This window comes from Mastigoproctus giganteus, chromosome 7 (genome assembly GCF_048544385.1).
Source record: "Mastigoproctus giganteus isolate SK-2022 chromosome 7, ASM4854438v1, whole genome shotgun sequence".
In the NCBI taxonomy this organism is placed as follows: domain Eukaryota; kingdom Metazoa; phylum Arthropoda; class Arachnida; order Uropygi; family Thelyphonidae; genus Mastigoproctus; species Mastigoproctus giganteus.
This window is the reverse complement of record NC_143581.1, coordinates 187,322,262-187,394,350: the sequence shown is the minus strand read 5'-3', so window position 1 is coordinate 187,394,350 and position 72,089 is coordinate 187,322,262. Positions and strand designations below refer to the sequence as shown.

General features: G+C 37.3%; 4 protein-coding genes across 4 annotated transcripts; 1 reads left to right on the top strand and 3 right to left on the bottom strand.

Moving 5' to 3' along the window:
• The first annotated feature begins 1,322 nt into the window (after positions 1 to 1,322).
• On the top strand, positions 1,323 to 5,735 carry LOC150083436 (uncharacterized). The gene is made up of 6 exons (XM_090377282.1): positions 1,323 to 1,522; positions 2,024 to 2,079; positions 2,486 to 2,590; positions 3,072 to 3,107; positions 3,766 to 3,810; positions 5,512 to 5,735. Exons 1-6 carry the CDS (start codon positions 1,393 to 1,395, stop codon positions 5,593 to 5,595), a joined length of 456 nt encoding a protein of 151 aa, XP_090233408.1. The 5' UTR covers positions 1,323 to 1,392; the 3' UTR covers positions 5,596 to 5,735.
• Positions 5,736 to 19,526: 13,791 nt separating this feature from the next.
• LOC150083435 (uncharacterized) lies at positions 19,527 to 26,752 on the bottom strand. Its single transcript, XM_090377281.1, has 6 exons — positions 26,549 to 26,752; positions 25,686 to 25,741; positions 23,288 to 23,398; positions 22,943 to 22,978; positions 22,185 to 22,226; positions 19,527 to 19,679 (listed from the first exon to the last, which is right to left on the bottom strand). The coding sequence occupies exons 1-6, from the start codon at positions 26,676 to 26,678 to the stop codon at positions 19,641 to 19,643; spliced, it is 414 nt and encodes a 137-aa protein (XP_090233407.1). The 5' UTR covers positions 26,679 to 26,752; the 3' UTR covers positions 19,527 to 19,640.
• Positions 26,753 to 33,882: 7,130 nt separating this feature from the next.
• Positions 33,883 to 46,533, bottom strand: LOC150083434 (uncharacterized). The gene is made up of 6 exons (XM_090377280.1): positions 46,414 to 46,533; positions 44,774 to 44,829; positions 43,955 to 44,065; positions 42,905 to 42,940; positions 41,064 to 41,105; positions 33,883 to 34,090 (listed from the first exon to the last, which is right to left on the bottom strand). Exons 1-6 carry the CDS (start codon positions 46,526 to 46,528, stop codon positions 34,019 to 34,021), a joined length of 432 nt encoding a protein of 143 aa, XP_090233406.1. The 5' UTR covers positions 46,529 to 46,533; the 3' UTR covers positions 33,883 to 34,018.
• A 6,775-nt stretch (positions 46,534 to 53,308) lies between these two features.
• On the bottom strand, positions 53,309 to 69,197 carry LOC150083433 (uncharacterized). Its single transcript, XM_090377278.1, has 6 exons — positions 68,977 to 69,197; positions 65,206 to 65,261; positions 61,860 to 61,970; positions 60,789 to 60,824; positions 55,406 to 55,447; positions 53,309 to 53,470 (listed from the first exon to the last, which is right to left on the bottom strand). The coding sequence occupies exons 1-6, from the start codon at positions 69,077 to 69,079 to the stop codon at positions 53,417 to 53,419; spliced, it is 402 nt and encodes a 133-aa protein (XP_090233404.1). The 5' UTR covers positions 69,080 to 69,197; the 3' UTR covers positions 53,309 to 53,416.
• Between the last annotated feature and the right edge of the window lie 2,892 nt (positions 69,198 to 72,089).

Genomic DNA, 72,089 nt, shown 5'->3' with positions numbered 1-72,089 from the left:
CAAAGCGATACAACCCCGAAAAATTTAATGATTTGGATTTCCTCGATGTGTTTCCTAGTAAAAGAAAACGCTGATAAGGTTTTTAAAAGCTTGCCCCGCTAATGAGCTTCGATTTTCAGAAATTCAAGGTCCTTAAGAAAATCTCTTCCTGAATTGTACAACGTAATTATCTTATTCGCACAGGCAGAAAGATCGATAAGTCAAAAGCGAATATACTGCGTTGTAAAACTAAACTGTTAAGATTTTAATCATATAGAAATTAAAATGCACACAATGCATTCTACAGGGAGGATTATCCTTAATATTATCCTTAATTTTCTATAATTCTCTTTAAGATTATTCTTCAATTGCAATACCTCTTAATCTATTCCTCAAAAATAAAAATTAAAGGCGGACAGGTGAATAGCCAAAGGTCAGGCAAATTCAAAATATTTTAAGAGTTTTTGGAGACTATAACCTCCAAACTTTGAAAATGTTTTGCGTTTAATACATTTATACTTGGTAGGTACATTGATGATATCCTTCTTATTCATACTCACATTCAAAAGTCTGTACTAAACTTGGAATCATTTTGTCGCGTGTGGCAAGGACAGAAAAGTACAATGGTTGTTTCAGCCCTGGTGTTTGGGAAATGGCAAAAGAAAATTTCTTAAGGCACGTAATAATAATTTAAATCCACTTGTCTGCGGAAAGAATCAGCCGTTTTTGCTGACTGCGCTGTAGTAAACTTCCTAAAATTATTGAAGGTAGAAAACTTGGGTGACAGTTTGTTAAGGAATAATTTATCAATTTCAGCTAATTTTGGAATCATAAGAACAATGTGGTAATGAACAGTTTCTTTAGCGCACTACATTCTTTAAATAATAATATACTTCTCAGTTCTTTAAATAGCGATGTACTTCTAAGGTGCCTAGTGCAATTACAAGGATTCATCGTGTCAAACCACCGAAATTCAATTTGCACAGAGTTTCGTGAACACCAAGATTGTACTCTGCTGTACCATAATACTTTACAGCTGCCATAGCACACTGCTTCTTCTCTAAATTCGTGAATTTTAATTTTGTTAGTTTTCTTTAAGGTTAAATAGTTTTATTTCCATTTTACTCGTTTAATTCACTTTAAAATCGCGTAGAATTACAGAAGGTATACCAATTATGTACTTTTACTTAATGAACCACTGATTGCTAAACTGATTTCTGACATTAGACCATTTTAATCTATTAAACACATTTCCGGGAAGTAGGCTAGCTGAAGGACTTTGTTTCTATAACTTTTTACGTAACCTGATAATTGGCCACATCATTTTATATATAAATAAGAGCACTAAATGATGAAAACGTACTCCCAAACAATTTGGACTGTATAGAGCAGAACGTTTCTTTGGTCACCAAGATGAATGTCCGAGTTATTTCCTTAATATTGGCCGTAATGCTAGTTTGCGTTTTGGGAAAACCAAAACCACAGGCATCTGCTGAAAACAGCTCTGAAATGTATTTAATGTTCTTACAAACAGCAGTCTGCGGTAAGTTTAAAATATTTAAATAAATCTCCCCCACATTTTGTCTCGCTTATCCCAGTAACAAATTATTATCAGTTTTCATTGCTCTTTCTCTCTACGTTAGTTGCCGATAATAGTATCAGCATGAGTGTGTATGGGGCTTCAAGTTTTTGAAAAGAATTGACTCTCTCACATATCTAACCATTGAACTATCCGGACTGCAGTTTGTGTCTCTTTTATTTGCTGATAAAATGCCATTTTGTTAATCCTGACTCTGTCATTACCAAAAATAAATTACAACCTTAAAATCTATCGAACAAATCATAATTATGTTTAATGTCTTATATTATCTATACCTTGTTGAAAATACATTGAAATAAAAAATAAACTTATAAGCATCATAAAATAATAAAAACCAATAAATGGTTATTAACCTATATTTAATCATTAAGATATATTCATTTTAATAATTACAGTTCTTAACATCGTTAGAATTTGTGTTTTAAATAATACTGTTATTTTTAGATTCAATTGATAACCAAGCTGGCGCTGCTCACTGTTTGACCCAACTTGAGGGAGAGGTAAGTTAAAATCTTTGAGAGTTACAAGCATCTTCCCTGATCGCTTTTTATATTTATAGCGATTGAATCACTAATTTTCTAACATGGGTTCAGATTATAAGCGATACAAGGTATTCGGCTAAGTTAATTATTTATTGATCGCGTTCAATCCATTTGAAATTTCTGAATGCTTCTTTTATATTTTATTTAAATAAGTTTAAATACTTCGTTATTCAATATTTTATATTTGTTCATTTATTTAAATGACAGAGAATCCTATTGCCAATTTTATTCTATACTCAATCCTTTTGATATATATACCTCCTCACTACGTGTATCTCAATCATGTCTCTTGAAATAATCAAAGATTTGAGTCGACAGAAGCAGACAGATTTTTCAAAATATTTCTATTTATTTCATTTCACAGGGGGCACAAGTTGTTCAACAGTGTCTTTCCGAGACTTACACGCAGGGTGATCCCTATGAGGAGTTGATCCGTGATTTGTGTGGTCCAAAATCCCAAGTGGAAGAGGTATGTTCAGTAAAAGATTAGGGTTTTCGAAGGATTAAAAAATTAGGGCATATAGGCTTTTACCCTACTTTTTAGCTCTTCTATTTTATTTATTTAAATATCGAAATTGAACAGTTTTTTGTTATTCTCCAAATAAAATAGCTTTTTATGTACTCAAAAATTTTAACAAAATTTTACCTTAACAGTACTGAATTTTTTAGAAAAAAAATCTCAAATCAGTAGTTTTGATTTCGTTGTATCGATATTTTATACACGTAGTTGTCCAGCGTATCTTTAGTTGTATAGTACATGACAGTACAGTTGTCCAATATAAATAAACCATCTGTTTCTTTAATACCATGTATATAAGATCAACTCTCTCTCTCTGGTTACTGATAAATTTAACGTATTCACTGAACCAAATATATCTCTGATATTTGAATTTTAATTTACATGATTTTCAAAATTATCCCTTTCTAAAAAGTATATACGTTAATTTCAGGTAACAGATTGTATTGATGCTAAGCTTGAAGGCAAGGTGAGTATTTATTTATGGAAATTTTACGGATTTTTTTTGGAAAAATGTGTATTATAAAATCATTGGGGAATATGACAGATTATTAGAAAAGAAAATTTTCCGGAACTGTCAATATTTATTTACTAAAACAGTTATTGGCTTCCGAAATATTAGCTTCGTGTTATGTTTTATACGAATTAAGACTGAGTACGTGAGATGATATGGGATAATTACTCACTTTCGAAATTTAGTGAGTTCCTGCAGATGTTTACCACGGACACCACAGATTCCAAAGGCTATGAATTGTTATTATTTTTTTAAACATATTTTCAAGTGTTATAATCAACAGATTTTCATAATGGAACTATCCAGAACGCCACACAATAATAATTAAAATAACTACAAAAATTTTAAATAAAGAAAAATCTAACGAGCCTGAAATGTAATCCAACGGTTATATTAAATAACGTGTTTGAAATTCCGTATTACATTAAAGCATAATTTCTCTTCTTTGAAAGAATTTTGTGATTCGATAAAACTGCCTTTCATTTAAACCATCTATGCGTATATAGCATATATTTCAATTTCACTATCAATGAGTTTGTCAACACAATACGAAATGTTGGCAAACTCATTTAAACTTTATAGGATTTGCTCATTTTATTCTCATTGATTTCAGAGCTCTGCCGAAATAAACGAGATGGTCGAACAGCCAGTTGCGAAAGTAAGTGTTTCATGGTTATTATTAATATAGTTAACCTGCTGCGATATACAATTTTTGTTGTGATTTTGTTTCAATAATATTTCAGTTTTGTCGGGGTATTATTGAATCAAGTAGAGGAAGGGATGGTAGAAGACAAATTTGCATGAGGCAATGGACAGATTTACAGTGTAATTTAAAACCAGATTTGGAATTAAAACGATGGTTGCTATCATAAAGATTTTGAGGGAACAATTCACAGTCTCTGAATTGTCTTATTCATCAAACTGAATGATTTTTGCACTGTAGCAGTTATGAATATTAAGCATCAGGATATCGCATCTTTAAATTGCGTATCTGTCTGTTATAGTCAATTTGCTTGTTTTGCTGAATTTTCATAGAATAAACTCTTCTCTGAAAGTAATTTAAAACCATCACTTCATTATCGCAAGATATTCCCATAATTGATCAGCTTGTTACTAAACAAACTGACTCTCCGAATGTGAATTCTATCAAAGGACTAAACAGAAAAGATAAATTCTCAGAATGTTCAATTGCCTGTAGGGTGAGGTTATTTGGTTTGTGATATTTCTTCATGTTCTCCTGAATAAATGCATAGTTTTATGTCATCAGCATACGTATATAAATTGGAGGTATTTGATATAAAGAGTGAAACTACAAACAAAATGGCTGAGATGCCTGACACAATTCTCAGTTAGCATCTTAACTACTCGACGATTGTAAATGAAGTTCTGTTCATCAAGATTAATCGCTCTACGTTATCTCTGAGGCCAATAACTTATTTCAGATTATTTGAGTAAGTTTGAGAGACCAATAAAACAAGGCATAAGCGGATACTAAACTAAAGTTGAACTTTTGGAACTTCGCCAGAGATATGTATAATGCAGCCAAATAATCTACGTATAATTCTCATGTTCAAATCAGCAGCTAGTGATAACATTAACTGATCTCGGACTCGATTTCACTCTGATTTACATCATGTGATTCTTCTGTCTTCTTCTTTGTTTTCTTTGTTTATCTTCTCATTATTATTTTAGTTTATTTGGGTGCAGTCCCCTTGGAGATATTTGGATCGTTCCAACCAGATTGGGCTCTGGTGTTAAGCAGTTTTATTGGGGCAAACATTCCATGGTTGCAAAGTAGCCAATCAAACATCATCTCAACATAACTCACACTTCCTTCACAAACACACCGACTGGCGTTACTATGTACTGTTCCCAGCACAGAGTTACAAGGTGGAGATAGAATTGCTTTTGGGTGCCGCCCTTCATTAATGATTTACAGACATCATAACAAAACTACTTTGATAAGGTAATCCTACCGATTCCAATACCGAATGATTTTCTCGCTGGGAGAACACCAGCATTTAACATCAGTTGGAAAAGGTTTTAGCATTCCAAATTTAATTTGATGAACCATCTTAGATACCTGATGGTGTTTTGGGAAGTGTTCTTGTCAAGAATTAATATGCAACATTCTTCACCCTTTTCCAATATCCAGGTATTAACTCAAGTCTGTATCTTTTAAAATTTGATTAATTCATATTGCTGAGTTGATTAAATCGACTTTCACTGATATGGATTCCATAAGTATCCAGTGAATTATGAAACATTTAAAGCTACCATACATTTTAATAAAATAATAATAAAGATTAATAAATCAAGCTCATAACATAAAACTTAATATTTCGAATATTGTTTGCAGAAATGTCTGGTAAATTTCGTCGCTGGAATTTTAATAGCCGATATGATCAGCGAGGAGGAGACAAATGAAGTTAAAAAGAAGTAGACGGAGCGACTGAAGATATCAAGAAAGGGAAGAATCACTTCATTCTTAACAGTGAAATGAAAAATGTCCCACATCTCATTAATATGATCATAATTATTTTTTAAAAAATTTAAAATTAAAATACTATACTTGAAAAGAAAGTAATATTTGTCTTCAGTGTTATTTAAGATTTGTCCTCAACATTTTGCCACTACAGAGTTATAGATAGAAATTAGACAACACGAATATAATTCAGAGTGGGTTGAAAACGAATGCCAATTCTAACTAAAATTGCAAATATTTAAAACTACCTGAGAAGCGGAACTCTACGGAACTGTGAGATACAGAAAAAATGAGCGAGATGTTGCACCCTGCACATTAGCAGAAATTAGAAATAAAATTGCGCCTAAAATTGCATGAAATGTATTTCATGTCATATCAAAAAATGTATAAAATCCTATTTAATTTCGTACTATATTTTTCCCTAATGTCTTATGCATTCATATATCATCGTTTTGATTTTGAGTAGGGCATTATCAATTTGCATCCAAGCATCGGAGTAATCAGAGTCAGCAACGAAATCGCAACAGTTTTGAATTCTACCAATTTTATGATGTTCTAAACTGGCGTTCAGGAAATTGGTGTCACAGAACAAGTAGGACACGCCAATTTGTTTTCAGAAATGCCTTCTACACCAGTTATTTCAGCTTTCAGTTCGTGAACGGTATGTGGAATACTGCTCTAGATACTGGCCATCAGAGGTGTCCAAAGGAAATAATCACATGGATTCAGATCGACGAATTACGTAGACAATGATAATATAATCCGTATCGTCCATTTCATTGATTACAGAGGACCTTGTCATTAAAATATTTCTAACGTACTTCTTAATAACTACAAATACAGGAAGTCCCGAACTTACACGATTAATTATTTCGGAAAGTTTCCGTATGAGTTCAAGAACATTTAGATATGATATATTTTTTACAAATACTTAGGTTGAATGGACATGGTTTGGTTTGTTTGGTTTTTAGGAGCATTAGCAACTAAAGCCATATTGCTCCGGGATATGCGGTGGTCATTCTCTGACCCTTCCGCATCCTTCGTATTTGGTGGTGACGGGCTCGAACCCCGGTCTAATCAAGAAGCGTGTGCTACGCACTGCTGCTCCTTCCCACCTGGCTACGGAGGCGCCCTGTTGAATGGACACTTAAAACTCAAACAAACTAGCGCTTATAAAACCATAATAGAGTTAAATATAATTATAATATACCCACATGAGCCACAATATTATCACCACCTTCCTGACAGCGTACTGAGCAGCCTTTCGCTGTGATTATTGCTTCCACACACCCATCATGGCACCAGATCCACTAGACCTCGAAAGGTATCCTCAACTATCATAGACTAGCAGAAGCCAAGAACGTCCTAGAGTTTGGCAACATTGTGAGACACTGGCGTGGATTGGCTAATGCTGCGTGCAACTGCATCCCACAAGTGTTCAATGGGATTGATGCCAGGAGACTTTGGCACGGCCAGAGCAGCACACCTAATGCTTTTACCTGATCCTCGAAACATTCCTGCACAATGCGGACCTTTGACATACGAGGAGATGTCGTTTTGAAAGAGGGTCCATGTCATCAAGTAGGACAAAACGTTTTCCAAAACAGTTCCGAAGTAGGATCTGAAGGTGAAGGTGAGATCGGTGAGGATGAGAAGACCCACTGAAGTCCATGAAGACCATGATACCACCACCACCGTCTGCATTTTTTGTGCACGGTGCAGTCAGATTGTAGCTGTGCACCTGCCTCGACGTCGAATTCACACCTGTCCATCAGCATGATAGAACTGGAACTTTGATTCATCAGAGATTATAGAGATGAATGTTAATCCCACTGAAAAAGTTTTTTTTTTTTAGAGCGACAAACTACAGCCAAGTAAAAGGTAAGGAAGTGTTTATGTAGTTCCATCAATGTGTGATAGGAATCTGATCCCGCCATTTTTCGAATGGATGCAAGCGAACCACCAAAAGCGGTGTGACGCGTCGGGCTGATCTAAGGTAATATTTAAGGAACAGAACATTTTGGAATGATTTAATTAAAAAAATAAATTGAAGAACGGACATTCGTTTAACTGAGCGCTGTTGGTAATTCAGTCTATCAAACTTCATATAATTTTATAAGTAATAATCTTTGGTCTGTAAGTTAACAGAAAGAGAAACTATTGTAATTTTGGCAGTGATGATTTCTCACATATATGAGAGAAAGAGATATATAGAGAGAATCACTCAGAAACCAGAATTTTCTTGCATAAACACCATCTATAAAATCCTATAGAATATGTCGACAACTTGGATACACTAACGTTTTTCTATAGTTAGATTTCAGATTCTAATTGTAGAAAAAAGATCACGAAAGGTGGGGGAATTTATAGAAAATTTATGCTATTCGTTTTCGGACATGATGAAGAAAATGGAGCCTAAATTTCGTTAAGTTATGTCAATGAATTTTGTTTCTGTCACTAAAATATGTTGTCACCAAAGAAGGCACTCAAGAACCAACACTTGCATTTCATGAGGGAATATCAAAAGAAATGGGAAGAAAACCTTTGATAGTGCATTTTGGGTGTAGCAAACATTTACGACTATCTTGATGCCGCAAAGCAAAGGAGGAACGCAGGAGAAAGAAGACAAGTCATGTTTTCTAAAGAGGCCAGGTTTGCTTCTTTCACCACCAATGGAAAAATGCACATGAGGAAAAAACTGCACCAGACAAGGGAGCGACCCTCGTGTGTAGCGATAGCTGAAGCTGCTGGAAGAGCTGTAATTGTGTAGGGTATATTTTGTGAAATACACTTGATTCTCGATCCCACTCGAAGACACTGCGAACGTAAATTTTATCTGAACTTCTTGGTAGATTAGGTACACTAAGCAATGCAACATGTTTAGCCCAAGATGACAATGCAACTATCCAGCAATTGTGTAATAGATTTGAGGTACACGTGGAAGGCTTCAATCTGGCCAGCGAAATCCATAACATAAAAGGTCCAATTAGTCTGGTGTCATTTTTTTCAAAATTATTGATCCCACACATTTCTTGTGGAGCCGTGATTCAGAACAACGGTAATCCAAAGAGAATATTAGCTAATGGTTCTCAAAAAGCAAGCAGGCAATGTATATATAGTAAATTTTTATTGCGTGTGATATTCTAATAGAGTTTTAAAGAACAAAAACTCTGACATTAATGTCGCTTATAGTTACACTAAGAACCTGTGGTCTCAGAACCTGTCTTTGTGAAAATATAGCCGTTTCGCCACTTGTTCACTAGTGTGGAAAGGTTAAAGTTCGATATCCCACCGCAGACTGGACTCGAAAAACTTCTAAACGCATTTTCGACTGGGGCTGTGCTTGGACAATCTGTGTTAGAGGATATAAGATTTTCCAGGTGAATTATTCAGGTTATTTTAGCCTCCCATAGCATATAAAACTGCCTGTGAAAATGCATCATAAATAAAAGCGGCTGTTACTTCTAAAAGCCAACAACAGTCAGGCCCTTGCAATACGGTGAACTATGAAGAAATTATGCATAAAACAAATACAGTTTGAACATTCTCTTAATTGCAAATGAGCATGAAAAATAGTTACATATAGCTTAATAGTTCTTTATTGTGTTCAGTTGATCGAAGAGGAGGATTTAGAATTTCACTATATCGAGTCTATAATCTGTTGAAAGTCTGAAAACCAATACGATACACTAAAGCAAAGCAGTTGACCACTAGGCCTGTCCACTCAGTGCACTGTAGATTGGGTGAGGAAGGAGAAACTTAGTGAATGACCGTGCCATGACATCTGTTATATGCCTTTCACTACAGCAGGTGTGCTTCCGTTGGTTAAATCGGAAGTACATCCTGCATACCAAGGTGTGTTGCAGGATGTCTCTAAGTCACATGTTTTTGTAGCTCTTACAAATATAATGGAAATATAATTTTTTTATTACTGAATTAACTGGAGGGCAGAGAAAAGCGAGAATAATTATGAAGGTTTGAATATTAAGTTTAATTATGTAAATATTAAGTTAATATTAAGACATTATTAATATTAAGACAGGTGGGATATACATCAAGCAGATATCCATTGTGGGTGCCGTTTCTGATCAGCGTGATGGCTAGGGCTTCGAAATTTGGTGAGTCACTGGAGTTAATGTTGATCAATTTGAAGGCCGCGTCTTTGAAGAACATAGCGTTCTATTGCTCCTGGAGGTGAACTCCACCACATAGCCAGCTGGTGTAGCTATCATTATGTTCTGTTGCTCATGCTCAAGCCATGTTTCGGATATAGTTAAGATATCGAATTCGCCTGCTAGCAGGATTTGCTCCGTAGTCCCTATTTTATTTCGCAAGCTCCTAACGTTCTGATACATTACACTTATAATGTCAGAGCGGGGCACTTGAATTAAATTTTTGGACCACGAGAGAGGAAGTACCGCATGAGGTCCTGGGTGTCTCATTGTGATCACTGTTGGGATCGGCCAGCGTAGTTTGTCTTGCTTGTTCGGAGAATTTGTCCTATGGAGTAAAATGGAGCCGTTGTCTATTGCGATGGTAGAACCGACTGTCTTGTCTTCTGTATGGCATAAGGAGCGCGACCACTGTTAAGTCTGGACCCTGAGTTAGCTTCCATTCTGTCGAGTGTCTGTTGTGTGCTCCGCGATGTTTCTCCTTCTGACGGAGCGGTCGGACAACATCGATCGCGAGAAATATGGGTTACAGATAGCTTCGACGGGCGTTGCTTCACAGAACAACTTGAATGAATCGTAATTATTGCTCTTGGTAGGTAGCTTAGTGACTTCTGCACTGACGTACAGGTCTTGAAGGAGAAGTTCTCAAACTGTGGAACTGTTTAATGTTGTATCTTTTCTTTTGGCTTGCCATTGATGTGGTTAAAATTCTGTACATTATCTTGGACTCCTGTGCAGTTGCGAAACTCCAAATCTTGGACACCGTCGCGAGAATCACGAACGGACCTCCTGAGCACTTTAACAGCGATCAAAACCAAGAGTCTGAACCTGCCATCCGGGGTGGCAGATGTACCTCTATGTTAAACTATTACTTTTGAGATGGATTATTATGATAAATATTAAAATTTGAAGGACAGTCAACTGGATATACAGGCATTTATGATAATATAGAGTTTTCTAACGTTTAGTATTTTGCTTGACACTAATTTATCACAATGTTTCATAAGAAATAAATTTTAAAATTGCCTTTGAACTCTTCAGCAATCCAAGATCATGTCTATTCTACCTACTCACAATCTATTTGTCAAATTCAAATTCCGCATTCAGAATTTCACAGTTCACTCCGTTTTTAATATTCTTGTTACCTCCCCATTTTCTACTCAAACAACCTTTCAAATTCGTGAAATTTCATTCAATTTATGTTCAAAGTAGCACAGAAATGTTACAAGTTCTTATTAAGTTATAATTAAATATTCCTTTAATACGATAAATGCGAACATTCAAAGCAAATAATTTTACTCTTAGAGGTGGTAAGCAGGGTTTCATCAAGTTGTTATTTATATTTTGGTATGCGTTATGTTTTCCGTACATAGACTCTGCAGAAATTCGCTTCATAAGTGAATGTCTGTTTAGACATCAATTTCGACGGTGAAATTATTATTTTAAGAAAAAAATGGAGTTAAGAACCCCACGATAGCTGAAGAAGGATGTTGTTCTTCATAGATACTTTTGCAGAACTTGGCTGAGACCGGTGCTTTCGATATACTTTCGTCAAGTGGACATTTATATGAAATTCAGAAATGCGAAATCGATCTTAATAAATGATTAGTGTATAGATACAGAAATATCATTTGTTCAAACCCAAACAACAAAAAACTCCAAAAGTATTATCATATTCGTAAATTCGTTTCATATATGTGGTTATTCCGAAGTATAAACGTAAACCTGTTTATTTATAAACAGCACATTTGCTAATGTATATTTTAATCTCAAATTCGCGTAACTAATTATGAAGGGAAATTTTGGATTTAATCAACATGCGTCCTTTCTGTGGGAAATGAAAGGGAAAAAAAACAGATAAGAGTTTCATCCATATTATTCCGATGCTTAGAAACATTAATTGTGATCAATAATCCTGAACACTGAGGTTCAACCATAAAGGATATACACTCACTGATCACTGAATTGTCACCACGTCCTAAATACTGTGTTGGGCCAACCAATCCCACGGATAACAGTCACTATTCGACTAGGCATTGACTACTAGATGTCTGAAGTTGTTGGTGGGGGTCTTCAGTCAAGCTGCCAGCAAGGCTTTCAAATGCAGCGTTTCTGAGGTATGACTGCCCCTTTATGACTAGACAAAAAAACTGCATCACTTGTGAATGAAGTTTGCAAATAATGTGTTTTGCGCTGCATTGTGGGTTTCAGAAACGTTCGAAATGCATTTGTTAGATGGGATATATATCTCTGTGAATAAAATCCAATAAAAAGATTCCATCTGCTATGCCTACATGCCATAAATATCTTTCCAAAGAATAAAATGCGTAATTAATGGAAATATGAGAAATCATGCAATGGCAGTCGTGACAACGAAACATACATTTTATTGCATTTACGTGTACAAACTGAAATGAAAAGTTAACGTAATAGTATTATGTACTTTAAGTCAGCAAAATAAGTCCTCAATATTTTGTTCTTCCTCCTCGAGCTGCAATTACAGCCTTGCCACGATCTGGTATAGAGTTAATCAACTTCTAGATATACGGTTGTCCAATTTCTTGGAACCACATCCTTAAATGCAGCTGAATCTTACTTATTGGCTTCTGAACAATTTTAGATGACATTATGTAACAGAAATTTTTAATAGGGTTCAAATCTGGATTGTTGCCTAACCAATCCAACACTGTAATGCAGCATTTCTGAGGTATGACTGCACCTTAAGGGAGGAAAATGAGGGAGAACATTGATGAAAGTATATTTTAAGCTTTGTGAGACAAGAAGACAAATTCATCATTAAATCTAAATAGCTTAAACTCACCAATTTTGCTGTGTGCCAAGGTGCTGAGTCCTGTTGAAAAATTAAGTTTTAAACGTCTGTGTGGTGATCCCTAATAACGGATTTTAGGCACTCCTCCAAGATAGCAGTGTAGGTTTCTGCATTCACCGTTCAGTTAATAAACTTAATTCGCCCCACCCCTTTGCTTGTTATGTATCCCGAAACCATCTGACCGGCGGTCAACTTTACAATCGATGTTATGCAGTCAGGTGGTATGCCTCCGATTTTCCGATTTTCGTCTTCTGATATCGCTTCCAATTCGAGCCATGCAGGTTGAATTTCGATTCGTCAGAAAAATTACGGTGTCCCATTGCTCTTTTGTCCATGAAGATTGCGTTCCAGCCCAAGCAAGTCGCTTCTTCCTCATTTGTTGGGTCAACAAAGGATTCTTCTTGTACTGGGCCGATAGGCATGCAGACCACATTCCGAAAGACATCTTTCGATAGTTCGTGCACTTCTTTCAACACCAGAGGCCATCTGAAAGTCCGGTTTTAGATTAGGATTCAAATATCGATCTTGGGAAGGCGTAGTCACTCTCTTACGGCTTATCCAGGTCTTCTCTTCATATCACCGGTTTCAGCTTTAATTTCAGCACCCGGGATACTGTTGACTGGTGGCAGCCTATTTTACCAGTGATAGCACTGGTAGAAAGCCCTTCCTGGGACAGAGCAACAGCTACACTTTTTTTCTTGGTGTCAACTGAACATATGGAGCCATGCTTGCACCTCAGAAAAACAGGATACTAATGAGCGTGTATACCCTTCCAACCCTCCTGTGTCGCTTTGCACAAACAAAATGACTGTAATCAAACAATACGCTTCACTTCCCATCCCAAAACATCTCACAGGTGTTCAAGTGGATTGAGCTCAAGCGAATTTGAATGCCAGTCGATATGAGTGATATGTTCATTGTGTACCTTGAATGACTCCGGCACACTGCGAACCCGATGACGCAGCTCATTACCATCTTGGAAGATTTCGTCTGTCTGGAAAAAGTTGCAACATGGCACCGTGCACATTTTCTCCCAACAGCTGCCAATAGACCTCACCAGTGAAACGTTGGTCCATACTCACCAGAGGTCCTACTTCTTGCCAGAAAAAATGTTCCCCATATCAAGCAACAACAGCCGCCTGCCTGGAGATACTGGGCGCCATGCACGATGGGTCTATGGACTCGTGTGGCTTGCGCCACACACGAAGGTATTTGTTGGCGTGTTGTACCACGTATTTGGATTCATCCTATCCAGTCCTCCAGTGTTCAACCAGCGTGCTGTTGACACCACAGCATTCGCCGTCGACAAAGATGAGCAGTGAGGAGAGGGTGTCTCTTGAGTTAACTGCTCTGTTATCCCATACGTCTGAGTGATGGAAAATATTGCTGTGATTTCAATAAACAAGAATAAAGATGGTTGTGCTACAAACTGGATCCTTTAGGTATCTGGGCAGATTTTTAAACTTTTAGTTGAAAAAGGTAGATATTTCATAAATTGTTATTCCTGTCTGGTTAAGGAGATTGTAACTGTCACACAGTGCTATAGATGTACGTCCCATTGTCATATTTCGAAGTATAGTAAGAATGAGAACTTTTGTGGTCACTCTGTTTGGTCGAGGATATTCCTTTAAAAACTGCCCTAAATTGGCAAAGCCTCCTAAATGTGTTAACTTCAGCCGGAAAAGGCTTGAAGCTGGACATCCGGCAATTCACAAGCATTGTCCAGAGAATTTAAGAACTCTGGACAATAATAAAAAGAAAGTTGTTTATGAGTAATATAAATACATATCATTTAAAGATATAATTTAAAGATATTGAGGGTGAATGCCCAGCATGAGAAAAAATGTTCCGGCACAACTCTCTTGCGTGGCAGTGGAAAACAGATACGATCTATTACTCGTTCAGAAACCATATACCTATTTAGGTAAGGTTCCAGGATATCCAGCAATGTACAGAATGATTCAAATTGACGATACGCCATATGCCGCGATCATCGTGGTCAATCCGGACTTGGTTGTCACGATGATTACTTCACTTTGCTCTTATTGCGTCGTGTGCTGTGACATTGGCACCCCTACTGGCTCTGTGTATTTGGTATCCTTGTATTGTAAATATAGTGATGAAATGGAATCTTCTGTAAGTTATCATGAATGGGTTGACGCCATTCTGAATGGTAAATCGGTGGTTGTTGCTGCAGATTCAAATGCTTGCTCTGCGCTCTGGGATGTTGGGAGTTCCAATGACAGTGGATTAATTCTGGAGGAATTCCTTTCTTCTTCTGGGTGTGGAGTAGCGAATGACCCCAGCAGCTTCCAACTTTCTCCACTGTCAGTGGAATATCTTATATAGATGTAACTCTGTTTTCTGGCAGGGTTGGCAATAAATTGGTTTGGGAGACTCTGGTCACTAGTGATCACAGATGTGTCTCATTTAAGCACTTTGTCACAGGTGTCGCCCGAACCTGCCAGGAAATAGAGCCGTTTGCCATTAAAATGTTAAATGGGTTGTTTTTGAAGAATCTGTCAAATGTAGGATCCAGAGAATAGCAGATTGGGATAAATTAGATGTGGAGAACAAGGTCAGGACTGTTACTGAAATACTACAGGAAGCTAGTAATAAATCAATGGAAAAAAAAGGAAAACGTGTATTTCTCGTAAAGTTTCATGGTGTAATCTGGCTTTAAATGATCTTAGAAAACGTGTGTGTGTTGCTCAGAAGCGGTACCAAAGGGCCCGCAAAGTCGCTAATCCTGTTGTCGTGGAGAATTTTAGAAATATATATTGTAGTCTAAGGTCTTTGTACTCTAGGGAAATTAAAAAATGTAAGCAATCTGCTAGGGAAAGTTTTGTGGAGAGGGCTGGAAATGCAGATCCCTGGAGTACAATTGACAATATTTGTCATTGATACAATTTTTGTTGGTGATATTATGTATTGTGTTCGGAAGTAAAAGGCGGATGAAACGACAACTTAGTCAGGGACCATCATGGAAATCCTGTCAGAATTATTTTTAACTGGTGATTTTAATTTAAATAGTGTAGACCAGAAGGAGGAGAACAGATTGTATAATCCAAATGAGAATGATCCTCTATTTGCGAGATATGAATTGGACATGGCCATGTCTCTTGTTAAAGATGGTAGGGCGCGGGGTTCGGATCTCTTGGAGACACAGGCAATCAAAAAGGTGTATGTAATGTATATGGGCATCTTACATGATGTTTATAATTTATGGTTTATATAATATTGGTGTAAATACACCATAGAAAACTCTTAAACGGAAAAAACGTACGTTTATAGTTTGAAGGGGCATCATTTTATCTGTATCTCATAATGTGCTCCTCCTTCACAACGAGTTGCCATGTATTGCACTACCTCGAATAAGTAACGCTTCACCAAAAGAGAGGTCTAATGTTACTTATTCTCGGTGGGCACCACCACCACCCAGACGGTACCGTTTCAAGGCTTATTGACCTTTCATCGGTGGGTGGGCAGGCACCCTGGTATTGCAGACATGACGATCCAGTTGTGAAGATAAGATAATCACACAATATGAGAGATGCCAGAAGGTGCACATGATAATGTAAAACTGAAGATTGATGCAATTTATGATATATGATTGATAATTTATGTTTAGAGGAAAATTTGTTCCCTAAAATTTAAAAAACTGCTGTCCTTAGAGTGATCCTAAAAAAATCGGAGAAGTCCTTGAACGAACCATTGTCATATCGTCCGATTGCATTGTTACCTACACGGATGTGCAACATTTAAGGACCAGTCAGGTTTTCACTTGTAGCTCCTCATAGGAGTGGCCTGGATATGGAAAAAAACATACTAAAGGAACCTCGTGAGGTACAGAAATGATGAACGAAACAACACCGACACAACAACGGAAACAAAACGGTACAGAAGGACTTTATTCAAAAATGGCGACTGGCTACCATGATACAGATGCATCTCTGCCAAAGATGGAACAAAGGCAAGAGGCGGACCTCAGTAAGCGATATGGCCACCCCAGCACACGCTTCTTGATTAAACCGGGGTTCGAGCCCGTCACCACCAAATACGGAGGATGCGGAAAGGTCAGGTAATGACCACCGCATTTCCCGGAGCAATATGGCCTTAGTTGCTAATGCTCTTAAAAACCAAACAACACACATGGCCACCCCTAATGTCGATTCAGGCTTTGCACTGCCTGTCCATACTTAGAATAATGTTATTGATAAGTTCTTGCGGTAATATCGTCCATTCCTCTGTCAGTGCCATCTTCAGCTGGTGAACATTTTCTGGTGGGTGTGGACGTGCCGCTAGGCGTTTCCCCAAAGCGTCCCATATGTGTTCGATGGCATTTAGATCGACGGAAACGTGCAGGCCAATCCATACGAACAATGTCCTCACTTTCCAAAAGCATATCAGGAGCTGCATTACGATGGGGTGTGGCGTTATCATCTATAAACAGGAACTCGGTGCCAATGGCACCTTGGAACAGATGCACATGGAAGGATTACCTCAGTACAGTGGCGTGCACCTCTTACAGTATCGCTCTCAATATCTGGAGTTGTGTACGTCAATCCAAAATAATCTCTCCCCCAGACGAGAACACCTCGATGGCAATATCGATCCCTTTCAGTGATGTTTGCGGGGTGATACCGTGTGCTAACCACTCACCAGATAAGCTTGCGTCCAGAATCGCTGCTGAGACTGATTCTACTCTCATCACTAAAGAGTACCTTAAGTAAAGATTTTGTCGTTGTAACCTTTAGGAACAGTGTCGTTACTTAAGTTATGCACACCAGTGTATATTGGGAAAAAATATATGAACGATTAATTATAAGTAGATACAATGCAAGGTATGTAGCGTCGAGCTTAATTTCAGAGAAACAGTACGGTTTTAAAAAAGGCAGGTCCATAGAAGACGCCATTCGAAAACTAATGGACACTGTGCATTATGATTCTCGGCTATATATCCTCGGTTTGTTTCTGGACTTTAACGGCGCGTACGATGCCCTGTGGCAGAGTAGTGTCCTTCGCAGGGCTAGATCCGCTCTGTGTCCCGATAATTATCTTGAAGGATTACTTTTCGGACCGCAGTGTTCTTGTCCCATCAAAATTTTATGAAATGCATATAAGGTTCAACGAGGTTGTCCCCAGGGATCCATACTGGCTCCCTAAATGTGGACAATGGTGATGGATGAATTTTTAGAGAGTGACTAGGGGATCGCTACCGCCATCGCCTATGCCGATGATTTGGTGTTGGTGTCGGGTGACTCCAGGAAGGAAATTGAGAAGAAAGGTAGTATAACCTTGAGCAAGTTGTTAGATTGGACTGCCCTTCACAAGCTCACCATTTCTAAAGAAAAAAAAACTGTGACCATGTTATTGAAGAGTAGGCTAAGCCGTTCTAGGCCGCCAGTTATTAGAAGTGGAGGTGTCTCTTTGAGGAACGTCTCTAATGTTCGGTACCTGAGGTTGCACCTGGAAGAGCGTCTCTTTTTCACAGACCACGTAAAATATTTATTAGTAAAAGTTAAGTATTTATAAGCCAAACTCCGGAGGGTCATCAGGATCAAATGGAGAATAAAGGGGCAATCTCTAAATATGTTAAACGAATATGTCTTTGGACCCATCCTGACGTATGCTTCTGGCGCTTGGTTTGAACGCTTTAGGAAGGTGATAATTAAAAAGCATCTATATTCAGCTCAGATGTTCGCTCTTCTAGGTGTGACAAGGACTTCCCGTACAGTGGCAACTGACACTTTTTACAGGTAATTTCGGGTAAATTACCTGCCGACTTATTAGTAATAAGATCTAGGTTGAGATATTGTCTGAAGAGAGGCATTTCCACTGAAATTTTGGGCGTCCGGTCGTGCTCCGTGGTGGAGGCAGCGGTCAATTTCCATCAGATGGTTGCTGAGAGGCGGAGAATAAATGATGAACTCATGAATATCTGGCAAGACAGATGGACCTGTTCTGAGAATGGCAGAGAGACGTTTGTATTTCTGCCTTCCGTGTCGATAGTAAATTTTAAATTGCAGCCCTGGCTTCAATTTGGTTTGAATGCGCGCTGTCTCCTCACGGGGCATGGTTTGAGGTACAAGCTGAACCAGTTTGACTTGGTTCCCTCTGGTCTGTGTGAGTGCGGGGCGATGTAGACTGGTCTTCATGTTGCCTTTAACTGTTTTAATTATTTGGATATTATATTTAAATTAGATACTTTTGTTGTATTGTTTTATTTATACTGTATATTTTTTAAATTTATAAATAATCTTTGGGTAGTAATTTTAGTGGATGAAATTAGCGCATATGGACTTGGGTCCTGGTGGCGCCTTTTAGGGAAGTGCCTTACATGTCCATGTCCATACGTCTGAGTGTATAGCGAATCGTAATTTGGGACATTGTTCTTGCATTCCCCATATCGTATTGCAATGCCAACTGTCACACAGTGACCTGCTGATCAGCCCGTACAGCCCTGTGCACCCTTCACTCATCATGAATATCCACTTTGCATAATCCTTTACAGTTCTGTCGGTGGGAAGTGGTTTCACCTGTCCGACTCCATTCTTTACACACCATAACCACAGTGAACTCCATGAACAACCGACAAAACGTGCCATTTCCGATATAGAAGCACCTGATGTACATGGTCCCCTTTTGAACTCCGTGATGTATTTGCCACGTCCTGTAACTGCTACTTTATCACGTTGACTTGCACGACCAGATTCAAATTACCTCTGCTCCAGCGTACTAGCTTTGAATTTATATATATATTGTACTGCGACCTATGCGGATTCAGTGATCACTGAATGTATATTTGTAATCTTTCTTGTTCTTATTCTTTTTAATATGAATAGTGTTCAAAATATGTATAAATAGTGAAAATTCACAGAAAAAAATGCCAAATAAATTGGTTTATTGTATCATATTAGCTGATAATTTCAATTAAAATCGAAATTGTATTCCAAAAAATTTTCCCGAATGCGACATCCTATTTAATAAAAACTGATCTCCTAGGACCCTTCTTGTTCTTGGATGTGATGGATACATACCTGAAATATAGATATTTTTACATCAGACAAAATTAATATTTTAATTATGAGTACCTGTTTCATTCATAACGTTTCATACAATGTTCAAGTATCTTAATAACAATCATAAAATTAAAAAATAATTAAAATATGATAAGCAATAATAGTTGGATTCAAAGTAGTTCTTTGCAAGAAGAATCAACCTAAGCTTTTTTTGACAAGCAGACTGGCACTCTCCCGAAACAATACAAAATATAAACAGGAATTGATAATAATGTGCAATAAGCATTCTTCTGACCAAAGTGTAATCAAATATATCACTTTTAACTTTGCCCAAGTGGGTAGAACAGTTGGTAGATTCGTCGTATTCCCTAAACCGGTTGGAAAAGAGCTGAGTTTGATTATGCGATCATAGATGGTGCGATGAATTTTTATGGGTCATTTTCACAACTTGGTTGAATAAGTCGGTCTCAGGCGAAGTTAGCTCTGGTTTTTTCTCCCAGAAACTCGGATTTTAATTCCAGAAAACAACAAATCGACCAAAGAACACATAATTTACAGTCTATAAAGCCTTAGTCGCTGATGCTCCTAAAACCTTACAAGAACTTTTAACTTGTCCTTAGATGATGGTCATATTATAAATTTTCTTAATATTCTACGTTACACCATTCAGTGGCTAGTCGCTGCAAATACAATAGATATTATTAGAAAAGAAACTCTCGTATACTCTAAAAATATTCGGACACCGCGATATGTTGATCATGTACAGATTCATTGTTCCATCTAATCTGAGAGATGTTCCATGGAATTAAAGTCAGAATTTTATCCACGAAAGACCAGTTCTGTAGTACACATATCTTCAACAGAGTACCTGCGCGAGATTGTATTGGCGTAGAACGTCATTATTCTACAGAGAGTTGGAGTTTTGTTAAGGACATCTACATTACCTCTTGTGCCACCTTTTTCCGCAGTTCAGCTTTTATACGTCTTGCATTTGGACTGCACAAATTTTTTCAGGGTATCCTGCGGTAGTACCACACATGCGCTGCAGACTGTGTTCGGTAATACTACGATCACCCACTGACAACTCATTTTTCCGGTGGATGATCGTAGCAGCGAAAGTGCTTTTACAGAATGTGTCAAACATGTTAAGTTGAGAGGAGATCGGGTGAGTTCGGCGGCCATGGAAGGGCAAAGAATTCATCATCATATTTCTGAACAAGATACCTGCTCGACCTTGTGGCATGGCGCTTTTTGGTGTTCACAGACGCTACAGCTCTCTGGATACATTTTCATCGTGAAGAAATGGCCTTCGTTGGCATTCTCACCAAACCGTTGAGTAACCGTGATCAGAGGATCCATGGAATGCTACGAAAACAGTCCCCAAACCATAACACCACCGCTTCCGGCCTGCCGAAAACGAACAGTAGGATTAAGTATTACTTAATTAGTGCATCCATGTGGCGGTGCCTCCCGTTGCTTTCTCCAAGTGCTGATACGCCCATCATTATGATAAAATCAGAAAGGAAATGGGATTCATCAGACCAGGTGATAGATTTCCACTTGTCACTGGTCCATTGTTGGTGCTGACGTGCCCATGATAGGAGCAGTTTTCTGTACCTCGAAATAATCATGGGTATTCTACGGCGTTATCTACCACAGTCTATACGACGTAATCTCTGGCTCATTATCACCCATGCGAATATTGGTTTTGCTAGTTGTTAGTTGGCCAACTGTACTGGGTCGCTGCTGTGTTACGAGACTGGCAGCCTAGATCACCACCCGGTAGCAGTGGCGAGTAACTCAGTGCACCACTAGGAGCTCTGCGACCAAGTGGCCACAGACACAACAATACATAGAACTGCTTAAACAAAGAATTACACTTTTCTGGCATTTACGGATATTTTGTACTTCTTCATAATGTAGTACGGTGCAGATGTGGTAAACTACCTGTGGTTCCTTCCATGAAACTCTATACCACTATGTTACGAGACGAGACAAGATACAAGACGCCTGCTTACCTCGGTGTTCAACCACATGTGGTTGTCCCGCGTGTGACATTTGCTTGGTTGTTCAACCGCTATTGAGCTAGTCACGGTAGACTCGTGACACAACAGAACAGGAGCACTTAAACATATTGGCTGTTGTCGAGATACTGTCACCTAAACGTCTTTCACTCACAATCATTCCAGGGTCGAAGTGGACGCCGACCATTCTTCCTGGCAGACACTCAAAAACTGATCGCCAAGTATGCGAATTACAATCTTGTGGCAGCCGTTCCCGACTTTGAGCCTTTGCCAGGGTCACAGATCTGTCCATTCCTACTAAAGGGGGTGTCGCTGACTCAAAACCAACTCAGTGTATTTTATGAATACTCTTGCATTTTGTATCAATAAATTAACTGATGTAGTAGCCAGATGCACCTTTAGTCCAGAATACTTTTTGGATTTTAATATTATTGTTTGAATATGAAAAAAAATCTTATATTAAGACTGCGAGAGAGAGAGAGAGAGATTTAATACTTGCCTCATGTTCGCTTTGCCTGATCATGTCCAACTTGTCAGGAGTCTGAAAAAGTTAGCAAATTATTTTTATAGAACAACAAAATCTCATAAAAAATTTAATTTTCCGTTTGGATTGAAACAAAAAATTAATTGAAAACAATATTTTTAAAAACAACATTGAATGAATTTTCCATATAAAAATTGAACACTGCGTATTATTTATTGTATTAATGTTGTGGTAGTTTTTTCAGTGTCTGTACGTTTGAATCTTTAGAAACAATTTTTAGAATTCTTATAAAAATTTCTAAAATCAGACTCCTACTGAATAAAATGGCGATTATTTCAAATTTTAAAAAGGCTGTCGTGTTATCTATAAAGTAGTTAACTCTGAACCAAGAGCCCACTTCTATTGAAACTCTTTATTAAATTGAGTGTAAAAGAACCAACGAATCAGGTTTGTAGTTTTCAGGTTTCTTAAATGAACTCAAGCCGAATTCCTCAGCTAACAAACAGTCCCATTTCTTCAAATATAAGGGGAACCCCTCTGGATATGACTTACACAACCTTCAATTTGTGTTTTTAAAGTGCCCTTGGAGCTGCTTTTCTAATATAAAGGGTTATTTGACAAATTTGAAGGTTATAGTAATAGGATACGGAACCATGACAGTTGAAAACATTTCATAAATAACTACCACGCGAGTGCTTATCTAAACAAACTAAATGCTTATTTACATTTTTGATTATATTTTATTGCATATTTTATGTACAGCTAATACTTACTACTGGCTGAAGTTTGTTCCAGACGCACTCCGTGACCTGAAATTAAAATACTTTAATTATTAATTAAGATTATATTCTTATTGATAATTAAAAATCAACTTAGGGAAATACATTACATATTTATGTATTAAATTTACCCAATACATAATTTTCGTAATTTATGTTAAGAATAATCATTTTAGTTAAAGAAAAGTGGTTATTTTTTTGATAAAAGGATCTTTTGCGTTTGAAATCAAATCCAAGGTTGAAATGAGTTTTCTGCAAGGATGGACTAGATGGTAAGTTTGACACAATTCAATTATGATATTTTATTACTAATTATAATATTAATTAAATGTTACTGACCTCATAAACTACTTCTCGGTTTCCGCTACAAAAATCAGTTATGGCTGCCAGAAATATATTCTCTTCCGTGGGATATTTTGGCGATAAGCACTCGTTCATATATCTTCCTAACTAAAAATTAAAAAAAAAGAAAGAAAATATTAATAAGGGACTTAACTAGTAGAAACTAAACTATACATGTTTTATGGGCTGGGAGAGAAATGCATCTATTTTTACCCAGAATGAATTTTATATCTTGTGGAAGTAAAGGAAGAGCGATCGTACTGGAGTGCACTATTCTTCAAAAATTGTTCTGAGACAGGTCGGTTTCCCGTTGATGTCACTACCACTCATTTCAATAGCGTGTCGGAACCCATTTGACAACTGTGGCACGCTCTACTCTTCTTTCCACCAATGAACGACAGCTACTTGTGTGGGATATGTCGATCTGGCCTGCATTCGACGTTCCACACATGTGTTCTGTACCGTACAAATGAGGAACCATTCTCAAACAGCGCGGGCGGTATGGCATGGGGCATATTCCTGTTAGAATAAACATACGTAACAAAGAACTACCATATCCTGATATTCCAAAACGTTAAGGTGGGCGCGGGGTTCTCTGCGCAATCTCCAAAGATACTAGGCCACATAGCAACTCCACCATCTCTGAACTTCATTTTTAGCACAATACACTCCATCAACAGACGTTCTCCGAATTTTCTGAACACTCTCACCTTTTCGACTGATTGGAACAGCTTGTACCGAGGTTATTCACTCCAGAGAACTGATGTTAACCCCTCTATAGACCAACTATTGCATTCTTTGCACATTAGTGATTGCTTGTATTTGACTTATGCGCTGCCGCTGTCCCATTAAGACTTCGTGGGTAGCACCATTTTGCCCACACCGGTTAGAACAGACCAGAGTTCGAATCTAGTCAATGATGCAAGGAATTTTTATGAACCTTTTCACAAAGTGCGTGGCTGAGTTAGTTGGTCTCCGGCAGGTTAGCTTGGGTTTTCCTCCCACAAACTCGGATTTTCTTCCAACAAACAGCAAATCGATCACAGAATAAAGGCGGTTTACAGGCATCTTAATACGGTACAATATGGCCTAAGTTGTTGTAGGAATTTAGCGACAAAGCATCAGCGACAAAGGTTATGTTGCTCCATGTATACTGTCTCTAAATTGTGTGCTCTCAGTTTGCTTTTCTGTTTGCTGGAAGAACAATTTCCGGGTGAAAACCATGCTACCCTCTCCTGAGATCGACTAACTCAGACACATTGTGAGAAAGGTCCATAAAGATTCCTTGCGTCATTGACGGGACTCGAACTCAGGTCTTTTCCGTCTGGTGTATGGAGAACGGTGATTCTGCCAACTGTGCTACCGACGAGTGCAGGAATGCTGTGCTGTGGAACTTAATGTATTCATTATGTATTCATACCGATCATAATGTATTTATATAGACTTCGACTCCTGTTGATTCCTTAAGCTCCTGGTTGATGTTTTGCAAGGACGACTGATGAGATTGTCATTCACCCTCCTGATTATCCTCTATCCATATGAGGTGAGCTACCGGATCTTCCTGGGCGTAATTAGGCTTCGACGATACCACCACACTTCTATTTCATCATGACATTACCGAAGGTCGCTTTTGAATGGTGTGTGGGCTGTCCGGCAATAACGTCCTTCTATAAATTAGTTAGCTCGTTTCTACGTGACATTGCACAAAAACCTATTATGCTGGTTCGCATATCTTCCTTATATACCAATCTAATCTGATTTTTTACAGATCCGAAAAACTCCAATGGAGTATGAAAGTAGGGATATTTGAATAATTTTGGGGGGTAGCGGGTATTTTTACTGATGGACGTTCTAGAACCTTTTAAGTTCAGCAGGTCAGTTATCAGTAGCGGCGAATGTAAAGTGCCCATTACTGTATATTTAAAGTTAGGTGTTTTCAAAATTTGGAAGTTCAGATTGGTGGACTCGATTCGAAAGTGATGAACTGTTTTTCACTCATCCTCCAAAATATCGTAACTGATATGAATTTATTAACATTTAGTTACTGCTTATATCAATAATATATCCTTCTGCTATCACTGGATGGCTTTCATCGCGGAATGTCTATCATACAGGACGGTTGCAGATTTTCATAAATGTCCATTTCCCATTAGGCAATGGCTGGTATTTGAAGTAAACTCAATAAAGTAAACCCAGAGAGTAAACTCGATGAAGTAAACCCAGAGCAACTCAATGATAATGTCAAGGCTTTGTACATTAGAAATCAAAGTTGTTTAAAACCAACGCTCACCTGTTTTTAAATTTTTATACGCTTTAAATTAAAGGGAAATATTTGAATAAATTGTAATGGAAATAAATCTTTAGAAAAAAATTACTAAAAATACATTATGCATACCTCCCCAGTGGTCGAAGCATAGCAATCTGCATACTGAATCATCAATTCCATGGAAGCTAAAAATAACAGATTATAAAAAAATTAATTAATATTATCATAAACATAATTTATTAAATTAAATCAAATTTCTGAAAATCATTGCAAGTACAGCGAAAATCAAATTATGGAGGAAGAAGAGTTATTGAGTTAATTTACATCACCAGAAGACAAATGCTGCCTCCCAGCAGCCGTCCATGCCATGAGGAGGTGGGCCACAACCACGCATGTATCGTCTCCGGGGTGGCAAGGAGGTAGGTCAGATACCACGCGTTAATCCCCCCCACCCATCAGCATCGAAGTGAACATAGGGAATCAAGAAAATTCCCTAAACTGAGGAACCGGCAAAAAATAAATAAAATAATAATAAATAAGGAGTCAACACGATTAACCACTCCGGTTACTGATTGAAATATTCCACATTGTTTAATATAATTTAATTTAATATAAATATAATATTCCACATTGTTTAAGCACTGGTAGTACAATACGTCTAGTCGAATAACAAAGAGGGAATCCTGGTGAAATATTCTATTCTACTCTGGCAGAGTGTGCACAGTGAAAACCTTCTCTCGTTGTAATACTTCTATTTGAAATTTAGTTCGCGAAATGCAAAAACTTCACAATGGCGCACAGGTGAATGCAAATGTCCAAAGATTTTTCTGGAAACAGAAACTGTCTAAAAGGCTACAGCTTATAAAATCATAGGGGAGGGGGGGGGCATGATAATTTGGGCCGCTTCGAACAACCCATTACAAGAAAAAGAAAAGCAAATATCTTTGATAATGAAATACCGAAAAAGAATTTGAAAGATATTCATAACTCACCGCATACACTTGTGTCATATAGACTTGAATCCTCCTCAGATTCTTCTGATTCAGCATTCTGTAATCTAGGTTTTGCGCTTGCAGTGAACAGAAGCGTCAACAAGATTAAGAATGCAAGAGTAGAGTTCATCCTGCCTGAACGTATTTTCCCGAATATTCTAAAAATCTTGTTGAGATATGGAAGTCGTACTTTCGCATTTGAGTTTATATGTGCAGTTCGATTTTAATTAAATAGTAAGTTGCATCCTGGAGAGTTCCGTTTTTGTTTTTTTTTATTTAGTTTTTTATCATTATTAGAACTGCGCGAGTAGAGAGCCCTAAGGTGAACGGACAATCTGAAGGACATGCAACTAATGAGTTGCCCGTATGGTATCTACAGCTCACCAAAAGGTCAAATTTAACATCCGTCAAAGTGATATCAACCATAAACAGCCATCGGGCAGTCTAATAAAGAACCTTTTAATATTGCGTATGTGTATTATAAGCAGCAGTATAAACTCGCGCTACTCTTAAGACGCTCAGAAAAGAATTTTCGATTATAAGACGCTTAAATTTCTTTGGTTACATTACAACCTCCTTGGTCGTAGTCCAGGCAAGAAATGAATTATCGACATCATGTCTTCAATCCAAAGAATATCACTAACTGTAGTAACAGTTTTCTCATTGTCTCTTCACTGTAAACTCCCCTGATTATAACCCCTCCCATGATCTGAAACTCCCGTTCCAGAGTATAAAATAAATCTTATTTTTCCCGTTTAAAACACCTTAACAGAATTTCTTCCTTTCCGTTTTTTTTAATGGTTATAATCTTTTACTTAGACCTTTCTTTGTTGCCTGATACTCGTATTAAGCCATTAATTCTACTCAAAAATTGCTTTTGCAATTTACAGATATAATATACAGTGGCGGACAAAAACACTGCATCACCTTAAAAAAAGTAACATTTGTAGTGAAACGTATTTATAAGATATTGTTTGATTACAGTCATTTTGTTTGTTGCAAAGCAAAGGTATTGCGTCAGATAATGCTTCTATTGCATCAGACAGTAATTGCAAGGTATTGCATCAGCCGTTTCTATAAATACGGCGTTGGTAGAGTATACACACTCATTAGTATCCTGTTTTCCGGGGGGTGTAAGCATGGCTCCATATGTTCAATTGACACCAAAAAAAAGTGTAGCTGTTGCTCTGACTTTTTAACTTGCAGTATCTGTAAACAATCTGTCTGATGTAGTGGAATCAAGTCATATCGCAAAATGTCATATGCCAGTCGAGCTTCCTACAAATGTAGTTTACATAAAGCTGAAACAACGAATAAACAATCAACTACTAAAATACTTCCTGAACCTTGAAGTATAATGAATAAGTCACGAGATTCCATGAACTCTACAGATATCGGAATTTCAGAGGATCATCTATGGCAGGGGTGACCAACTTAATTTGTGATGGGATCTACTTTTTTCCTTCAAATTGTGCCGCGATCGGTTACCATCTCAAAAATTTCATTGCACATGGTTAAAAAGGTTAATCAACACATATTGAAAAATGTTGTTTATAAATTTTAAAATTCAATACAATTCAGAATTCTTATTTTAAATTCATACGTATTTAAAATTTTAATTTATGCGAAGTTTGTGTGTTCATATCATCTGCAAAGCTTTCAAAATCGGGGATATACTGTGATAAGGCCAACCGTAAGCCACCTCACGTCTGTGTGTAATATCAGATCTGGTTAATTTCCATCGAGTTGCATTTTGAAAAGTCTCCTTTGATGAGATTGTCCTCTGATGGAATTCGCGATTTTGAAAGCTGTGTCCATAACACTTTTAGTATTTAATCTTTTGCTGGCTAACGCTTGTTGGTGGATGATACAGTGGTGCCTCAAAAAATCTGGGAATTCATCATCCTTTTGGCACAATGCGATGAATCCGTTAAGATGCTCCGTCATTGCTTTAGCTCAATCTGTTGTTATTGATACGAGCTTAAATAGTGGTAATTTAATTTAATTTAATCTTTTCAATGAAATGTTTGAATGAGTTAACGATATCAAGACCTCTAGTTCTTTCTTTTAACGAAACCATACCCAGCAGTTCTTCTCTAGTGACAGAATCATCGAAAAACATACCAACAAAAACGAGCAGTTGAGCTGTATCACTGAAGTCTGTAAATTCATCCAGTTGTAAAGAAAAGGACACACAATTAGCAATATCAGCACTCAATTGTTCGCTCACACTTTTACTCATTTTTTCTATGCGTTGCATCACAGTATTTCAAGATAATTGCAAATCTTGAAGAGCACTCTTAATTTCATTTTTGTTCATAAAGTTTTCAAAAAGAGAATCTGTTATTTCTAAAAATGCGTCTTTGATGAATTGACCATCATTACACAACCTACAGAATACGATCTCGGTTCCAGATTGTCCTCTTTATCAGAAACTATTTTGCTTGAATTGCAGGATTACAGATCAACTCAATTTGTAAAAGATATTGAGCTGCACAAGAAACTGTCTATGTTATCTGACAAGTTTGATGATGTGATTAATTACAAATCAAAATTATTTGGATTCATTGGACCAAATATAAAAGGCAATCAAATATTGGAAAAATTCATCATTACCAAATATGAAAGAATTTATGGAATGTTTTGTAAAGATGTATACATTAAAAAGTAATAAGTGTAATAATAAACTTACTCTGCAGAATATCTTGGGAAATGATTATATAAGTAATTTTGAAATTAGCCCAGATATATTAGTGACAACAATTAGCAAATTTCCAATGAACTATAATAGCAAATTGGAAAGTATTCCAATGATATTTTGGAAGAATTTCTATATTGTATTATATAAACAATTGTTACATTTCATTACCATTATTTTCAAGACAGGCCATCTACCTAATAAACTGAACATCACTGCTATTAGTCCCTTAAATAAGAAAGGTAATAAACGTAATCCTGCTGCTTGCAAGGTCGACAGTTACAAATCAAACTTTATTTATTGACAATGGAGCATGAGATTGGGATGGCGCTTGATAACAACAAACAGACTGATATAATCTATTTAGATCTTCAAAAAGCTTTCGATTCAATTCCTCATAATATCTTGAGTATTAAGCTTGCTGATATTGGGATAATGGGATTGGCTTTAATCTGGTTTCAAAATTATTTTAAAAAATAGGAAAAGTATTATCTATGTTAATGATTTATCGGATTATATTAATATACAGAGGGTTGTTCCACGGGGTTCCTCCTTGGGTCCTTTACTCTTTAGTATATTCTTAAATGATATATACTAATGTTTACAGGAAGCCAAGTTCAGTATCCTAACTTATGCTGATGATATGAAATTGTACAGAGAGATTACCCAATCTATGGATTGTGATGAATTACCAAAGGGTATTCAGTTGATTTTTAATTGGATTAAAATGTAAGGCCTATCCGTGAATATAGAAAATGCCATGTTATAACTATATCTGATCCTCAAAACAAATAGTTGTTTGTAATAATTATACCTTGGAATCCTTACTCATTAAAAGAGTACACGAAATTTTGGATTTAGGGGCATTAAGAACTAGCAATGGTTCTTACACTCCTCACATTTTAAAAATAACTTCTAAAGTAACTAGAATGCTTGGACTAATAACAAGAGCCTGCTTTGATTTTATTGGCCCTTACATTCCAAAAGTGACCTATATATCATTTGTTCAACCCATTTTGGGACTACGTAACACAGGTGTCCACCCCCTATGGAAAAAAAAAAACTATAAAAATGTTAGAACGATTGCAAAAATCTCTTATTAGGTATTTATTTAATAAATCAAACCAGGATTTTAATTCTTATAATTATAAGGATTGGTGTAAGATTTTTAATCTCCCCACCCTGCAAGATAGGAGACATTTGTGTGATTATAATTTACCATATTCTGTAGGTCAAGGTAAAATTGATGCTCCAATGCTCCTATCCTATATTAACTTTAACTGTCCACCTAGGCAGTTTAGGGACCATAATTAATATCACGGAATTTAGAACATCTTAAATTTGAATATTTCAATAGATTTACTGCATTTCTTAATGAAAGCAATCTTTTTTAGTAAAACCAATATTAAAAAAGAATTTAACAATTTGTCTTATAGTTTATAATATTTATTTTTTCCATTTATGTATTATTTTAATCAAAAGAGATTAGACTGACCGGTCGGTAATTTCCCACTTCACTCTTAGAACCGACCTTATGTATTGGTGTTACATTTGCACTTTTCCAATCCAACGGAATATCTCCTGAGTCCAGTGATGCTCTCATGATTAGCCTTAATGGTTTAATGCACGCACTTGCCGCCTCTGTTAAAGAGTATATGCCATCAACTCCAGGAGCCTTACTCGCCTGTAGTGTCGAAAGTTTTTTCATGAAATAATCATGTGAAATTTCAATATCATTAATTGCATTTTTTTCAACTTCACTCTCATAATTCCTCCTGGACATGAAGGGTTTTCTTCTGTAAATATCGATGCTTTTTTATTCTGTTCAGTTCAGCTGCAACATCAGGTGAGATATCTTATACTATCCCTGGTCCATTACATAAGTGTGGGATCCGGTTTGTCCTTCTCTTCCTTGATTTTATATATATGAAGGATTCTTTATCCCCACTCTTTGCTCTCTTTACCAACGATTTCTTTTAATCTGCCTTTTCCAGCCTTTTCAGTGGCACTATTGCAGATCAATTTGTAGCTGTTATAGGCTTCACTACTTTATATTGCTTTATAACTTTTCCATGCTGTCTTTTTATGCTCAAATAATATGGCAACTTCATTAGTCATCCAACTTGGATTCTTCTTCATGGAGTATTTGCAATAGGGTTTTAGGAACATCAGCGGTTAAGGCCATATTATCTGTAAATTGATTGTGTTCTGTGGTCGATTTCCGGGAAGAAAAGCCATTCTGCCTTCGCTTGAGAATTGCAGAGGTTTCCAAAGTAATGTAAAGGATTGTAACTGCATCAAGAGCAATCCAAAAGGGAAGAAGATACAGCATTAAAGAGTACCATAGTTTGAGAACCACAACTGTAATTTTTTTTGTTGTGATCAGAAAATGACATAATGCCATATTTAGGAATTCGAATGAGTATTTATTAGGAGTGTTCCAGAAATGGATGATATCGAAAACTACTTGGATGATTAGAGACTTCCATTGCATGTTGGAAATTTTGTTAAGTTTAATAAGGAGTTCTATATCAGGCGAGTGAGTAATTCATGTTTTTTAACTCAGATAACTCGCCGAAACTAATTCCAGATCAAGTAAATATTATATGCACACGTTTTAAATTGAAATTAAGTTCGAATTTACTAAAGTTAACTAATACTTAATTGTATTAGTTAACACTTTTCCAATCCAACGGAACATCTCCTGAGTCCAGTGATGCTCTCATGATTAGCCTTAATGGTTTAATGCACGCACTTGCCACCTCCCTTAAAGATTAAAGAGTATATGCCATCAACTCCAGGAGCCTTACTCGCCTGTAGTGTCAAAAGTTTTTTCATGAAATAATCATTATGGAGTCTTGTCAAATTTAAAAATTACTCCTTGGAGCCAACTGTTTATTGAGCGAAATCTTGCAAGCTTCTTTAAAAATCTCATAAGGCACCCTAGTCTTTCCAGAGCAATAGTAGCAGAAGGATTGGATTAAGATTTGGATTTTATTGGCGCAAAAATGACTAAAGTTATACTGCGCCAAGAAAAGTAGCAGAAGGATAGATACCAATTACAGAATGGGTTTGTTAAAGGGAGGTCTTGTCTAACCAATTTTATTGGATACTATGATGTGGTCACAAAGGAGCTGAATGCCTAAAATAATTTTGATATCATATACTTGGATTTCAGGAAAGCTTTTTATACCGTGGCACATGGAAGACTGCTGTACAAATTGGAGAGGTATGGCATTAAGGGTAAGTTGCTACAATGGATAAAGGGATGGTTGAGTGGGAGACGACGGAGAGTGGTGATCAATGGACACTGCTCTTCGTGGACAAATGTTATTAGTGGAGTCCACCAGGGTTTGGTTTTGGATCCACTGTTGTTTTGTATATTTATCGATGATATTGATGAAGGTATATCAGGCTTCGTGTCGAAGTTTGCAGATGATACAACGGTTGGCAGGGTTGTTAACGACAGTAAAGACAGTATGCTACTCGAACTGGAACTAGGTAAGTTGGGAAAATTGGCTGTGAAGTGGTAACTAAAGTTTAACATTGACAAATGCAAAGTACTGCATATGGGTAGCAATAAACGAATATAAACGTACTAACTGCGTGGTACTACACTCAGGGAAGTGGAAAGCGAAAAATACCTGGGGGTAATTGTGCAGTCAAATATGAAGTTCGCTGAGCAGCGCAGACGGGCTGCCAAGGCCAGTCATGGAGTCTTGTCAATGATGTATAGGAATTTTGCTAGCAGGGACAGGGAGGGGATTATCCTGTTATACAAGGCAATGGTCAGGCCACGCCTTGAGTACTGCGTACAGGTCCGGAGGCCTCATTTTAGGAAGGACGTAGATTTGCTTGAGCGTGTACAGAGAAGGGCAACAAGATTGGTGAGGGGAACAGAGGGGTGCTCTTATCAAGAGAGCCTTAAGTTCTGAAAATGGAGAGTAGGCACTTGAGAGGTGATCTGATTGAGGTGTATAAGGCCTTGAATGGATTGAGCAAGCTGAATGCTGATGGGATTCTTTCTCTTGCTAAGACCAAGAACCTGAGGTGGCAAAGTTTCAAATTGAGGACAGATATTTGTAGAATAGATATGCGAAAATTTGCCTTTAGCCAGCGAGTAGTTGATTGGTGGAACAGACTTCCATCTTTTGTTGTGGAAGCTAATAGACTAAATAAATTTAAGTCTGAGCTGGACAGGCATTTGGAACGAATGGAGGGTGAACTGGGAAGTTTTTTTTTTTTTTTTTTTTTTGGCTGACGCTGCATAAGCTTTCTTTCTTGCATCATATGCCTCTATTAATGCAAATCACACGTGAAACGTTTAGAGGAGGACTTACAGAGTCCATGCATCTTCTTGTGGCGCCGGTACTGGCAAATAAAGATAGGACTAGACGGTGTAAACTGTCTGAATTACATATTGCAAGCTGGGTTCATCTCCATCCTGATTTTCTCGTAGCTACAAGCCGAAAAGTTCTTCATCTTGGAGTAGAACTCGGTGAATTTGACTGCTGCAAATTCATGCATTGCGGAGCAAAATAAGGAAGAGTCGTCGTTCACTACAGTGGAAAAAACTACATTCACTATACTTGTAAATCAGACAATGAAAACCAAAAATGGAAAAAAAACACCAAAATTATCGAAATATATTTTATTTTCACTGTTTCTACATGCTTCCTAACTATTAATTGAAAGTTTTTGTACCACAAAAATCTGCATCCTGTTCAGGAGAACGATGCATTCTCAAGGTTGCAATATTTCTTCACAAAATATTAATTAATGTTCCTTTCCGGTCTGAATTTATATGGTGAGAAATGGCGGAAGAAACTAGTACGAATACAATTCTGAAAAAGAAAAGAAATAACAGATAAAAATACATAAATTAATTGAATTAACCAAACAAATCGAATCGGATTTGTTTGGATTCGTGAAAAGGAGAGAGAAAAAATTGAGAAATAATTCATGGATTTCATAAATCATGAATAACTCATCATTTCTATATATTAATAAGTAAATAATAAATTCAACGAGTACTCCAACCTCAGAGACTTATTTTTACTAAAATTGTTTTATTTCATCTTCATCTGAAGATAAAGCTGATCTATTTTTTTTTCTTTAAATAGTATCAGGCGGTTCCCGTCAAACTTTGACAACCCTACCCCCATATATACCAAATCATTCAAATGAAAGTCAATAAAACAGATGGTTTCTAATCAGCAATACATTAACCAAATTATAGAGTCCAAATAATGTCGAAAGACATTTTCAAGATGCTTCTTGGATGCAGCCACTATTGAAGCTCAATTAGCTACCATTTGGTTTACTCACTGTCACACAACACATTGCTCTTGTAGTGTGGCATATTATAGAGTTATGAATACAACTTTCGCCCTCGTGGATGGCACAGTTGGTAGAATCGCTGTCCTCCCCATACCGGGTGAAAAAGACCTGGGTTCCAGTACCGTCGATGAAGAGAGGAATGTTTATGGCCCTTTTTCACAAAGTTAATACGTCTCAGGCGGGGGTGGCATGTTTTTCTTTCTCCTGGGAACCCGAGTTTTTCGTCCAGTAAACAGAAAATTGACCACAGAACGTATGCAATTTACATACAGTATATACGGAGTAATATGGCGTTAGTCGCTAAAACCCTTAGTGCTCCTAACACCCAATAACAACACAACCTTCGTCGTGAACAGCAGCTATATATATTCGTACCGGGAATACAATGACATCGGTTGCTCAAGAATCTAGGCAGCACTATTAACTGCAAGACTATCCGTTGAACGCACGATCCATTGTGAAGCATCGTGAACTGCTTACAACTCAGAAGCAAAATCAGCAGGTAGTAAAGTCCAAGAAAGCAATATAACGCAGTACTAATTATTTCAAGGAAGATCAGGAGCAGAAGATCAATAACAGATATATGGGGCAGCATCATGAACTTGCAAAGATGAAGTTCATCATTTTAAACTGTTATTTGTTTTTTTTTAGGAGCATTAGCAGCTAAGGCCATATTGTTCCGGGGATATGCGGTGGTCAATCCCTGACCTTTCCGCATCCTCCATATTTGGTGGTCACGGGCTCGAACCCCGGTCTAATCAAGAAGCGTGTGCTACGCAGTGCTGCTCCTGCCCACCTGGCTACAGAGGCGCCAATTTTAAACTGTATATGCAAGGCCACACGATGTCTACTACCGCATAGTAAGGGCGTCTGTCGCCTATGAGCATCCTCTCTTTTGTACATAGGGTATTAATTCTCTTCCAGATGAGGTCTTAGTAAATTTCAGCCAGGAAAAGTTGAACCAGTTGAAGTTCCAATTCATTATCTTGAGCCATGGAGATGTACGATTACAGAACAGTGAACACAAAGAACAGAACTAAGATTCGCTGCACAGTCTTAAGTACCGTGCGAGATCCCTAATTTCGCAATAACAAATGAGTCCCAGAATTTGTCACAACAAGGCACGTAAACACGCCTGGAACCTCAATTCATAAACAACGATCCTCAATGCACGAGATTTCTTGCCAAAATCCAACTTTCAAAATATTCCAGGATGTGAAGCAGCCCACCATATAATCTGCAGTATACCACACATCCATGTTTACTCCAAACTGGTACATAATATCTCTCGTCTTGAATTTCTACTGTCATTCTGCGTCAACAAGATATTTTCTCAGAATCAACTAGAAATTTCTTTAATGTCCTACGTAATTTAAATAACGATCTCGAAAAGTCTTGGAAGACCATAAATTCTCTCGCGATTCATCCAATTACCCGCTGATTAACTTTCAGTTATTTAAGCCTGGAATTTTCGATATCAGCTCCAACTTGAGGCCATCATAGCATCTTCGCTTTATTCGCTTTATCTTAAATCATGACATGGATTAATGATTAATTTATAATTACTCTCCACCTGTATTACCTTTCCAATTTACTTCAGTTCCAAAGTGTTCCAATTTTATTGGAACACACTGGAATTATCTTCTTGAGGTCCAGTATTCTGTTATTTCCAAAGCTTAATATTTATATTCTCTAGTTTTAACATGGTTAGCAGATGACGATATATGGTTATACACTCATGAGACAAAACATTATGACCACCTACCTAATATAATGTTGGTCCTCCATGTGCAGCCAAAACAGCTCCTACCTGGCGTGGCTTGGACGCTACAAGATTTCTAAATGTGTCTTGTGGTATCTGGTACCAACACGCAACCAGCAGATCCTTTAATTCCTATAAGGTCAGTGGTTCAGACGCCGCAGATCGGAGTTTCTGTTCCAACACAAACCACAAATGCTCGATGGGATTGATGTCTGGGGAATTTGGAGGCCAGGGCTACCTGGAAGTCTTCCTCATATTCCGCGAACCAGCCTTGAGCAATCCGGGCGGTGTGGCATGGCGCACTATCCTGCTGAAAGACGGCACTGCCAGAGGGGAAAATCGTTGCGATGAAAGGGTGTACCTGGTCAGCAATGATGTTTAGGTACAAAGTGTGTTGAGGGTCAAACAGCACCTGGAATTTCTCCCGTCTTCGCGAGAGTTCGCTGTATAGAGGGACGGTACTCTGTCAAGGCCAGAGATTTAAAAGTGTATGAATCCTATGTTGTATAGTATGTTGTGCCCATTGTTCTTCTGGCCTATTAGCCATCGGGCCCCTGGTGGGACCCGATGTTGTCCCTACTATGCCAACGACGAGGCTAGCCAGGTGTACCCTGTAATTTATTGTACTCTGGCAAGTCCCGCCGCCTAATTTCCTGGGATTTCAGTGGCTGGGTCCTAAAAAAAAAAAAAAAATGATAATCGCGGCGGTATTTTTGCAAGATCGCTGTTAAGAGACAGTATGTGGGGTTTGTTCGCTGAAATGACCGTGGGCTTGTACGCTAAGATGACAAGTTATAGAGGCCTAATGGGGTGGGAAATAATTTTGGTGTTAATTTAAATTTGGATGTGTGCGGATTTCACGGTGTATAGTCAAGAGAAGGGTAGGAAGACTGAAGGCTGGGGGGAAGAAAGAGAAGTAAGGGGCCGATAGGGTAGATGGCCCCAGTAGTCAGAGGGGGATTATAGGAGGGGGAGAAGACAGCGAGCCGTCTCCCCCCTGCCAAGGAATAGGAGTGAAAGCAGGCTGGTCTAGATGTCCAACCCAAATCGTCATATGACTAGGTGGCAGCAATGTGCTAGTCATTTCTCTGAGTCCTTACATGGGAGCCTTGTTGTCTTGGTCAGGTTGTCAAATGCCTGTGTTGGATGATGAGGTTGTATAATCGGGTTGTCACAGTGTGATTTTTTTTTCTGCTCCTCTTCTTTTTTTTTTTTTTTTTTTTTAGTTGGTCAGGTCCAGTTATTTTATCCATGTCATGTTCATGTGTTGAGTGAGATTGTCGTGTCAGGTGGATACAGCTGTGATGGGGTTGTCACATCAGGTTGTCATAGAGATTGTAACTTCAGGCAGACTCAGTTGTGATGTTTGATTCCACGGTTATTTCACCTAGTCATGTCCAGTTCATCATCTGAATAGGTTTCTGTGGTTGTGTAGACTTTCTGCTGGTCTGCACGGCATGGTTGTTTGCTGCAGTGGCTGAGGCTATGGGAGCGTCCTTCTTCTTGTGAAGAGGTCCTGGGCCAACTGCGCGAACGCCTTGTATGTGTCGACTTCAGTTATGGCGAGGTCTTCTTGATTACGGAGTTTAAGATGTGTTCTAGTGATGAACCTGCAGTGAGGTCCTCATATAGTGGGCAACTGTCCATTAGGTGCTCCCCCGTTTCATGTTCACCACAGAGACAAAACCACGTATCACTCAGTCCAAATCCTTGTAGTTTTTCTGTAATGGCCCTGTGTCCCGTCAGCAGGTAGGTGGTGTAGAGTTGTGGTGAGAGCCATGGTGGATAATCCGGATATATCAGCCGTATGCTGGGTGAAATCTTCTAGTTGTCGGACCTTTGCTGGTGGTCTCCCAACGGACCTGCCAAGTTTATTGGAGGTAAGCGGAGAGACGGTTCCTTTCTACTTTGGGATAATTTGTCAGATCTATGGTGCAGTCGAAGCATCTTGCCGTTCTGCCTTTCGTCAATTGAAGAAGCAGCCAAAGCTTAATGGAGTGCGTGGATACTTAGTGTGTTACTTGCTCTTGAGATGGTTATGAGTATGTGTCGCTGGGTAGACTCTTCTGGTAATCGCTTTTCCGGTTCACTGCAGCATACATAATCGCTGGCAGTAAAATAGCTTTATAATTGAGGCTGATTGTTTTCTCCTCAGACCCCATTCCTCGCATGTGATCCGTGCAAAAAGCGCGGAGTATCCTCTAATTTTCTTTCGTAAGTGCACTATGTGTGGTGTAAAGCTCAGATTCTTGTCTAAAACGACTCCAAGGTGCTTTAATTCGGTGGTAAGCTTAACTGTATTACCTTCTTTCTTGATTTGAGGGGGTCGTCTGGTATCTAGGATTCCTCTTAATAATATAGATCTTGTCTTCGAGAATGAGATCTTCAAGTTATTGCTGTTAGCCCAGCCCTCTAGAGTTTCTATTGTTCTGGTGGTGGTGGTGTTCTCCAGTTGCGCCCTAGACCCCCCAGGCAGCATCGGGACCCAGTTACATAGGAGTGGACCCAGGACTGAGCCCTGTGGGCATCCTCTGAATACTTCTCTTTTTACTGAAAAATACGGTGCTCCGCTGTCACGAACCTAATCGTCGACAAGGTAGGATTTTACGACTTGATACAGATTTGACGGTAAGTTGTCCTTCCGGAGTCGGGCCAGGACGCTTAGCCACCATAAAAGGTCAAACACCCTGGCAAAGTGTATTGCTATGACCAGAAAGTATTTATGATCTGAGGTAGTTGCAGCATCAGTAATATTTTCCAGAACATCCAGGTTGCGCACCCCTTCCTAAATTCATATTGTCGGGGTAACTGGATGCCGGATGCAGTGTAATGGATTCCTATTGTTTCTTAATAGTTGCTGAAAGAGCTTTCTCAATACTGATAAGTGCTATGGATCTGTATGACCCTGGAAAGTCCAATTGTTTGTTGGGAATTTTGGGGATGAGGCACAAGTTTGCAGATTTCCAGGCCTGTGGAAACAGGCCTTCTTTGAGGCAGTGGTTGATAGGTTAAGAAGGTCTGGCTCGAAAAGATCAGAGCCAGGAGACTTCTTGTTTCTAATCCTCATGGCAGCTGTTTCCAGTTCAAGTTTGGTGAAAGGGTCTTCTGTTGCAGTCGTGTAGTAGGTTTCATTGTCCGCACAAGGGTTATCTGCTCTGGGGCAGTGGGGGAAAGATGGTCTTTAAACATTGTATCCATAATGTTAGTAATTGTTTCCTCCCAGGCCCGGGTGTAAGTACCCTTCTGTGTCTTTGTTGCTGGTATGGCCTTACCCTAGGGAGTTTTTTTTTTTTTTTTTGATTACTCTGTATACCACACCCCAGGGGTTATCATTCCCAGTGATAGAAACAAGGTGTTCCCAACTGCGCATCTTATGCTAGCGTATGGTTGCAGTGTACAGGTTCCTTGCGTCCCGGAAGTTCTGCCTTAGTGCCTCGACTTCCACTGCCGGCCGCGAGCGCTTTGCCCGCTGGAAGCGTTTCCTTCTCCTGTGCACCACCTGTCTGAGCCTCTGTAGCTCTGGAGACCACCAGAGTATAGCCCTGGGGTTGGAGTTTTCTTTTTAATAGAGGTGTTGGCGGCTTCAGTAATGAGACTAGCGACCCTCATTTGGTGCTGATCCGGGTTGAGTCCAATGATGTTCAGAGATTGGGCTGCTGTGGTCAGTGTGGCTTGGAAAAGTGGCAATCCGCCTTCTCTATGTTATATCTCGGCTGTGCCTGTCACTTCTTGGTGTCGGCGAAGGGAGCATTGGAGCTCAAACGTGATGGCCCTGTGGTCCGACGTGGTCCAGCTTTGGTAGTCAGAAAGACATCGATTGTGGCCTCCCCCATTGAACTAGAGAATGTTGCCAGGTTGTTTGGTCTGTTGAGGACTGTGTACAGACTATTCGCTAAGTAATCATCAAGTTGTTGGGACCTATAATTCACATCCACTCCCACGACAATCTTACTGTTTGGGAAGTCTATCTTGAGGCTCCTCAGATATCTGGTTGCTGGTAGTATATCTTCGCCTGGGTGACAGTATAGCGATGCTGCACAAACTTCACCCATGGGCATGATAATATGGGCACACAGCCCAAGATGTGCAATAGTTGGTTAGTTTTGTTGCTGTTATATTTGAATTCCGAATCAATATGGTGTTTCTCTGGTATCCTGCATTGTGTTATAGGCCAGGGGAGTTCCCCCTAACCTCCTTGGAATATGCATATGGCTCCTGGATGAGAAATATGTCGAGATTTGCCTCGTTTGCCTTCTTTGTGAGCTGCGCCGCTACTGTTTTGGACCGTTGTGCGTTCAGTTGTATGAATTTTACCCTGCTGATGTTATCGGATTTAGGGCGCGTGGCCATAATCCAGTCTCATTTCGAAAGTGCTCTTTGCTTTACAGTACATCTGGGCTGAGTCCGGATGTACTATATAGCAAATTAGTAATATTCAGTGACATTTGCTGTCCTTAATTGAGTGTCTGCGCCGTAGTACACCGTTCTCCCCACACCGGGTGGAAAAGGCCCGGGTTCGAATCCCGTCGATGACGCGACGGGATTCGAAATTTAGTGGGCTTTTTTCACTCCGTGGTTGAGTTAATCGGTATTAATTCTCTTTTTAAAGGAAAAAACAAATAATATTAATAAACAGGTTTGAGAACTATAGAATAATATCTCAATTTGTTATGGGCATTTTAACTGTTATTAATAGAACTAGGGCGATTACTTACTACTAATTCTGGCTGAGGAACTCCCGGAATTGGATTAAAGTCCTGCAATATTAATGAAAAGAATGATTTAAAAACTCTTAAATATTCCTGAGCAATATTATTATATTACAAGAAGAGCTGCAAATCTGAAAGGTTTCTGGGAAATAAATCCAGCTTATAAACATACAGAATAATTAAAAAAGTACAACTAAAACTGAAAATTTCAAAATACAAGGCGTATGACGACATTAACACCTACCAATTTAAATTCAAATGTTCAAATGTTGTACTTTTCAATACAAATTTTAACGCAGTTCGGCTGTTAGCCGGACGAAACTGGAATTCGCGAAAAGATTCCTTAAATACACATTTTTACGGGCATTATGATATACGCCTGACAAAATTCAGGAGAAAAGGAACTTGCGGGAAAACTCTAAAAAGACCCTTCCACTTGAAAACCAGAAATCATCCACAATAAGGAAAAGTTAGCTGGTCCACTATATTATACCTCTTTATATGAAACGGCGGTACACAGAACTACACTTAAATATATCTGTGCCCGGCCCTTAGATCCGCAAATGCAATACTATTGTATCGGACAAAATGTAAATTTTCAATTTTCAGATGATTAAAGTATAAATGTCTTTATTAAAGTTGATTTATCTGTTAAAGATTATTTTACAAATATTTCGTTTTTCTTTGTAAATATTTAAATCTATTTAAGATTTGCTTCTTCCATTTTCAAAGTTCTAAATATATCTACTGAGTTCCAATAAAACTCTTAAAGCAGAACTCGTAGTAATTCTTATTTTAAAATACCATACTTTTTATACAGGTACATAGTTATGAGCATAATTTTCAATTGTAATATTAGAGAATGAATACAGGTTTAATCCAAGAAAAAAAGATGGTAAGCAACTTTGGACTATTGAGAAATAAAAGAGCTTACTTAGTATTATTAGTAGTAATATCGGTGGAAAATAATGCAAGAAAGCAAGCTTATAGAAAATCAGCCAGGAAAGAAAGAAAAAAAAAAAAAACTTCCCACATCACCTTACCCTTGAATAGCCTATTTTGTAATTCTATAAATTTATTCAAACTACGGACTTCCACCACAACAGATGAAAGTTTGTTAACAACAATCGACCACCCACTGCCTGAAGGCCAACTTTGGCACATCTATTCTGCAACCATCCTTCCTCAATTTGAATTTATGCCCCCTTGTGTGTGTGTTGCCTGAGCAATGGGAAGTAGGAAGTATGCCATCAGCATTGAGCTTCCTCAAACCATTCAAAGCCTTAAAAACTCGATCAGATTAAGCTCGGATGCCTAGTCTCCCGACGCTTTAATTTCCACCAATCTCTTTGCCCTTCTCCGCACCCATTCCACCAGATCTACATCCTTCCTAAAATGAAGCCCCTATACCTGTATGCAGACTTCAACATACAGTTCAATAGTGATGTGGCTTGACCATTGTCTTGTGCAAAGGGATAATCACCTCCAAAGCTGGCAAAATTTTGGTGTATCATTGACAAAACTCCATGAGCTGTCCTCGCAGCTTGTCTGCATTGCTCAGAGAACTTCATATCATACTCCCCCGAAGGTCTTTTTTCATTTTCACCCACCCTAAGTGTAGTACTGCACAGTTAGTATGTTATTCTGGGATTGCTGCTACCCATATGCAGTACCTTGCATTTGTCAATGTTGTTCTTCAAGCTTCATTGAAATTTATGAGACAATGCCCGTACTGTTACTTTACTTTACTATTTAACAGTAATTTAAAAGTTCCGAAAAATCAATATTGAAAATATTCAAAGCAATGTATGTAAATTCGTACTCGTAAACAGAAATGTATTACTTACATTTTTCACATAGTTATCGAAGGTACACGTTTGAATCTGAAATGAAATTGTAAATTCGGTTCAGTTTCTCTTATACATATTTATTTTAATGCTACAATAAATATATTTTGATTACAGCTGGAAATATTAATTTTTTTGCAAGGTTCGTTAATGATTATGTTTTAAAAATTAATTGGTCTTGCACACTGGGAAAAAAAAAAAGGTATTTTTACTTAATTTCTTTAAACAGTTTGTATTTCGACAGGGAATTACCGAGAGCAAAGGGAAATACTGACGAATGGTTGACACCACTACAGATATCTGCGAACCACGCTTGGCTAATGATGATAATTTTAATTGCCAACTCGGACCTGCCACTCTGTCCTTGACCTCTAGCACATTACCATTTCTATATATTAATTACATTAAATTATAAATTCACTTATGAATTTAATGAAATAAAACATTTTTTTTTGAAGAGAGAAAAATAATCTCTCGGCAAACTCTTGTTCTGTTGAAAGGGATATGCCATACAGGTGGATGAGAACCCATCTTGGAATGTCTTTTTTGCAAAGGTTTCAACAGAATCTTACCTATAATCTTTACCATTGAGAGATGGCATTTATCAGAGTCCAATAGATTCGGTGGACTTTAATAGTTACTTGTCATGGCCATCTGGATGCGAAAGTCTTTGCAAAACCGTCATGTACTCAGAAAATTATGCAAGACGAAATAATTCTCCATCTCCTCACAACCATCACACTGTAGCCTAGTTGATTTTACTGGACTGAAGAGTGCAATAAACTAAACCTCAGGAAAGTGAGCTAAGGCCGCGTCTTGGACTGCAAATGACAATGAGATTTGACCTTCTGGTCTGAAATGGGCAGTTCCTTTTTGCGCGTATAAGAGAGTTTTCATGGGAAGAAATAAATTTGGGTAGTACTGCAGATATTTTTGTAAAGTGTGCATAACACGTTGTGGTAATAAAGATTAAATATATGATACTGTATATATAGTACAATAGATGTTGGGTTTCACTTATTCTTTGTTTAAGCGCATATAAATACTTACTTGTTCATACAGAGAATTGTCTAAATTGCACATGACGTTCACATAACTGAGCATTTTGTCATGGCTGTCTCGAACGTATTGCTCTATGCATTGCTCAAGGTACTCACGAATCTGTAAATAGCAAAATAAAGTAAGAATTAAACTTCTGTTTAATTTCTGTTAACAGAAATTTAATCGAAGGATCGACAACCTTCTGATTGTCACAATAATTTCCTAACACCTTTCATTATGTGTCATATTAGCTTAGCCGAGTAGTTGAGTAAAAGAACAGGGTAACGTATATTTAATCCACGTGATGTGATACCACAGTCCACGATAACATTCTTGTAATCTCTATTTGTTAAATTTGATGGATCCTGTTTTACTGGACGACCAAATATTATAATCTACTAAAGAATTTAAAACGATTATAGAATATACTATTAATGAACACAAGAAGCCAACCAATCTCGAAGCTCTATATTCCTCCATTCGACATGGATTTCTCTGTTTTAAAGATGATTCTGTTACAACATCCCCATACGAGGGTACAGTTGTTGAAGAACTTGTTGAATGCGAGCTGCTATGCAATTTACGATAGGTTGGACAATTTCTGATTTCGTGATATTTAACAGCAATCATAATTTGTGCGATGTATTGATTTATTTTGATAAATGTAGAATTATTAGAACCGATTTAATGTTTTCATAATATATTTTCATTATTGTGAATCACTGCAGAACCCGTAAAGTAAAATCCATTAAGAAAATTTGGTTGAAATCCAAAAACTGGGTGTGTTAGCATAAAATAGATTCGTGGGCTGTTATTATTTTTACTTACTACTCCTCTCATCAGCCTGAAGCATCCAATAAGTTCTGCTTGAGCTTCGCCAGACACTGAAAGGAAAGAATGAATGGAACTTGTTATATCATAATAAGTATACAACATAATATGTCATCAAAAGAAGAACTACTTATTCTAAAATTTTATATTTAGCCAAGTAGAAGACCTATACAGTATTAATGGGTCTGTGGCAGAATCTTGAAAAATGGTTAAGTTTTAATTGTCTGTTTTCTTAGAGCGAAATTCGCTCAGATAAATTTTTAAAAATATATAAACCAGTGCTTTTATTGTAAGAAAAATGATTCCAGAACTCACATCTCGTTAATCGTTTATAAAAAAATTATATATTCAGTTCTTAACATAAATTTAATTTATTGTATTTAAAGCAAATACTCATAGTAAATTCCAAAGTTTTGTCCAATTCTCGTCGACAAATCTTGTCGACTCCTTTCTTTGCTGTTAGTATCTATGGCCGAATGTCGTCCTCTGAGTAACCACAGATCAACGTACTTTGAAGGATCGAAAAGTGTCAGAGGTGGTCCGACAAGTTTCATGAACAAAAGTGCTGAAATTGTCTTAGTCTTAAACGAAGCTATTGTTGGGGTGGCAATTAGTTTCATCTGGGAAAACCCGCTTTCACATTCACTTGAAGAAATGGGAATGGTATTCAGAGTCCCCATCAAATGCAACAGTTTTTCTGGATATGTCTTTTCGAGAATGTATTCACGGAATCCACGAATCATTTCTCTTTCATTTAGTTGCAGTCTGATTGACAAGTTTCTAATTTCCACTTCTCCAAATGTCAGTTGAGTATTAACATCTTCAGGCCAAGGTTTTTGATCAAATACGCGAGACAAATAATGCATAGATCATACGCGAGGCAGATAATGCATAGATCATTATTTAAATTGCATAATTTACATTCGGCAATAGTAAAGACTTCATTCAACTCAGTCATGTTTAGATGTTTGGTAGAAAAATGCTCGTGTTTGAAGATTTAACAAGCTAAATTGATAGTACAGTATTTAGCTCAGCGAGCTTGTCACCGACTTTAGGAATGCAGTTAATCTTTTTGCGGGGAAAGTGAATCTCCGGGGGTTAGTATTTGACGCATATAACTAGGGCAATTGACCTTGATCGGTAGACGGCAGCGGTAATATATTCTGCAATAATAGAACTTGTTGGTGTCTGCTTATGAGATTCTGCAATGTGAAAGAGAACTGCAAATAATAAATACCTGGAAGCCTTGGTCACCTTAAAGTTGGTGTCTTCCTCTTCAGAGTCTCTTCAAGAGAATAACAACATTGAAATCACCGTATAAGCATACGCATAGCTATATTAATATTCATGATTGTTGAGGGCAATACACATACGTGACCATACCGTCCGGCGTCACCTACTGGTGTCTTGGCCTTTAGAAAGCATTCTAATATTCGAAAAAGCAGTATATAAAACATAATATTCGAAAAGCATTACCTATAATCTATAATATTAGAAAATAGCATTAATACACGCAAATAAAAACCCGTATAAAACACATCAAACCGTCGTGTTGTAAGAAAAAACAACAGCAGTATATAATTTTGTCAAGATGTCTAAAATAGGAAGCGTCAGAAAATGAAGGAGTTGCAACTTACAGCAAAACTTCATATATGGTCTTTCTTGACGCATATCTCGACCCACACATACATCATTTCGCATGTATAGGATATAACCTAAAATAACAAATAAAAGCAAAGAGGAAGCACGCATTTCCATCTACTTTTCACTATATCTTTTTTTTTAATATATTTAAAAGTAATTTTTTGTTCGCTACACGATGTGCAAGAGCTTTAACTAATCTCTGCTAAAGTTATGATCTTTGCCTTTTATAAACTGGTGCTGGCTGTTTTTGCTATTGTTTTAAGCTGTCCGATTCTAAGAAATTCCATCCATGTAACCAACCGTCAACACTGCAAATGATACCTTGCGCCATCTATAAGATAAGTTCATTGGCTGCATGATAGACTGATAAAATTACAACAGGAAATCCTCTGGCGATTCTTTTAAAGGAAGAAACACCAAAATTCGAACTACAATTTTAATACTAAGAATAAAACCCTGAGAATACATTTCCATAGAATTCAGAGAATTCATTCGCATGCAATTCAATTTGGGCAATAAGGCCCACATGCAAATTAAGTGCGTATGTTATTTATTTTTTCATAAAATGGCTCTGATTTATAATTAAAATTAATCATTTAAAATTAAAAGTTTTTCGAAACGTTTTTTAGTTTAAAACGATATAAAAGTGAAGATCTTAGAGAACGGGACCTCCAGCGTCTGAATTAAACATATTAAAATAACATTTCCTCAACCGAAAACTAACAAAATAAAATAAAAACAAAAAGTCGATTGAGGCAGTATTGTTTTAGTATGAAGATTATTAAGAAATCAAGAAATATCCGTGTATTCTGAACGTGGGTTTAAAATTTATAAATTAATGAAATAAAGGTAACGGTAGTTAGGGGTTGTCATTACTGTGTCCCGTGCTAGCACCTGGAATAGGGATATCCTTGAAGACTGGGATGTCAATCACACCAAATGATGTATGTCTAATGGTGCGATGGTGTAATTGAGAAAGAAGAATGGAAGCAATGTGAAATGTACAGGGGATGATGTTTAGGTTGGTATACAACACAATCCTGGACATGGTGAATGGGTTGCACTTGAGCTATCCAAGGCATTATCCAGTACTCGACAACCATGTACCTGTTTACTGAAGACGGCGAAGTAGAAGACCAGATTGGCGATGCGTATAATGCCATTGGCTGTAGACACCACTGGACGCACATCCCGACTACATCAATAGAGCGATTTTTAATCAAATATTCTAAATGCTCTTTATATTGGTGGAGAGTAAAATATATGCTGATCCTCAAACGGGAAACAAATCTACGAAAGGTCATTCGAGGTTATTTCTCTTTACATCAATTCAAAAACAGTTGTTTGAAAAATAATTTGCACGATTCAGAGAAATTTGGTATGAAAGCAAACGAATGAGTTGATGCTATTTCTAAAATATGCAAATCAATCTATGGGTGCCTGTAATTGAGTTTCCAGCGGAGGAGTATTTTAACAAGGAAACGGTATTCCCCTTGACAGCAAAGCAACCATCACAACCACTTTAACACCTGTCATGCTGTTATGAGGTTGTACAAGAAATCTTTTTGTATTGGAAATCCACTCTTTCAGGAGATCAATTTGCAACTCATCAGATTTAGATTTCTCATCTCACCCTACTCATGAGTACCTTTAATGTTCAGCATAATCAGAGATACAGATCTATCTCCTTACTCCATTAGGGAAATACCCATATTTGGAAGTCAATTCTCCGCCTGTTGCTTTCTCTGTGGAAAGAGCATTATTTGGAACTACTGCACTCCTAAAAATGTCTGGAATAAGTTTCAGAGATTTGTTCCTATACCCCAAGAAATCACAGTTTTCAAAAAGATATAGAGCTTTTGTATACTCTTTATACTTTATGCTGGCCCAAGCATGGAAGATTTTGTTTCTCTGAAGTTTCCCTTGAGAATCAGAATTTATTTAATGATATCCGATCTTGACAATATTTCAACGGATGCAATTAGTATATAATATATTTATTTAATTAATACAAAATGTCTAATTTGTGTGGTATTAATCGCCGCACATACTTTGATAATTAACTGAAGGAAGCCATATCAGCCATATCAGTATTTCTTAATTGCCAATAGCAATTAGAAATACCGATATGACTTGAGGGAAAACGTGATCGGTTTAGATAATTTTAAACACTTGCCTTAGAAGGAATTTGTCATTAAGTTCCATTGTGTCCCAGCAAATCTGTCGTACTGAAGATGAAGACCAACATTATCTTGCAGGCGTTGTTACCTCTGCTGTGTTGTGTCAATTCCTTTCCTAGCGCACATGAAAGATATCTCACCCGATGAGGCAGACAACATTATATGTGGTAGGTTTACATTTTCAATTATTCCCATTTCAATGTTATTTCATTGTCACAGCAGTAACCATTTAATTATAATTCTATACACCCAGGAATTATTCGGTGGAAGCAGACCTCTATCGGACGTTTTGGTCATTACCTTAGCTTTTATCTTAGCCTTCACCTCGCATCCAGTGGGTCTTCGATTTTAAGTTTTTAAATGAGTCAAAAAATCGAACCTAAAAACAAGAAATAATAATTCTGTTCCACAAAGAAAATAAATGGATCACTTATTTATTATCCAACAAATTTAAATGCCTATTGATGAGAAACTCAAAATACATTAGAGGAAGGGACGAAGGCCATCAGCTCTTTCTGGAGAAGACTAATTCCGTCATCGGGAAATGATTTTCAAGAATTTTCTCTAGTTGTTGAAGGAGAGCTCAAAATTTGTACTACGTCCTTTAAAATATGAGATATTGTAAAGAGAAGAAATACACCTAAAATATCAAGTCAATTAATCTTCATTATGTTCTTGTACCAATATGTGCCAAATTGGAAGCAGAACCGTTATAATATCTCGAAATAAATTTGTCTTAGCATCATTACTTTTAAAACCTCGTATTGTGCATTGAGAATTTCGAACAAATCAAAGGCCGAAAGAACATGGTGTGGGCGTGCAAAATAAATCTGCAGCAATAAAAATTTGATTGCGTAAACCTTTCTGAAATCATTAGGTCCTTTGTAACTATATATGCCAAATACGCGGTCCATCACACAACACAAATAAATAAAAAATCTGTTAAAATTAGACTTTCGTAATAATAAAATTATTATAATTAATCGTTTATTGAAACATAAGATGTAGTCCGTACACAGCAAGTCAAGTAGAGCATGGTACAAATTGAAATGCATTCATCTCTCTTGAGATGTCCATTTAAGTTTGAATTCAACTTGAGATTATGACAACATTATACTTATTTATATGATATGCTTATATATGAGGGAAGATCAATTTGATCAAACCCTAAAAGTTCCTTGCAGCATGCATTGATGGAATTTGAGCTCTAGACTTTTCCAATCGATATTGGGGAACACGGCGATTACAAAAAGTCCAGGAAAGCTCTCTCGTCGTTTGCTCTTTCATCAGGATAATGTCCATACACACAAAGCCGCCTTGTAATGATTAATTTAAGATGCGTATTCACCAATTAGTCTCCCCCACTGACTTTCATCTCTTTCCAAATCTAAAGTATCTTCGGATTAGCAAAGTTCTGATGAGTTTGTTGCAATGCATACTCTGTTTTATTGAATGGCCTGTTTGGGTATCCTGCCATAATATGTTTTTTAGCAGGAATTAAAGCTTTGGAACATCCTTGGGAAAAACGTTGGGAAAAAACAATTTAATTGTCTTTCAAATTGCACTAACTACTAAGTTGAACTCGTCATGATCATCAGCCATTTGCAATCCATTGCAGGATGAAGGCCTCTCTAGCAACTTTCCAGTTCCTTCTGTTTTGTGGAATGGCCATCCATTTACTACCCACAAACTCATAAATTTTTGTAGATAGTAAACGAAAGGTTCAACAAAAGTTGAAAAGTTATTTCAGATTTCTAATTATAATTATATTTTACTATATCTCCATTAATGTGGTATATTCATTCTACAATTTCGGTTGTATTTGGTAAGGCATTATATTTTGAAACCTAAATACCATGATGACTCTTCTGCAACTGACTCTAATAACAGTAATTAGAGTCCAGCATTTTAATACACATTATTTGGCTTCCTATTCTTAAACAATCATGCCCAAAGTATCGAAAACAACTATTAATGAGTTAAAACACGATTATTTGTGGAATAAAAGAATATTATCAATGAAGTCATCTAAAGATCGAACCACGAGGAAGGTTATTTTGATTAAATTTTTCCAGTTAACAAGACAGCCCAATTTCGATCATCTAATCTTTGGATTACACGTTTATTAGTTTTAGGAACACTTTCTGAACACTACCGTTTTTGTCTAAGATTTCTTGTTCGCAAGAACGGTAGCAATCTTCCTGTTATGTAAATACTAGAAAAAAATAAAAATAAGAGCGGGGGATCGAATAGGATGAACCTTCTGATTATAGCTCTATTTCAATGCAAAATGCAGCCACATCGTCTTGTTGTTGCATTTGGAACCTAAAGTTATGCCTTTAAGAGCTCTGCACGTTTTGCGCCTTTGTATTACTTAATATAATATTGACCTCCCTTCCAATAAAGAGAACAAGTAAATCGGACTATGTGATAATACTGCTAGTTTTAATGAGCTTGTAATCGCTTTGATTCTTTAACAGCAGCTTCAGTATTGCAACTTTCTATAACCCTGATACATGATGCTGATTTTGATCACTGTATTGGTGCTGAAACTTGCTTGTAGCTTTGACGCGTATTGTAATAATTAAATAAAGAGCTTACGTGGGAAAATATTCTCGAAATATTTCAGGACAACACCATTTTAATGTAAAAAATATAGCTTTTTCTGTGTTGTATCACGATTTTATAACGAATAATCGCTGTCTTTTAATATGCGATAAATATTGGCAACCATCACAAATTAATTGAAATTGAGGGTTAATGAATAAATTATATTTAACGAAAAGTTAAACGACAAACACGATCCACATTACACTGTCCACTCAAAACATAATTACCACCTGATTCTTTCACAATTTTCCGTTCCACCCTACTTGATGGAATACGTGTGGCGGTGATAACCGATAACTGTGATCTGCAGGTTCGTGGCATGCGGTCCATACGAAGTACTTGATCGACATGGGCAAGGGACTTGATCTAAGGGACTTCGAAAAAGATGATTGCGAGTATCTGTTCAAGAGTGGATTAGAGAAACAGCGAATGGTGTGGGCTGTTCGCGGAATGCCGTAATTAAGGGGGTCGTGTTTCAAGAGACCGACTTTCACAAGATGGGTAATCTTGTGCCACCCGGCACAAGATTACCCATCTTATAATTGTGATTACCCAAAATAGAAAATCGGATAACCGTGGACTTTGTCGGTAAGTGTAGAACGTTTGGGTTCGACTCCCGTTAATGACTAGAGGAACCTTTAAGAAATTTTTTCTAACCCATTGGCTGCGTTAGTTGGTTTCAAGTGTGGTACCAAGGTATCCAAAAAAACTAGAGTTTTTTGGTTGTAGTATATGCCTGGTCAAGGTTCCACCCATTGCCAACTACGCCTAAAATATGCATTTTAATAGCGTTATTGAACCGTTGATGACTGGAAAACAGTTGACTTTTGCAAAAAATCCTGTTTCCTACTATGCCATGTACCTGGATAGTACAGTGTAAGACTGCAGAGAGGAATCACTCCGATGTGCTGGTCCAACCGAACCAGACAAATCATCGAACATACCAAAACAGGCAGCAGTGTTTTAGTATGTTCAATGATTCCTGGGAATCCTTGAAGCTCTCATACTTCCTAGCCCGCACTCTGAATGCTAAAATCTATCTATCCATTTTGCCTGATCAAAAATCTATTTATTAGGGGGTCACACAGAATGTTAATTCAACCACCAATGTGTAGTGGGTCTGTAAATTGCGAGCGTTCTCTGGTCGATTTGCCTGCTTTGCTGATTAAAAACGCCGGGTTCTGGGAGAAAACCTTGAAAAACCTATCTACGCCTGAGACCCATTAATTGAGCCATTCAGTGAAAAAAGCACATTAAAGTTCCTCGCGTCATCGACGGGATTAAAACCCGTGCCTTTTCCACCCGGTGTGGTGAGGACGGTGATGAAGCCACTGTGGAACCGAGTCGACTGTCTCATCAAATACACTCGTTCCTAATTGGCACCGATATGTTCCAGCAGGATAACGCTCCTTGCCAATTTGCTGGTATTGTTCGAGGGTGGTCGACCGAACACAAAAGTGGTTTCCAGGTGTTACCTTGGCGCCGAATTCGCCGGATGGAAATCCCATAAAACACCTTAGGGATTATGTGAATCGTCATATACCCCGCGTTTGGATCCTCTACCACGGATTATTGCAGATCTACGAGACCTAATCCTGACGACAAGTACAATATATCTCCTGCAATGTTTGGAGGCCTTACAGAATACATGCCTCGTCTTGTGGCGCCGATACTGGCTGAAAAGAAAGGACGTATCTACGGTTAGATAGATGGTCATAATGTTTTGACTGGACAATGTAAACTGTGCGTGTTACTTATTGCAAGCTGGATTTCATCTCCAACCTGTTTTTCTCGTAGATACAAGCCGAAAAGTTCTTTATCTTAGAGTACAACTCAGTGAATTTCACTGCTGCAAATTCATGCACTGCAGAGCAAAAGAAGGAAGAATCTTCGTTCACTACAGTGGAGAACGAGAACTCTTCGAACAAGTCCACCAAGCCTTCCATTTATCCATTCCTGCACCCAGTTTAATCTGCCCATTCAGATTCTGAACAATTGTAAATCAGACCATGGAAATAAAAACTGAAAAAAACACAAAAATTATTGAAAAATATTTTATTTTTCACTGTTTCTACATGTTTCAAAATATTAATAGAAAGTTTTGTACCACAGACATCTACATCCTGTTCAGGAGAACGAAGTATTCTCAAGGTAGCAATATGTCTTCACGAAATTGATTTATGTGTTTTCCGTTTGAATTTTCTTCTCAATTGGTATTATATTGCGGGAAATGGCGGAGCCAAATGGCTTGAGTGCAATTCTGGAAAAAAAAAATAATAAAATAAAATAACAGATAAAAATACATAAATTAACTAACAAGACGAATCCAAACAATTCTCATTCGATTTGTTTGGATTCGTAAAAACAACAGAGAGAGAGAGAGAGAGAGAATATCCAATAAATTGATAAATAATTCATAAACAATTCATCGTTTCTATGTATTAATAAGTAAATAATAAATTCAGTGATTACTCCAAACGCAGAATCTTGTTTTTCTTAGCTAAAATTGTTCTATTTCATCTTCATCTGAAGGTAAAACTGATCTATTTGTTTTTATTTTTTAAAACATTCAAATTATTTAAAATCATTCAAATGAAAGTCAAAAAACGGATAGTTCCTGATCATCAATGTACTAACCAAATTGCAGAGTCCAAATAATATCCATATAGATCCCCAAGCTGCTTCTTAGATATATTGTAGTTCAAGGAGCTACTATTAGTTTTACTGATTGTCACACAACAAAACCATACAACCTTGTGATTATACTGTATATATATTCGTACCCGTAACACAAAGACACCCGCTGCTGAAGAACCGAAGAACTATGAACTGCCAGACGATTCGTTGAACGCGCGACCCATTGTGAAGCTCCATGTCCTGCAGCACTATGAGCTGCTAACAACACAGCAGTACAATGTCCAAGGAAGATATATAATGCACCACTTAATTTTCAAGGAAGACCAGCAGCAGAAGATTAATAAACGCTATGTGGGGCAGCGTCATGAACTTGTAAAGATGAACATCATTTTAAACTGTATATGTAAGGCCACACCATGTCTTCTTCCACATAATAATAACCTCTGTAGCTTCTGTGCATCTCTCTTCCGTTCCTAGGGTAATAATTCTCTTCCTGATGAAGTCTTATTGAATTGCAGCCAGGCGAAACCGAGTTAATTGAAGTTCCAGTCCTTTATCTTGACACGTGAAAGTTTAGGATTACAGAACCAGTGAACAGAAAAGAATAGAACTAAGATTCACTATAATGTCCTAACCACCGTGTGAGATTCCTAATTTCCTCAAGGACAAATCAGTCACACAATTTGTTACAACAAGACAAGTAAAGACGCTCGGAGCCTTAACCCATAAAAAACGATCCTCAACGCACGCGATTTCTTGCCAAAATCGAGATTTTAAAATAATTCATGATGTGAATCAGCCATCATTTAATCTGAAGTATATCACACATCGATGCTTTCTCCAAACTGTTAAGCATTATCTCTTGTCCTGAATTTTTACTGTCATTCTACGTCAACAAGATATTATCTCTAAATCAAGTAGAGATTTCTTCAATGTCCTGCGTCTTTTAAATACCGATCTCGAGAAGTCTTGGAAGACAATAAATTCTCAAATTCTCTCCATATTTATCCAAAGGATATTTATATTCTCTAATTTTAACTTGGTTAGCAGATGACAACGACATATGGTTATATAATTCTAATTAAATCCAAATGAATCGAATATTAGACAGTAGAAAAAAAGTGCAAAATTAAGTGAAAATAAAAAATAAGGATAGTAGAGCAGACATCAGTGGCAGCAAATATGCAAAAGCCACAACATGTTTAATGTTACAATAAAAAGAAATGAAAGTATGCCAGCAGCGTGGCAAACTAGTAGAGCGAAGAAGACAGCGTGGAAAACCAGAAGAGCGAATTTAGAAAACAGAGTCCAAATTAAAGGAAAATTTAGCGGTGCTCCCCTCCCCTCTGCTAAGAAATTGAGTTCACCATTTTGGTTCGAAATCAAGAAACAGTGGTTCTCACGAAGAACCATGCAAATATCTACCAATAAAAATCTTTTCGATTGCGTATTACGAAATCAGAAAGTATAGAATGTTGCACATTTGGAGAGCTATAGGATATTTAATTTTTTTATGAGTATTTTAACTGTTATTAATAGAACTAGGACAATTACTTACTATTAATGCTGGCTGTGGAACTCCCGGATCTGAATCTGAACCCTGCAATATTAATGAAAAGAATGATTTATAAACTCTTAAATATTCTTAAAGTATATTACAGGCAGAGCTGCAACTCTGAAAAGTTTAAGGAGAATAAATCCAGCTTAAAGACATACAAAATAATTAATAAAACATGCAACTATAACTGAAGTTTACAAAAGACAAGACGAACGACATTAACACTTGCTAATTTGAATACCAAAGGTTTTACTAAACGTTTCAATACAAATTTTAACACAGTTAGGCTTTTAGCTAGACGAAAAGATTCTTAAAATGCACGTGTAAGGAAATTGCGATATACGCTTGACAAAAATTTGGGGGAAAAGGAACTTGCCAGAAAATCCTTAAAAGCCCCATCCACGTGAAAAAGAAATCTTCCACAAAAAAGAAAACTTAGGTGGTCTGTTACATTATGCCTCTTTGTATGATACACGGTGGTACTTAGAACTACACTTTAATGCAATTTATCCGGAATTTCAATACTATAGTATTGAACAAAATGGAACTTTTCAATTTTCAGACGATAAAAGTATAAATTTCTTTATTAAAGTTTATTATTCTGTTAAAGATTATTCTACAAATTTTCCTTGCTTTGTAAATTTTTAAATCTGTTTGACATTTGCTTCTTTAGTTTACATAACCCCAGGGGCTCACATCTCGTGAGTATGGGCTTTTTTTGGCTGGTTCAGCATAAGCCTTACACTTTATATATAATAATAATAATAATATAGTATTTTCAAATATAATCTTTGTAGGAATGTCAAAATTATAGTTATTTTAACGTCTGGCAATATTATAAAACCGAAAGGTAAAACAGTGGTACATTCTTTATCAAAGTTCATCATCCCTACTCTGTATAAAGTTTATCATTTATTGTGCTGCATCTAGCAATATTGAACTTTATTAGCAATAATTAGTGAATTATCCTTTATTGTATATATGTATGTGTTTGTGTGTTTATAATTTTTAACTCAGTTTCGATTCTGAATATATCAACAGAGTTCAATAAAGTTATTAAAACAGAACTCGTAGAAATTCTTATTTTAAAATACTATATTCGTTATGATGCAAAGATGCATATTATGAGCATATTTTTCAATTGTAATATTAGAGAATGAATATAATTTTAATCCAAGAACAAAATATGGTAAGCGACTTTTGGAATGAAAAGTATTGTTATTAGTCGCATTACTATTAACAAAATTATTATTAGTAGTAGTAGAATTAGCAGTGGAAAATAAGCAAGAAAGAAAGCTTATATAAAATCAGCCAAAAAATAAAAAAAGATTCCCACATCACCTGCCAATACTCATTAATAGTTAATTTAGTTCATCCATGAATTTATTCATCATTTATTCAAACTGTCCACCTCCAACAAACAGATAGAAGTTTGTTACAAAAAACGACCACCCGATGGCTGAAGGCGAACTTCGTCACATCTGTCCTGCAACCATCCTTCCTCAATTTGAATTTATGCACCCTCCGGTGTAGTCTGAGCAACCGGAAGTATGCCATCAGCATTGACTCAATCCATTCAAAGCCTTGAAAACCTCGATCAGATCAACCCCAGGTGCCAAGTCCCCTGCCACAGCAATTTGCAGAACTGAAGCCTTTCTTGTTCCCTTCACCAATCTCTTAACAGGAGAGATTGCTTCTACAGGGATGGGATACACTTAAATAGAAAGGGTGCAAGAATTTTTGCTGATGCTGTCGAGGCAGTGTTAGGTGGGTCGGAAAACTGCTAGTTGGGGGGGGATACAAGGACTAATAGATTAACAGTAGCCACTGGCAGAGGTGGAAGTGATTCTTGCACTACTTCTATTGAAATGAGCCGAAGCCTGAAAAACAAGATGCAGGATATTTCAGAGACTGCTGGGAGTCATTGCGGTACAAGTAAACACATGGGTAGCTAAGAATAAAAACAGGTGCATGTATACCTGCGTGTACATCAATGTACATGTACATCAATGCTCGGAGTTTGGTAAATAAATTTGATGAATTTGAGGTGTTGCTCAAAACATCGAAGGCAGATATTGTTGGGATATCAGAGACGTGGTGTCACACAGATATAAGTAATGCGGAACTGAAATTTGGGGAATACAATGTGTATAGAAAGGATAGACAGGACAGGAGGGGAGGAGGGGTTATGCTATTAGTTAAGAAACACATAAAGTCCAAGGAAGTGAAGCCAGTCGACATCGATGGACAGGGCAGTGTCGAGTCAGTTTGGTGTGACATAAGCATAGGGAAATCAAAATTGAGAGTAGGAGTGTGCTATAGGCCTAATGACTCTGATGAGTATAATAAGAAACTGTACAGGGAAATAGAGTGGGCCAGTAAATCAGAGAGTCTTATAATGGGGGATTTTAATTTCCCAGATATTGACTGGAATTTGTGGGTTGGTCACTCGCACACTAGCAAGGCTTTTGTGGATTTATTGGATGATTGTTTTCTACATCAGCATGTTCGTGAGGCAACAAGAGGGAGCAATACTCTTGATCTGATTATCAGTAGTGATTCTTCATGCATTAAGAATCTGCAGATAAATGAACCACTAGGTGGCAGTGATCACAGTGTGTTGAAGTGGGATTTACTCAAGGAGGTAACTACCATCAGAGGTAAAGAGAACGGTTTTTGCTTTCGTAAAGGCGACTATGATGGTCTGAGACAGTATTTAAATTCTATACAGTGGGACCAACTGATGATGTTACCAACAGCAAACTCAAAATGGGAAGCATTCAAGGAACTAATTTTGGAGGCTACCAGGCTTTACATACCAACCAAGAAATATTGTTCAAGGTTTAGGCTTAAATGGTTGTCAGATGAACTAATGAGACATGTGGCAGAGAAGAAAAATGCATGGGATACATACAAATTAATGGGTGACATGGAAGCCTATGATAGATATAGGTTGGTCTGTAACCAAGTCACAAAGGAGATTAGGCAGGCAAAGGCAGACTACGAAAAATCCATGGCAAAGGATGCAAAGAAAAACAGAAAAGAGTTCTTTACATATTTAAACTCAAGAAGAAAAGGGATGAATCAGATTGGTCCACTGGATATTGATGGTTCAACAGTTGAGGATCCTGCTCAGGTGGCTAACAATCTAAACGAGTATTTTGCATCTACATTCACACATGAGGAGTTATTCAGGAAGGAGAATAATGTAGGTAAAGTAAACATTGGCAGTGAGCTGGATGATTTTGTAATAACTGAGAGGAAAGTGGAGGAGAGATTGTTGAGGATAAACATAAAAAAGGCACCTGGAGTGGATGGGATCTATCCAGTTATATTAAATGAGGCAGCAAAGGAAGTAAGCAAACCCCTAGCCATAATTATGAGAGCTTCTTTGGACTCTGGACTCAGGGGAGGTACCCATGGACTGGAGATGTGCAAATGTAACCCCAATTCACAAAGGAGGATCAAAGGCTGACACAAGTAATTATAGACCTGTTAGTTTAACTTCTGTTCCAGGTAAATTAATGGAGGCACTGGTTAAAGAAGCACTGCAGGATCATCTAGACAAGAATTCAGTTATAGCTCAGACGCAGCATGGTTTTGTTAAGGGCAGGTCTTGCCTGACCAATTTGATTGGATACTATGATGTAGTCACAAAAGAACTGGATGCAGGGAATAACTTTGATATTATATATTTGGATCTTAGAAAGGCTTTTGATACTGTTGCACATGGAAGACTGCTGCACAAATTGGAGCAGTGTAGCATTGGAGGCAAATTGCTGCTATGGATAAGGGGATGGTTGAGTGGCAGAAGACAGAGAGTGGTAATCAATGGACACTGCTCAACGTGGACTAATGTTATTAGTGGAGTTCCTCAGGGTTCAATGTTGGGTCCGTTGTTGTTTTCGGTGTTTATGAATGATATTGATGATGGGATATCAAGTTTAATGTCCAAGTTTGCAGATGATACAAAGGTTGGCAGGGTTGTTAAGGACACTACTGACGCTATGCTGCTGCAACAGGATCTGGAAAGGTTGAACAGATGGGCTGAGAGGTGGCAAATGAAGCTTAACATTGACAAATGTAAAGTACTACATATGGGAAACAGTAACCCCAGAGCAACGTATCAACTCTGCGGTACTACACTGACAGTGGTGGAGAATGAAAAGGACCTGGGGGTAATTGTGCAGGCAGATATGAAATTCTCTGAGCAGTGCAGACGAGCTGCAAGAGTAGCTCATGGTGTCTTGTCAATGATATACAGGAATTTTTCTAGCAGGGATAAGGAGGTGATTATTCCCTTGTATAAGGCAATGGTTAGGCCACATCTTGAGTACTGTATACAGGTCTGGAGGCCTCATTTCAAGAAGGATGTAGAGCTGCTGGAACGGGTACAGAGAAGGGCAGCAAGATTAGTGAATGGAACAAAGGGTTGCTGTTATGAAGAAAGGCTTAAGTTCTGCAAATTACAGAGTCTGGAGGCTAGGCACCGGCGAGGTGATCTGATAGAGGTGTATAAAGCCTTGAATGGTTTGAGCATGCTCAATGCCAATGGGATTCTTCATCTTGCTCAGAATAATCACCTCAGAGGGCATAAATTCAAATTGAGGAAGGACGGATGTCGGATAGATGTGCGGAAATTTGCCTTTGGCCAGCGGGTGGTTAGTTGGTGGAACCGACTTCCATCACTTGTTGTTGAAGTTGATAGCCTAAACAAATTTAAAGCTCAACTGGACAGGTATTTCGAATGAACGGAGGGGTGAAATGGGAGTGGTGTGTGTGTTTTTTTTTTTTGGCTGATGCTGAATAAGCTTGCTTTCTTGCATCATATGCCTCTACTAATGCTAATGCTAATGCTAATGCTAATCTCGTTCCCCTTCTCTGTACCTGTTCCAGCAGTTCTACATCCTTCCTAAAATGAAGCCCCCCCCCCCTCCCAGACCTGTATGCAGACTTTAGCGAACAGATCTTAAGGGATGCAACCTCACCATTGCCTTGTACAATGGAATAATCACCCTCTAATCCCTGTTGGCAAAATTCCTGTATATCATTGGCAAAACTGCATGAGCTGTCCTCGCAGCTTGTCTGCATTGCTCAGAGAACTTCATATAATACTCCCCCCAAGGTCTCTTTTCATTTTCTACCACCCTAAGTGTAGTACCACATAGTTGGTACGTTAGTCTGGGATTGCTGTTACCCATGTGCAGTACCTCCATTTGTCAATGTTATTCTTCAAGCTTCATTGAAATTTATGAGACAATGCCCATACTGTTACTTTACTTTACTATTTAATAGCAATTTAAAAGTTCTGAAATATCAATATTGAAAATATTCAAAGCTATGTATGCAAATGTTTACTTGTAAAGAGAAATGCATTACTTACCATTTCCTCATATTTATTTTTCGTACATAATTGAATCTGAAACGAAATTATAAATTCGGTTAAGTTTCTCTTGTACACATTTAATTTAATGCTACATAGATATATTTTGATTATAGTTTAAGATATTTATTTTTTGAAAGATTCCTTCGTAATTATGTTTTCAAAATTAGTTGCTCTTGCACATTAGAAAAACACATGAACATTCGAGGTGTCTTACTATTTTTACTTAATTTCTTTAAACAGTTTGTATTTCGACAGGGAATTACCGAGAGCCAAGGAAAATACTGACGAGTGTTGACACCACTACAGATATCTGTAAACCACGCTTGGCTAATGATGATAATTTTAATTGCCAACTCGGACCTGCCACTCTGTCCTTGATCTCTAGAACATTACCATTTGTATATATTAATTAAATTATAAATTCACTTATGAATTTAATGAAATAAGACATTTCTTTTGCAGTGAGGAAAACTCTAATCCCAGTGAAAGGGATATGCCGTACAGATGGATGAGAACCCACCTTGGAACGTCTTTTGTGCAAAGGTTTCAACAGAATCTTGCCTATAATCTTTGCCAATGAGTGATGACATTTATCAGACAGTCAAGTAGATTCAGTGGACTGTAATAGTTATTTGTCAGATCTGTATGCCGATCTGACAAATAACTGGCCATCTGGATGCAGACTTCTTGGCAAAACCGTCATGTACTGAGAAAGTTATGCAAGACGAAATAATTCGCCATCTCCTCACAACCATCATGCTGTAGCCGAGTTCATTTTACTGGACTGAAGAGTGCGATAAACTAAACCTCAGGAAAGTGAGCTAAGATCGCCTCTTGGACTACAAATGAGAGTGAGATTTTAACTTCTGATCTGAAATGGGCAATTCCTTTTTGTGTGTATAAGAGAGTTTTCATGGGAGGAAATAAATTTGGGTAGTACTGCAGATATTTTTGTTATGTGTGTATAACACGTTGAGGTAACAAACATAAAAGGTATAATACTGTACATATAGTACAGTAGATGTTGGATTTCAATTATTCTTTGTTCAAGCGCATATAAATACTTACTTGTTCATACAGCGAGTGGTCTTCCTTGCACATGGCATCCACATAACTGAGCATTTTGTCTTGGCTGTCTGGAAAATGTTCCTGTAGGCATTCATCAAGTTTCTCACGAATCTGAAAATAGTAAACTAAAGTAAGAATTAAACTTTTAAAACTTCTGTTTAAGTTCTGTTAACATAAATTTAATCGAAGGACAGGCAACCTTCTGGTTGTCACAATAATTTCCTAACATCTTTCAGAACAGGGTAACGTATATCTAATCCACGTGATGTGATACCAATGACCACGATAACATTCTTGTAATCTCTATTTGTTAAATTTGCTGGATCCTGTTTTACTGGACAACCAAATATTATAATCTACTAAAGAATCTGAAATGATTATAGAAGGCACTGTAATGAATCTAAAAAGCCAACCAATCTCTAAGCTCTATATTCCTCCATTTGACATGGATTTCTCTGTTTTAAAGATTATTCTGATACAACATCCCCAAAAGCGGACAAAACAGTTGTTGAATAATTTGTTCAAAGTTCAAACTGCCGTGCGGTTTACGAAATCGGTTTTCGAAGGCTGTAATATAGTAAAAGCTATCTGTTTAAAGTAGTGTAATACCAAGGCAACTTAATACCAAGGCAAGCTTGTTCTGCTGTGAGAACTGAGACGGTTCCATTATCCATGCAGGTAAAGGTTTGCTGGATGCAAAAAGAGACGACAGACGTTAGTGTAATGAATGTTTACTGATGTAAATAAGTTTATTTTTTGTGCTTAATATGCAATCCAATATGCTACACTAAAACTGCTTAGCCACTAATCTGCAATTCGGCATTTATCCATCTCCTAGAGGCTCGGATTTCATAGAGTTTGCTCTACTATCTAAACTAGATTCTCGAAAAGTCGAAAGTCTGTTCTCGATAAGTGGAAAGTCATTTTCGATATCTCAAACTCTGATAATCGCCTGTCAAAACCTCCAAAGGGGTACTGCTTTAAAATTCCTATATACTCGATTGAAATTAATGCTATTCTCGTTGACTCCACATTTTTTGCGATTCGGGTAGTCAATATAAAATGTTTTTGTGCTGCTGAAATTGAAGCAGAACCAGATGTGGACCAGCAGCATAACTACAGCATGTTCATTACATCACCCACGAGCCGCACCTTATTACTTTTCTGAAGAAATGGGACATAGAAGACCGGATCACTTTTTTATATCTTCCCAAGTATATTTTTTCCATTTATTCTTTATATAGCTTAATAAGCTCTTCTTCCCCATTAAGCAGAACAGCTGATTCACTCTCAATTCTTTTTCCGTTTGTGATTACATTAGCTTCTCGTGTTAAAGATGTGACTGTGGCTGTCGTGGATTTATCAAGTCAATCTCCATGTAGTAACGCAAGTGTGCCAGCTGTTTTTCGTGAAGTGGACATGCCGTATTCCACTGTAAGGATAGTAATGCTATTTAGCATAAAGAGCGCTTAATATTTGATAATCTCCTTAATATTTGATATGATTGACATTAAAGTTTTTTAGGCTTTATTTCCCTTCTTTCGCATTTATTTTTCTCTCGACACAATAAAGAGTATTTATGGTTTATTTTATGATATTATGGTCCCCACTTGGTATGTATACTTTGATGAGAAATCTTATCACCTGATGAGACTCTATGTGAGAACCAAATCGAGGGATATTAGAGTCCCCTGTATTTTCTGTGACATGCGGAATAAACAGCAACAATTTTTTCCACAATAATCTTAGGTTTCTTGACCAAGCCATGGATTTGTTTATGGTCTATGCCATTAGTACCCACATATATCATGAGACACACTTCAATACTCTTAGAAACAGAGTTGGACATCATCAACTGTCGTACCTGAGAGGAATACTTTGGTTCCTTTCCATTTGTCTTTTTCATATAATCGATTTCTAATTTCCCTTGCAACTGATGCCCTTGTGGGTAACACAGTGATATAAGAACTCTTCTACCTCCTGTGTCTTCGTCCAGTAAGCAGACAAATCCTTCACATCACACCCGCCACTTACAGATAATATATATAGTGCAGTATGTTAGCATTATTAGTCGCTAATGAGCCTAAAACCCTATTGAAATTACAACAACGTACAGTTCAATCCTCCAGTAAGGCTGCTTCCTGTGGTACCAGAGAAAGGTGTTCCTCCAATTACATCTGAGTGGTAAAACTGTATAAAATAATGCTTACTTTATTTTTGAAGCATTTTCCTGCAGTCAAATAATTTAAACAGAAAATCGGCAAAATTATTTAAGTCGAAATTTCGATTTCTCAGACTGTTTTTCATCTCCCTTCGAATTAATGAGTACATCCTCTAACAAACTCAATTTCAAAGAGATAGTTGGGTTATTTAAGCTGGCAGTTATATTTCTATTTTTATGAGCTGTGCTACACAATTTCAGTCAGCTTCACGTAATTGAGTGCGAATGGTTTGACAAATACTTAATCCAACCCTTGCTCGTTGTAAGGACCATGGTATTATTCTCTGGCCAGGTGGCTCCATTGCGATTAATTCCATATCTCCAGTTAACGTTAGAAAGTATCAGTTTGCTTTATCGGAGTCTCGTCCTGATAAAGCATTCTGAGATATCTCCCCTCCTGATATAAACACCGCACCTGATTCTCCTATGTTCTCAGATTTAAGGTAAGCATAGTCAAATGGATCTGGAATCTTTCTGTTTCCTACTTCTTTGCCAACTAGTTTGTCCAAACCGAATATAATAAGGAACCCTTGCGAACGTTATTAATAGTTTACCAAATCAATCTTCTCTTTCACATTGTGAAAGTCCTAATTTTGGTTTGAAGGCTGTTATGTATATTTTGATCGACTACATTGTATAAGAATATTCTTAATAAGCGAATTTTTCGGGAAGAGTGGTTAATTCATAAATTCATTGCAATTGAAAAAATGTTGTTAATGTGGAGGTAGCCCACTTTAGACCAATTTCATTTAGGCCTCTCCGGTTTTGGAAATTTTAGAGAAATTAATTTTGCCAAAACCATTCGATTTTATACATCTGCCATTATGTAGATTACCTGGATTTTCAACATTAGCACTTATAGGTGCTAATGTAGATGAAGAGCAATCTCCCGTAATCATTTAGTGTCTAAGACTTAATCATGGGACGAAAGTTTTAAGATATTTTCTTTTTTTTGACGCTTCCTCCACATTTCATTCTGTTCAAATAAAGTAATTTTTGAGCCTTCTAAGTAATTATTATCTAATCAGTGGATAATTTTTAAAATCTAATATCCTGCTATTTTGAGTCCACAATATTGGATTTTGAAAACTAATAGATTCGTGGGCTATTATTATTTTTACTTACTGCTCCTACCATCAGCCTGAAGCATCCAGCGGTTTCTGCTTTAGATGCATCAGAAACTGAAAGGAAAGAATGAATGGAACTTGTTATAATCAGTGTACAACATAATATATCATCAAAAGAAGAACTATTTATTCTAAAATTTTATATTTATCGAAGTAGAAGACGTATATTCAAGGGGTTTGTGACAAAATCTTGATGAATTGGTAAGTTTTAATCGTTTGTTTTCCCGGAGCGAAATACGCTCAGAATAAATTTTTAAATATACAATAAACACGAAGAATTCAGACTCCATATTTCATAATTCTCCGAAAATGCTATGTAAACAAAGGGAGGCATTTCTATACTTCGGTAAAACACGAATGACTGGCGTCTGGTTGACTTAAGAAGTCCCAGTAAGATTTGAACTTTCTTACTGGAATGTCTCAAGGAACTTTACTGGCAAGCAGAGAGCAGAGATTTCACCACCAGTGGATAGTGGAGAGAATTGCCCCAATAAAACAGGCTCCCTCTTCCACTGTCACCAGAAAGTTTAACATGGGTGGTAAAGTAAGCCATAGATTTTAGTTCAGAACAATGTCCGAGAAAGTATTTACAGCAACTTGTTGTATGACGTAGAATTGATCATCTGTGCGAAAGACAGCAATAGATGAAATTAGCAAAGAAGGATTACTGATTGATATTAACCTTCTCTGTAGAACACAGCCGAGGACACTGGAGTAGAATCATTAACCGTGTCGGTACAGTTAATGTATGCTTTGTGCATTGGCCAAAAATGAGAGCGGTTGATGCTATTCTAGGTAAAAAAAATCTAATTTTGTCTGTAAATCTGGTTATTACCATAGGGAGTGAAGCAAAGATTCTTTTATGCAAGAATTAATATAGAATTGAGATTTATCTAGATTTGCAGTCCTCTTTTGGAGAATATTAGTATTAGTTTCAGTATTAGTAATTGTCATATGGTGCCAGGAAGCCTAAGGGTTATAACGCACCAGCCAAAAAAAATAAATAAATAACTAAAAAAAACTAATAATAATAAAATAGATTATTAATAAGAGAAAAGTAAATAGATAACCTATGTTTATCCCTCTTCCCGTAGGTAATTGTCCAGCTGACCTTTCAATTTCCCCAAACTCTAAGTCTCTGCCACCCGTGTAGGTAACTTATTTCAGTAATTTATAACTCCCTGGTAAAATAAAACTACCTGCAATCCAGTCTAAACATCTCTCCTCGTGACGTGAATTTCATTTAGATTCATTTATAACCGTGAAAATTTCAACCTCATTTATTTTACCATTGCCTCTCCTCAGAGCCTTAAACACCTCAATCAAGTCACCTCTAAAGTGCCTAGTTTCCAAGCTGTGCAACCCACAAGGTTGCACAGCTTGGAAACTAGGCATATTCGACAACTTTCCTCATAAGGACGTCCTTTTACCGATCGCACCGGGCGAGTTACCCGTCTCTGGACCTTTTCAAGAAGCTCGATGTCTTTGTTTAGGTGCGGTCCCCACAGTTGAACACAGTATTCCAAGAGTGGCCTAACAATAGGTTTATATAGTTGGATTATGACTGCCATATCTCTAACAGAAAATGTTCAATAGGACACCATGGAACATTGTAGACAGGTTGCCTTACTTGCAACCTGTCTACAATGTTCTGAGAGTTTCACGTCTGACCATATTGTAACACCCAAGTCCCTTGTGGGAGTTTTGTTTTTGCTTCCCTTTTTTCTTAGACCTCCACCCTACTGAAGTCTCAATCCCATCCCACAAACGCAAATCTGACTGCAATTCACAGAACATTCTGGATTCTAGGATGTGTAAAGCGGGTGTTAGCAGAAAATTAAAGAGATTTATTTACAAAAATTTACAACCTTTAATGAACATTATAAACAGCATTTACATAAAAAACCAAAGGGAAAGATGTAAATGAATAAAGTCTTGGTGGTTATAAGTGAATTTTAATTTTATTTATCAAAGGCCGATGATAGGAAAAGTAGGATACATATGGCATAGTATTTCCATCGATGTTTCTTACAAAGGTTAAAGCTATACAAGTGTAGCCCAGAGTAGTGGGCGATGTAGAAATGTATTTCGAGTTGAACTCACGTTGAACTTTTGATTTTCCTTTCCAATGATATACGTTTCTTACATTTCTGTTCATATTTCCTTTGCAATTTTTTCGACATTATGAAAATTTTCTTCAACTCAGCACACTTATCGGCTTATAACTTTACAAATTTTATTTTATCGGTTATTATTGCTAAATAATATTGTAGATCCTGTTATTCTCTACAAATCGACAGCAATTTCAACGTCCTATCTCTTCGCAATCCAAAGTTACACTGCCCAAACGGCGCGCAGCGTCGCCATTTTCAGTGTTCACGCGCAAGCGCTACTACTCACCGCTGCACACCCCCACTACCCACCATTTTAGATACGGACATAAACCCTCTATCCAACAAAATTTAAATCATTAGATTATCATTTATAGTTTACGAGATATAAGCTCGACAAATCTTGCCATTTTTTTGGTCGCTACAGTTTTCGTATAAACCCCCTATACCGGATCGAATTTAAAGACGTATTCACGTCAAAACAGGAACAGACTTCCGTTCCGGAATGGCAGCTACTTCCAATTTCCTTGCGTTCAGGTTTCCTTCCCGGCAGACAGGATTTCTTCCATTTTTTGGGCACACTGCCTTCCAATGCGAGACCAGTTTTTCTTTCTCTCACGTTTTTTTTTTTTTTTTGCCTTTTCTTCTTCATTTTGCTACGAGATGTTCACATCTCGTGGTATGGCCCTTTCATGTTGCCGGTCGCCTCCAAAACACTCATTTCGTGTTCACACTTTCTCCCTAAATATGGCCAACTTTTCAAAATATCTGCCATCCTGACGCCATTTTCTTTTGAGGCGAACATTGGACATCCACTCATTTCCCGTTTACTTTCTAACAGTGGCTTAGATCAAAAGAGACGCTTTGTAATCCCATTTTACAGTCCTATTGTTCTTTCCCTCAGCAACCCTTTCTCGCCTGTTCTCAAATGGCTCCCCTTTCTTAGTAATTGCGTTGTCTCTGTTTGCTCTCTTGTATTATTTAAATTACTTGTTTACCTTTAGCCACTATTTTAATTCACATGCCTAAAACTATCCATTAATAAATCCAGCGTTCGTCCAACTTTAATCTTATATACATTAAAACTAAATATCCAATCTTAATACTTACTAACTTTAATTTAACACTCAGGCATTAATGTTAATTGTCATTCTCCCTCTATTGCCATCTCATAGCCTTATTTGATCAGCATACGTCAACCAACACCACAGAATATCAATTCATTGTGATCACAAAAGGAAAATGTTAATAAAAGGCGTACGATCGACTAAAAATAGCTCTGGAAATAGGTTAAGGCAGCATTAGCAATTACAACGTTACTTTACTGTTAAAATAAATTATAATATTATTCTAAAACTCATTATTAGCAATTAAAATGCATTATAATTTCGAAAAAGTATTAATTGGCTATTAAAAAGCATTATGATATTCGAAAAAGGATTATTGCCATTGAAAAGCACTATAATATTTGAAAAACATTATATATAATATGCGAAAAAGCATTATATATACATTGGAAAAAGAATTAATACACGTAAATAAAAATTTAGTTTAAAATACAGCAAAATGTCTGTTGTAAGAAAAAACAACAGCAGTATATAAGTTTGTCAATCTGTCTAAAATAGGAAGTGTCAGAAAATGAAGGAGTTGCAACTTACCGCAAAACATCTCAAATTGATTTCCTTCTTGACCCACACATACATCATTTCGCATATAACCTAAAATAACAAATAAAAACAAAGAGGAAGCACGCATTTCCATCTTCTTTTCACTATATCTTTTATTTAATATATTTAAAAGTAATTTTCTTCTTCGCTACACAATGTACAAGTGCTTTAACCACTCACTCCGTCTCCGCTAGAGTCAAGGGTTACTTATCTTGGCCTTTTATAGACAGGCGCTGGACCTTTTTGTTGTTGTTTTAAGCTGGTTGTTACTAAGAAATGCGTATTGCTTGCAGTTAGGCAATCATATCATAGACAGGCACGCGCACTTTTGTGTTTACATTCAAGTGCGCAGCCGTCAACAGTGCAAATGACACATTGCGCCATCTATAATATAAGTTCACCTTGACTGTATGATAGACTGATAAAATTACAGTACGAAATCATCTGGCGATTCTTAGCAGGAAGAAATGCCAAAATTCCAACGACAATTCTAACGCTAAGAATAAAATCCTGAGAATGCGTTTCCTTACAATTCTGAGAATTCATTCACGTGCAATTCAATGTGGGCAATAAAGTCCACATTTTAGAAGGTTTTTTCAGCTCGTTTTTAAGTTTATGAAAGTACAAAAGTGGAGATTATATTGCAGAAGAGAGCCTCGAGCGCCGGAGTTAAAAATATTAAAATAATATTGCGTCAACCGATCACTAATAAAATAAAATAAAAACAAAAAGTCAATTGAGGCAGTGTTGTTTTAGTATGAAGATTATTAAGAAATCAAGAATTATCCGTGTATTCTGAACGTGAGTTTAAAATTTATAAAATGTGAACTCTTATGTTCACATCTCGTGGTATGGCCCTTTCATGTTTCATGGCCCTTTGTGTCACGTGCTACCCAGTAGTACGTGGAATAGAGATATTCTTGAAGACTGGGGGTGCCAGTTTCGCCGGTAATGGTGTGATTGACTTAACGGTGTAATTGAGAAAGAAGAACAATATTGCTGGAAGCAATGTAACTCTACAGGGGGTGATATTTAGGTTGGTATACAACACAGCCCTGGAGATGGGGAATGGGTTGCCCTTGACCTATTCATCTAACGCATTATCCAGTACTCGGCTGACACGTTTCTGTTTATTGAAGACGGCGAAGTAGATGACCAGATTGGCGATGTGCAGGCCCGGCCTTAGGCATAGGGCAGCTAGGCAGCTGCCTAGGGCCTCCAGTCACAAAGGCAAATGCGAGTTCTTGTTTTAAATAATGATGACCGAGTAATAATAGTGTTCGGACGAATGAATTACTGTTAACTCTGCCACACTTTCTTTTCACAAAAATCGTAACGTTTCTTTTCTCTCACTTTCCCTCGTTTGTTTTACTGCCTCCTTTCCAAATTCACAAAAGTGGTGACCGTAGGTATAGAGTGAGATCTTGGGTTGCTTTAAGGGCTCTTTAGAACCTTTCCCTTTTCGCCGCATGAAGGCTAAGAGGATAGGTCCGTTTAATAGTTTCCAGATGTCACAGATACAGTGTTTCACACTTTTCAGATGTGTTTCACACATCTGAAAAGTGTGAAACAATGGGTCCTCATGCATCCTCATAATTTGGGTCCTCATACATCAGTATGAGGACCCAAAAGGTCAGTTTAAAACAGTACGATGTAAAACAGTTGGTTCAGACATTTATTTCGGTTAAAAAAATTATAGGTATTTTTGAATTTATTGAAAGTGGACGTTTATATTAAAATTCGTAGTAAATTAATTCATTAAATATCTATGAATAAGTATCTTAACCGAAACTGTAATTAGCAGTGGCGTAACTACCCTTTCATGGGCCCGGGTACATTGCACCCCTGCACAACGATAGTTACGCCACTGGTAACTAGACTGTTTTTCTTAAAGTTGTTATTGAGCGCTTTAAAGCGAGGCCCCGTCGAGAGTGAGGACCCCAGCTTGCGCCTTACGATAAATGTGGCTCTGTTGGTAATTCGAGATGATACAATCATCTAGGAATGGCGAGTAGGGAAAAAGGTTAGGAATTCAACATATTTGTATAATATCCTGTTTTAAAACAATTTTACTGGATTTTGAAATGAATTAAGTTTATTAGCAAGGAAAAGTAAAGAAATATTTCAATAATATTTAATAAAAAATGAGGATAAAATAATTATAAACAAGACTTCTTGCAAGTAAACATTGGTATTTGATGAAATGTTTTTATTATATAAATTTTAACAAGAGTATATTTTAATTTTAATTTTATTAGATTAAACACGCTTTCTTTGCAGGATTCCTTTAATTGATTTGATTTAACGCACCCTTAAATGTCTTACATCGGAGGAAGAAAGTTTGAATCAGGTGCACAAAACGAAAGAGAAAAATGTTGCAGGAAGCATTGATTTCAAGACTAAAAGGCGTTATTTTGAAGTATCTGCCCACAACAACAGAAGATATTGGATCCGAACAAAACACCATTGAAGCTTCACGATTTGAAGAACGCTTGAACACAACTCCACTTACAAAACTACCAGTAATGACATTAGTTCCATAAACATCCTTAACAGAAACTCAGTTTAAAAAATCAGAATCACGTGCACTTGACTGGAGTAATATTGGTATGTGGCCAGTACCTCTGAATAATAGTCAACTAGTCTTTGTGATTGATAAAGGTCCAAATAGGGTTATTAACTTTGATTTTCCTCTGGATGAGAATAATAGGCACTTTTCTGTGTCATACTGCACTCGGAAACTTTTAAATGGTGAATTAATCGACCGTCGTTGTCTGGTTTATTCTATAAATCTTGACTGTGTTTTTTGCTTCTGTTCCAAGTTGTTTTCTGATTCAAAAACAAATTTTCAAGTATTGGATTTAAAGACTGGAAGAACCTTTCTACCCTGATAAGAGAAAGTGGATTTTCAACGAAACACAGACTATCTACATAAATATCTTTTATTTAATTTTTTTTTTCCAATCTGTTCCACAATGCTATAAGACTTATTTAGTTATTCCCTGTATTAGCTATGCCCCCGTTTTGTCCCCTCCCACTTTACACCTGACCTGTTTGTCTCCCAGAAGATTCTAGACTCTATGGGGGTCTCAATATTTTTGGTA

Bases quoted from the DNA above. Each gene is read 5' to 3' on its own strand.
- LOC150083433 (XM_090377278.1), bottom strand. From the start codon at position 69,079: ATGGAAATGCGTGCTTCCTCTTTGTTTTTATTTGTTATTTTAGGTTAT. The intron at 60,825-61,859 runs GTAAGTATTTAT...ATTTCGTTTCAG, and splicing joins ACCACTCGCTGTATGAACAA to ATTCAATTATGTACGAAAAA. The intron at 53,471-55,405 runs GTAAGTAATTGT...TTTTTTTTCCAG, and splicing joins TTCCACAGCCAGCATTAATA to AATTGCACTCAAGCCATTTG.
- LOC150083435 (XM_090377281.1), bottom strand. From the start codon at position 26,678: ATGAACTCTACTCTTGCATTCTTAATCTTGTTGACGCTTCTGTTCACT. The intron at 25,742-26,548 runs GTGAGTTATGAA...TGTTATTTTTAG, and splicing joins ATATGACACAAGTGTATGCG to CTTCCATGGAATTGATGATT. The intron at 22,227-22,942 runs GTAAGTATTAGC...TAACTTTTTCAG, and splicing joins GGAACAAACTTCAGCCAGTA to ACTCCTGACAAGTTGGACAT.
- LOC150083436 (XM_090377282.1), top strand. From the start codon at position 1,393: ATGAATGTCCGAGTTATTTCCTTAATATTGGCCGTAATGCTAGTTTGC. The intron at 1,523-2,023 runs GTAAGTTTAAAA...TGTTATTTTTAG, and splicing joins CTTACAAACAGCAGTCTGCG to ATTCAATTGATAACCAAGCT. The intron at 2,080-2,485 runs GTAAGTTAAAAT...TTCATTTCACAG, and splicing joins TGACCCAACTTGAGGGAGAG to GGGGCACAAGTTGTTCAACA.
- LOC150083434 (XM_090377280.1), bottom strand. From the start codon at position 46,528: ATGCGTGCTTCCTCTTTGCTTTTATTTGTTATTTTAGGTTATATCCTA. The intron at 42,941-43,954 runs GTAAGTATTTAT...ATTTCATTTCAG, and splicing joins ACAATTCTCTGTATGAACAA to ATTCAAACGTGTACCTTCGA. The intron at 41,106-42,904 runs GTAAGTAATACA...TTAATATTGCAG, and splicing joins TCGATAACTATGTGAAAAAT to GACTTTAATCCAATTCCGGG.